General features: G+C 43.2%; 1 pseudogene; it reads right to left on the bottom strand.

Moving 5' to 3' along the window:
- Nucleotides 1-36469: 36469 nt before the first annotated feature.
- LOC133628653 (3-hydroxy-3-methylglutaryl-coenzyme A reductase-like) lies at nt 36470-69195 on the bottom strand (annotated as a pseudogene).
- Between the last annotated feature and the right edge of the window lie 2894 nt (nt 69196-72089).

The raw sequence follows: 72089 nt of genomic DNA, 5'->3' as shown, positions 1-72089 counted from the left end.
CTTGAGGATCCTCAGGTATTGGGAGCCTAGGCACTGCCCATAAGGGAAATGCGAAAGTGATCGCAGGGTTGGCATTGGTATTGATATTGGTGATGGTATTGGTATAAGCAGGTCCACATACACATATACAGAAAGGTACCTATTGGTTTGTTTAAATAATTGTTATATATAGTGCTGTGAACTGTTTGTGTGTGAGTGATTGAGATGTGCAATTGTGCACGAAGCGAGTGTGGAGTTTTGATTCGCGGTTCTGTGATCCTGTGAGGGGTGCAACTGGAGATAAGTGAAAGAACGAAACGACTGTTGAGAAAGTATTTGTGGCTAAAAGGATTTTGAAATGGCAAACAAAGCACCTGAGAATTCACCCCTTGGGTGTCTGTTAGCTCACTGGAAAGAATTTAAGGGTGGTTTTGGTAAAGATCAACTTATAGAATACTGTAATCATGTGTGATTGTTGTATGATTTGGATAGTAGGGAAAAGTGACCCTTAAATGGGACATTGAACTATAATATGATCTTGCAATTAATGTTGTTTGGTAAGAGGGAAGGGAAATGGGATGAGGTCCCATATATAGACCTTTTCTTTTATCTCTGAGAAAAAACAGATTGGCAAAAGGAATGTGAATTGAATAAACAGGCATGTAACCAAATGCCATCAACAGTTAAAATGACGGAGGCTCAAGGGAATAGTTCTGCCGATGCTTCTATTAAGACTTTGAAATGTTTGGTTATGAAACAAAAGAAAGAGGAGCATGAGAACATGGGACCGGAATTAGACATAGCCCCATCTGCTCCCATAGCTCCTATATCATTATCTCCCCAACTTCCATCATCATCTAATTTTAGACCTGATTCAGGGACTGACTGTCTAGAGAGACGATTGGCATCAGAGCCTGGGAATTTGGATCCATGCCCAGATAGTAATGGATTGACAGAGGAGGAGGAATCAGGTTCAGATTCACCTACACCCATATCTAGGAGGACAAGACAGCGTACTCATTTGATAACTCCTCTAAAATCATGGGATAGAAAAAGATTAATAGCCCCCTTAAGATAGGGAGTTGGACAACGTGGACCAGTGTATGTAAAAGTACCCTTCTCTCCCTCAGATTTAATAATATGGAAAGAATCGGCTGGTCCCTATAGAGAGGATCCTGGTAAAGTGGGAAGAGTAATGGGAATGATAATGAAAACTCAAAATCCTGATTGGGAGGATATACAGATGAATTTAGATACCCTTATGGATTCTACGGAAATTCTACGGGAGACCCACAATGGGATCCGAATAGAGACGATCATATGCAGACTGAAAAAGTGCCAACAGTGGATTTTATATGGGGTCCAAAATGCCATGCCCAAAACCATAAATTGGTCTAAATTATATGATATTAAGCAAGAAAAGAAAGAATCCCCAACAGCACTTTTAGAAAGGCTGAAGGAAGCAGTTCGTAAATATACAGATTTGCAACCTGAAGCCGAAGAAACCAAAGCACAATTAGCCTTTATATTTTTGGGACAATCAAAGGAGGACATTAGAAAGAAACTCCAGAAATTAGTAGGGACAGATATATGGAATATGGACAAACTAGTGGAGGTTGCCTGGAAAGTTTACAAAAACCGAGATAAAGAAAACGAGATGAGAAAACAAAGACAATTACTTGCAGTAGTGAACAGGACTCCTGGATTTTCAAACCAGGGACATGGAAGGGGACAAAGCTCTATGAGGGGAAGGATAGGAGGAAGAGGAAGGGGAATAATTGGCAGACCTCCCCTTGGAATAAATCAATGTGCCTTTTGCAGAGAAGAGGGACACTGGAAAAATGAATGCTCTAAATTAGATAATCAACAAGCTACAGCTAAATTGATGGTCTTGGGAGAATATGCAGATTGACAGGGACGAGAGGTGAATCCAGCTGAGCCTCTGGTTACAATTAAGCTGGGAGAAAAAGAGGTCACATTTTTGGTGGATACGGGCACAACATTTTCTGTTTCAAATAGTCAAAAAAGAAAACTTGGTACTAAAACTGCAAACATTGTGGGAGTCATCAGGAAAGAAGAAATTCGGCCATTCTTGCAACCCTTAAATTTATAATTTGGGAACAAAATTATAACTCATGAGTTTTTGTACATCCCTGAATGTCCGATGCCCCTAATGGGGAGGGACTTGTTGTCGAAATTAAATGCACAATTGTTTTTGAAAATGGAGATGTACTACTAAAAATATCTGAATTAAACACAGGACAAATAATGATGATAAAAGAAAAAACAGAGATATTAGAATTTCCTCCAGTGGTGAATGATGCAGTAATCCCAATAGTATGGGAAACTGAAATTCCAGGAAAGTCAAAGCTGGCACAACCAGTAAAAATTTAAATAAAAGAAGGAGCGAGACTAGTCAGGGTTAAACAATACCCAATAAAACCCAAGGCAAGATAAGGATTAAAGATACTAATTGAAAAATTTTTGAAATATCAAATTTTAGAAGAATATGAGACAGTGTACAATACACCTATTTTACCAGTACAAAAAACAGACAGAGAATATAGATTAGTTCTGTAAATCAGATTGTAAAAGACATACATCCAGTTGTAGCAAACCCATATACCTTATTCACAGCTCTGAGAGAAGATTATCAGTGGTTTACAGTGCTTGATTTAAAAGATGTTTTCTTTTGTATCCCTTTGGAAAAGGAAAGTTGTAAATTTTTTGCTTTTGAGTAGGAAAACCCACAAACAGGGCACAAGGTACAGTTAACATGGACACATGGAAACATTACCCCAAGGATTCAAGAATAGCCCGACTATCTTTGGGAGACAACCAGCAAAAGAACTAGAAATTTGGACTAATGAAGAGACGGTGACATCGAGACCAGAGCATCTGCTTCTCCAATATGTGGATGACATCTTAATAGCCACAACAGAAACGTCAGCCTGCATACAGGTAACCACTGAACTTTTAAACTTTTTGGGACTAAATGGGTACAAGGTATCAAAGGAGAAAGCTCAAATAGCACACCAAACAGTGATATATTTGGGCCTTGAAATTTCAAAAGCAAAATGGAGGCTGGGGACAAATCGAGAGGAAGCGATTTGTGCTATTCCGGAACCACACACTCTGCATGAACTGAGAACATTCTTAGGAATGACAGGATGGTACAGACTCTGGATTATGGATTATGGCCTTATAGCCAAACCATTATATGAAGCCCAAAAAATCTACCTCTTTTACATGGGGTAAAGAACAACAGGAAGCTTTCCAGAAGCTTAAAATAGCTCTGATGACAGCCCCAGCCTTAGGCTTGCCAGATTTAACCAAAAACTTTCAATTATTTGTTCATGAATGACACCATTTGGCTTTAGGTGTTCTGACACAGAGACTAGGAAGCTGGAAAAGACCGGTGGGATACTTTTCCAAACTGGACTCGGTAAGCAAGGGATCGCCTTCTTGCCTACAAGCAGTAGCTGCAACTGTCACACTGATCCAAGAAGCAAGAAAGTTGACTTTGAGAACTATTACAGTTTATGTCCCACATATGGTAACCACAGTCTTGGAGCAAAAGGGGGGACATTGGTTATCCCCTAGCCAAATGATGAAATACCAGGTAATTCTCACTGAGCAGGATAATGTAGTGTTGAAAACAACTAACCTTCTAAATCCTTCAGTGTTTCTGAGTACTTCACAGGAAGAGCAACAACCAGAACACGATTACATCGTGACCATCGAACATACATATTCCAGCAGAGAAGACCTGAAGGATGATCCTCTTGAAGACACTGAATGGGAACTGTTTACAGATGGTAGCAGCTTTGTTTTGAATGGAATTTGCCACGCAGGATATGAGGTAACAACTGAAAACATGGTAATGATAAAGCTGGAACACAAAAAGTTCCACTTAAATATAAGAAAAAACTATTTCACTGTGAGGGTGACGGAGCAGTGGAACAGGCTGCCCAGGGACGTTGTGGAGTCTCCTTCCTTGGAGGTCTTCAAGACCTGCCTGGACATGTTCCTATGTGACCTGATCTAGGTGAACCTGCTTCTGCAGGGGGTTTTGACTAGATGATCTCTAAAGGTCCCTTCCAATCCCTACTATCCTATGATTCTATGATTCTATGATAATAGAAGCAAATGATTCATAGGTAGATAGGTAAGTTTAAGTTATGGAAGCTTGCTTATTTAAACTTACAATATTAGTTAGAAAATCGCACATATAGTTTTATGAAATTGCTAGTCTTGTAAGCCCACAAACAGAGCTATTAGAAAGACATAGCTATTTCTTGTAACATAACTATTGCTTAGCACTGATAGTTTCAAGACTGATATGTACCTAAAAAAAATTATTTTGGCAAAGCTATTACGGTAGTTCTACACTTGAACATTTGGACATTGTATACCACTGATAATTACAAAACTTGCCTAGCCCTAAACAAAACTGTTATCTGGGATGGCAGAGGCTTTAGGTCAATTTTCATTCTGTCCAAGGACCCAGGAGTAAAGATGCATCGTAAGGAAAGTTTGGATCTTAATCCAACAGCGATCCCTAATGACCACTGAAGGAAGCAAGAGGACACCGAAAGAAGCATGTTGGAGGCATAACTTTGGTGGACCAGGATGGGACTATGGGTCAGCCCTTTCCTGGAAATGTAATGAGTATTCATGTTTGCTGTAAATATAAAGTGAAAATCCAAAGGCTGGAGTGGGCATGTTTGGTGGAGAAATCCCCCATGTTCCCCAGCACTGCAATAAAGAATACCTGCTTAATAGTCACATTGGCTATTGAGTCCTGACTGGCTTCTTCACAGCATCATGAAGATCCTGACTCAGATGGGACCCTCTCTGCTCAGCTGCAGAACTTGGTAAGGAACAGGACTCCCTAGGTGCACCCCAGGATTTTTTGGAGGGCCTCCTCGCCCTGCTGGATCACTGTGGGAGTAGACAAGGACCATCACATAAATAAAGGTATTCTTTATTTTGTGTTAGTCCCACTTGGGACCGGTCTGCATTGGGGGTCCGTAATTCGTCGGGAGACGTCCTATGTGGGACCTGTAAGTTGTGGGAGACGTCCATAGGCAAAAAAATAAACAAAAACCCTTAATTGGGAGTTAACAAAACGGGCTGGTCATCTTTGGGCTGATTGCGCAGTCCAGTTACTGCTACATAGCAACTGCTCGGTCTAGTTAACTCACTTAAGTCTGGCTAATATAGACCTGGAACTTGTAATAAGGATTTCTGAGTTTTTCCTATCCCTTTACTTATTTTTGATTGCCAATACCTTTGTGAAGTATGTTAACAAGTTTTGTTGATGGTGTCTGTGTGTGTGTGTGACTGAGACATGCAAATAAGCACGAAGCGAGTGCGGAGTCCTGATCTGCAGTTCTGATATTCTGCGAGGGATATGACCAGAGAAGGACAAAGTGAATGATAGTACTATAAATTGTTTGTTGGATTTTCTGTGAGATTATAACAATTCACTTGGTTTACTATTAATGTTGATAGTAATCCTTGTGATATGTGCAATGTTGAGTCTGAAACATTGTGGTTGGGAAATCCCCTGTATCATTTGTCCTGAAGACTTTTAAGCTAAACAGTGTTTGAGTCTAAATTCTACTCCTAAATATGATAATTTGTTTAATTGGACATCACTCAGGAGTTAAGCCCAGCCGCCCCCCACCACTGAGAATTGTCTGAGGTTGGTTGAAAAGCAAGGGGATTTAACTGTTGTCAAAATAATTACAATCTAACTAAAGACTGTGACATTAAATTGATGTGGACCTTAAATTACAAAGGAAAATTAATTGGAGTAGGGGTTTCCATAGTTGCTATCATTATCTGTTGTTATACTTAAAAACGATGTTTGCCGAGCTGCCTGATGCTGTCTAGTGTTGTTTAAACTAGATGGCTTTGTGTGGAAACCCAGAGTTAAAGGTGATTTTTAAGGAGTTTAGAGTTTTAAGGAGGCCTGAACGAGGCAAAAGTTAGTTGTTTGTGGAAATTAAGTGCAAGAGCTGTAAAGGGTAGAAAGGAGCTGAGTTCATTGTGAATTACTGCTTGTACCATAGAGGAGCATTGTATGGAGAATATGATGATAGTGGTAACTATCTGTACTAGTTCGGAAAAGGCATAGGAAAAGAAAAAGAGGGAGTTGAAAGTGATATAGGAGGGTTTTGTGGAAGTGATAAAGAAGAGTTTTGTGACAGGTTAGGATGGAATAACAAAGGAGAAGAGGAAACAAAGAAGGTGACAGGAGCAGTAGTGGCTGCATTGGATTGAAGAAGGATGAAGGGGAGTTGGAAATGGTGTAGGAAGATTTGGTGACAATAGTACAAGAAGTTTTAGTGGAAATAATGGAAGGAGTTTCATAAAAATGGTAAAAGAGAGTTTCATGGCAGGATAGGACCGAATCAGTGTTTCTGCTGTAAACAGGAAAAGAGGGAATGTCCAAAGCTTTTACAGGACCCTAGAAGAATAGCCTCTACTGAAGTTAATTGGCAGGGAACTGGGAATCTACCCTGGTGGATCCACTGGAGGAAAAAGTGGAGTTAGAATTTTTAATTGATACTGGTGCTCTTTTCTGTTTTGAATTATTGCCCATAAGCAAAGACTTTGTAAATATAGTGGGAGCGACTGGCCAACAGAAAAATACATTCTTTTGTGAACCACTCAAATACAAATTGGGGAAACAAATTGGAATACACAAATTTTTATGTGTTGCAGACACTCCTAAATCCCTGCTGGGATGAGATTTATTAGAACAATTGGAAGCCAAAATAAAATTTAAACAAGAGGAGATATTATTTAAAGTAAAAAAATCAACTAATTGATATCCTGAGCCTAAATAAAATAACTCCTGCTAATACTACTGGAGTAACAACAGTCTTCAAATAAATTGTTAATCGGGTATATCCAGGAATATGGGCCTCAGGAATTCCAGAGAGAAGTAAAAATGCTACCCTGATAGTGATTGAACTTAAGGAAGGTGCCACCTCTGTTCGAAAGAAACAGTATCCATTGAGGTTGAAAAATCAAAAAGGAATAGAAAATCAAATTAATTATTTTATAAAACATGGACTCTCGAAAGAATGCCAGTCAGAATTTAATCAAGTCATGCAAGATCTCAAAGAAATAAACAATATTGTTAAAGACATCCATCCGAAGTCCAAAATCCTTTTGATGTTCTGAAAAAGGAACTCATGAGAGCCCCAGCATTGAGATTGTTAGATATTACAAAACCCTTCTGGCTCTTTTCTCATGAAAAACAGGGCATTGCCTTGGGAGTTTTAGCCCAATGTCTAGAGCCTCATAAAAGAGCTGTGGCCTACTTCTCCAAACAACTAGATATAGTAAGCAAATGCTGGCCAGGATGTTTACGAGCTGTGGCTGCTGTAATACTGAATATTGAGGAAGCTCAAAATTTTACTCTAGGCCAAAAGATGACAGTGATGGTCTCTCACACTATATTGGCCATTCTGGAGCAAAAAGGAAATCTCTGTCTTTCCCCATCCAGATTTTTGAAATATCAAACTATCCTGGTGGAATCTGATGATCTTGTAATAGAAGTTCACTAACATTGTGAACCGAGCTTCTTTCCTTAGTAAAACAACTACCAAGTCATTGACCCATGATTGCCTAGAGACGATGGAGATTGTGTATTCCAGCAGACCAGACCTAAAGGAGAAGCCTTTCAATGATGCTCATGATTCCTGGTTCACAGATGGTAGCAGTTTTGTCCGACAAGGTACTCGTAAAGCTGGATATGCAGTAACCACCACTGACAAGGTAATCAAATCTACATCTTTACCTGCTGGAACATCTACTCAGAAAGCAGAAATCATTTCCCTAACCAGAGCATTAGAATTGGCAAAAGGGAAAAAGAAAAATATATGGACAGATTCTAAGTACGCTTTTGGAGTTGTACATGCCCATGGAGCAATATGGATGGAATATGACCTTTTGACCAGTCAAGGAAAACAAATTAAACATGCAGAAAAAATACTTCATTTTCTGGAAGCTGTGCAATTACCAGATAGAGTTGCTATTATGCATTGCCATGGACATATGAGAGAGAACACTGATCCAGAGAAAGGTAACAGATTGGCTGACATTGAAACTAAGCGAGCAGCAGAAAGAGAATGTGAAGTCCAAATTTCAGCTTTAATCCCAACTAACAAAACCAGTGAACTAAATTATCAAGAAGATATTAAATATTCCAAATTAGACCAGGAATTAATGACAGACCTAGGGATAAAAGTCCCTCCTAAAGGATGGGCATGACTAGAAGATGGAAGGACAATAATACCCTCCTTCTTAATTTGGGATCTGGTTAAAGCAGAACACAACAAAACCCATTAGGGAGCAGATGCCCTGTACAAATACCTTAATAAAAAATGGATAGGGAGAAATTTATATACAGCAGTTCAACAAATGACACGACAATGTGAAATATGTTTGAAAAATAATCCTAATACTGGGAATCAGGTACAATTGGGTACAATTCAGAGGGGAAATGCTTCAGGAGAAAAATGGCAAATTGATTTCTCAGAACTTCCAAGGAAAGGGGGTTATCGATACCTATTGGTACTGACAGATACCTTTTCCAGATGGCCAGAAGCTTTCCCTTGTAGGACCAACAATGCCAGAGAAGTAACTAAGGTGTTGTTAAATGAAATAATACCTCAGTTTGGGGTACCTATAAACATCAGACAGAGGACCCCATTTTTGTACACAAATAGTACAACAGGTGAGCAAGCTATTGGAAATTAATTGGCAATTACACACTCCCTATAGGTCTCAGGCGAGTGGACAAGTGAAAAAATGAACTATTTAATAAAACAACAAATAACCAAAATATGCCAAGAGGCAAACCTGCATTGGTATCAAGCATTGACAATAGCTTTGCTCAGGATACCTGTAGAACCAATAGCTAAAGGAAATCTCAGTCCTTTTGAAATACTGCATGGGATGCCATACCACACTGAGTATAAGGGGGAGGATCTGAGTCAACTGGGAGATTCTTACCTTCAGAATTATATATAATCTCTCTGGGAAAGCAATTGAAACTAATTAATAAGAATGTATTGGGAACTAGAATCAGGGGCTTGGATAGCCCTATACATCCTTTTAATCCAGGAGATTGGGTTTATGTTAAAAATTTCTCAGATGATCCTCCGGGAGAAATGGGATGGATTGTATCATGTGCTGCTGACAACCTTTACAGCTATTAAGATATGGGAGAGACCTGCCTGGATTCATTACTCCCAAGCGAAAAGGGCCCCAGAAGGACAGTGGACTTCTGAACTTCAAGGATCTTTAAAGCTGAAACTACAGAAGCGGTAAAATGGAATTATGGATGCTGTCAATCATTTTGTTGATACCAGGTTCTTGGACCTGGAGGACTGGGATCAATTGGCCTTGGTCTCGAACACACATGAAATATATGGGAAGTATGGGCTTGAAATCCAACACAAGCTTAAATTTGTTGACAGTGGTTATGCATGGGCCAGAAATATATTTAGAGCACGAATGGCATTGGGACAACACATACAGACTGCAGCAGCTGCTGGGGAAGGTGGGACAAGATGAAGGTGGGCTGCAGGGTTACCAATGGAACTACTCACCAGCAGGTAAATCAAATCTCTGTAACTGAAATAGAAACTGAGAAGAAATAAGAAAAATTTGTACTAAAGAAGAAATGGACTGCTGGCACAATATTACTTTGCTCAAACCAGTATATATAGTGTACCTCTGGGACCAACGGAAAATAGGGCTGTCATTTAAATTCAAAATTGACACTATATCCTTAACCACGCCACCTTCCACAACTACTGTTACAACTACCATTGGATCTACCTCACAAATGCCTTTAAGATTGACACAAAAAAATTACTAAGATTGGACCCTATGCAGTTAAGCTAACTGGGCAACAGCAAATACTCCTTAATCCTTCTCGATTCTTAATCCTTCTTGTCTCCTAAAGAAGGTGGACATGTCTGTGAAAATTAATATCACTACTATTAACTCAAAATGTTCACCTTTTCTCAGTACTTCCAATACTGGATGGTACTCTTGGTTGCATTATAGAAAATTGTCCCTCTCTGAGCGAGATGTAACTGGCATGTTGGGAACTGGACTTGGAGATTTAAATACAATAGACTCCAAGCTATTAATGAGTTGCAAAAATTGGAACAATCCCTAAATTCTTCCTTGTGGAGCTTAGGAAATAATCAATGGATGCTTTAAAGAATCTGAAAAAAAACGTATTCGGATGATCACCAGCTAATAGCCAATGCTATAGGAGCTGTCCAAGATAATGTGTCCCTGGCACTGAGCTGTATTCAGACTCAGCTGTGGATACAATCAACAGTGGCTACAATAATTCGAGAAGGAGAAAATGGACTCTTACCCATAGAGTTTAGGAAAGTCATCTGGGATCATGCCACTAGTTTTGAAAGAAAATTCCAATTGTGGTGGCACTTTGCCAATTTTACATATAACCAGGATACTAACCAAATTGTTGCTTTTGTATTAACTATAGGTGATGCAACAGTCTGTACCATTTATCCTATTGTGGCTTTAGGAATTTTAAAAGAAAATGGAATATTATAACCATCAGAGCACCAGGAATGGGCTTATAAAAAAAGATACACTCATGTATGTTGATGGTTGTACCACAAAGGGAACACAAGGATAAGCTCAAGACATTTGTTTAGACACTGAGCAAAGTGTTTGTCATTTTGAAATATACTCTGATAATGATCCAGGGACTGTTCTAGAAAAAATCGGAAAGGGTTGTATATGTTTAAGATCCCCTTGTAATAGTCTGTTAACAGATGACTTGAAAGTATCACTTCACGATCACTCAAATGGTCCATTTCACTATGTATTTGTAACTTAACGTACATTTCGGGATGTGAATTTAACTACTCTATACCAAGAACTGTGTACCAAACTATACATGGCAGTTACATGTTATATGATACTTTGTCGCCAACTCCAATTGGAACGAACACCACTGTGGTAGTTTGAGCCTGGCTGGATGCCAGGTGCCCACCACACCGCTTTACCCCCCACCTCCCGAGAAGCAAGCCAGGGAAGGGGAGAAAATAAGATGGGAATCTCGTGGGTTGAGATAAAAGCAGTTTAATAAATAAGTAGCAAAGCCGCGCGCGCGGGAAGCAAAGCAGAAGCAGATAAGCTGTTACTCTCTACTTCCCATCAGCAGCGATGTCCGGCCACCTCCCGAGAAGCAGGGCTTCAGTACGCGTAGCGGTTGCTTTGGGAAGGCCAGAAATGAATCTCGCCTCCCCTTCCTGCTCCTTTCCCCCAGTTTATATTACTGAGCTGACGTCATATGGTATGGAATATCTCCTTGGTCAGCCTGGGTCAGCTGTCCTGGCCATAGTCCCTCCCAAGATCATGCCCACTCACAGCTATTGGTGAAGGTGGGGGAAGGAATGCTGGAGGGACAGCCCCGATGTTGTGCAAGCGGTAGTCATAATATTGATATCAACAGTAAGCACAGCACTGCAGGAGCTGCTGTGGAAAATCACTACCGTCCCAGACCCACTACAGTCTCCACCCCTTATTCCATACCATTTATGTCATGCTCAGACAAACCATCTTAACAATCCATATACATTCTTATATACTCTCATTAACCAGTACCCCCACTCTTCAACAGACAAACATCATTCTTGTATTCCCTCTTGCATCTTGCATCAAACAAACAAACAACATTCTTATATCTTTCATCCTCTGTAGATGTTCACTGGAGCAGGTCATAACTTCTGTCTCATCCATCAAGATGAATATCCAGGCCAGGGGAAACAGTATGTTCAGTGTTGGGCACCAGCACCGGCTTGGTTTGTCCACTTGTCCGGTTTTTCTTGCAAAGTTCATCTACAACAGATAACTCACATAACAGGTTATTTTTCCCCCAAGGTTAAGTCTCCTTGAGGTACACATCGAGTTTCCCCATCCTTTCTCATCACCCACCAAGTACAGCCAGGCCCTTGAGCAAAGACAATCCCACGAATGGGTTTGCCTTTTCCCATGGGAGGTGCAACCCATACTGCCTTCCCCAGCCATTTCCCTGGGTGCACTACGGGGACCTTATCTCCTCCCACAGTATGTAGTGGTTTTGTTTGGGCAGGACCAGGACGGTTAGTTGAACCTCTGCTATTGACCAGCCAAGTGGCTTCTGCTAAATTTTTATCCCACTGCTTCCATGCCCCATTGCCCAGTGCTCTCAACATGGTCTTTAGTAACCCATTATATCTCTCAATCTTTCCAGAGGCTTGAGGGTGATAGGGGATGTGGTATATCCACTCAATGCCATGTTTCTTTGCCCAGGAGTTTATGAGATTATTTCGAAAATGAGTTCCATTATCTGATTCAATTCTTTCTGGAGTGCCGTGTCGCCACAAAACTTGCCTTTCAAGACCCAAGACAGTATTTCGGGCAGTGGCGTGGTTTACAGAGTATGTTTCCAACCAACCAGTAGTTGCTTCCACCATGGTGAGTATATACCGCTTGCCTTGATGTGTTCGTGGTAGTGGTCCAACATAGTCAATTTGCCAGGCCTCACCATACTGAAAACCCAGCCATCGGCCTCTGTTCCAGGGAGACTTGATTCGTGTGGCTCGCTTGATTGCGGCACATGTTTCACATTCATGGGTGACCTGTGTGATGGCTTCCATGGTCAAGTCCACCCCTCGATCACGAGCCCATCTATATGTTGCATCTCTTCCCAGATGTCCTGATGTTTCATGGGCCCATCGAGCTATAAATAGCTCACCTTTACGCTCCCAGTCTAGATCTACCTGAGCTAGTTCAATTTTAGCAGCTTTATCTACCTGTTGGTTATTCCATTGTTCTTCATTGGCACGGCTTTTTGGCACATGAGCATCTACATGACGTACCTTCAGAGTTATATTTTCCACCCGAGCAGCAATGTCTTGCCATAATGCAGCAGCCCAGATGGGTTTACCCTTGCGCTGCCAGTTGGTCTTCTTCCATTGCTGTAGCCATCCCCATAGAGCATTAGCCACCATCCAGGAGTCAGTGTAAAGATAGAGTACTGGCCACTTCTCTCGTTCTGCAATCTTTAGAGCTAGTTGGATAGCCTTCACTTCAGCAAACTGACTTGACTCACCTTCTCCTTCAGTGGCCTCAACAACTCGTCGTGTGGGACTCCACACAGCAGCTTTCCACTTACGATGATTTCCTACCACGCAGCAGGATCCATCAGTAAACAAAGCATAATGCCTCTCATCTTCTGACAGTTCATTATATGGTGGTGCCTCTTGGGCGCGAGCTACTTCCTCAGGCAATGCTCCAAAATCTCTGCCTTCTGGCCAGTCCATGATTTCTTCCAGGATTCCTGGGCGATTAGATTTCCCCAGCCGAGATCGTTGTGTAATCAACGCCATCCACTTACTCCATGTAGCGCTGGTTGCATGATGTATAGAAGGGGTTTTCCCTTTGAACATCCAGTGTAACACAGGCAGACGTGGTGCCAAGAGGAGATGAGCTTCTGTGCCAATGACTTCTGAAGCAGCTCGAAGTCCCTCATATGCTGCTAGTATTTCTTTTTCAGTTGGGGTGTAGTGGGCTTCCGATCCTCGATATCCTCGGCTCCAAAACCCTAATGGTCGACCTCGGGTTTCTCCAGATGTTTTCTGCCAGAGGCTCCAGGTGAGACCATGCTCTCCAGCGGCAGTGTAGAGGATATTCTGCACATCTGGTCCTGTACGGATGGGCCCAAGGGCAACTGCACGAGCTATTTCCTGTTTAATTTGTTGAAAAGCTTGTTGTTGCTCAAGGCCCCACTCAAAACAGTTCTTTTTTCTGGTTACTCTAAAGAGAGGGCTCACAAGCTGACTATAACCTGGGATATGCATCCTCCAGAATCCCACAAGGCCCAGGAAAGCTTGTGTTTCTTTCTTATTAGTCGGTTGAGACATAGTTGCTATTTTATTCACAACATCCATAGGCACATGCCGACGCCCATCTTGCCATTTTATGCCCAAAAACTGTATCTCTTGTGCAGGTCCCTTTACTTTGTTTCTTTTTATAGCAAAACCAGCTTTCAGGAGAATCTGTATTATTCTTTTCCCTTTCTCAAACACTTCTTCTGCCTTGTTGCCCCATACAATTATGTCATCAATGTACTGTAAATGTTCAGGGGCATCACCCGTTTCCAGCACAGTTTGGATTAGACCATGGCAAATAGTAGGACTATGTTTCCACCCCTGGGGCAATCGATTCCAGGTATATTGGACACCTCTCCATGTGAAGGCAAATTGTGGCCTGCACTCTGCTGCCAATGGAATTGAGAAGAATGCATTAGCGATGTCAATCGTAGCATACCACTTGGCTGCTTTTGACTCCAGTTCATACTGGAGCTCTAACATGTCTGGTACAGCAGCACTCAGTGGTGGTGTCACTTCGTTCAGGCCACGATAGTCTACTGTTAACCTCCACCCTCCATCAGATTTTTTCACAGGCCATATGGGACTATTAAATGGGGAATGAGTTTTGCTAATTACTCCTTGAGCCTCCAGTTGATGAATCAACTCACGGATGGGAGTCAGGGAATCTCGGTTCGTGCGATATTGCCTCCGGTGCACTGTCCTGGTAGCAATTGGTACCTGTTGCTCTTGAACTTGCAGCAATCCCACAACAAAAGGGTCTTCTGAGAGGCCAGGTAAATTAGAGAGTTGTTTGATTTTCTCTGCATCTACAGTGGCTATACCAAAAGCCCATCGATACCCCTTGGGGTCTTTGAAGTACCCTCTCCTGAGGTAATCTATGCCAAGAATACAAGGGGCCTCTGGACCAGTCACAATGGGGTGTTTTTTCCATTTGTCCCCTGTTAAGCTCACTTCAGCCTCTAATACAGATAATTCTTCACATCCCCCTGTCACTCCAGAGATCCAGACAGAATCTGTGCCTCTATACCTTGATGGCATCAATGTACACTGTGCCCCTGTGTCTACTAAGGCTTTATACCTTTGTGGGTTTGATGTGCCAGGCCATCGAACCCACACAGTCCAGTAGATTCGGTCATCCCTTTCCTCCTCCTGGCTGGAGGCAGGGACCCTCTATTTCTGTTCTTCATCAGAGTATTCGCTATCTGATCCTTGCAATTGCAGACCTGAAGTCTCCTCATTGGCTTCGAAGGAAGTAGTTGCAGTTCTTCTATGTCTTGGAGATTGTTGATTGTCCTCTTTTGTTTTGGCAGCCACTCTGCTGACAGCCCTCTTGGGTGGTCCTTTTCTAACAGCTGTCTTCCCCCTTAGTTCACGTACACGCGCTTCTAGCTTAAAAGTGGGTTCACCATCCCACTTCCTCATATCCTCTCCTTGGCCACGCAAAAAGAGCCAGAGTTCATTTCGCGGTGTACTCCTGCGTCTGGGACTTCCCTTTCCCCTGGTCGAGACGGTGGATGACTGAGTTCTTGAGGCAGATCTAACAATCAGGCCATCATCCCACACTGATGAGGAGGTGCAGAGGCTCTCTTCATAGTTCTGTAACCAAGAAGATACCCTCTCCACTGTTGGTATGTCCATGTCTGGATGATACACCATTGCCAGGATATTAGAATATGTAGCCGGGGCACTCTGGATCACTTTTCTCAACATGGCCCGTGTACACTGGACATCGTCTGGATCTGTGGAGGCCTCGGCATTATCCAGATCACCATAGATGACTTCCAACACAGCTAATTCCCTTAGATATTGGATCCCTTCATCAGCTCTAGTCCACTTTCCTCGGGCATTTACAAGGTCTTCCTTGAATGGGTATCTTGCCCGTACACTTGAGAGAAGTCGTTTCCAGAGACTACAAACTGAGGTTTTCTTTCCAATGCCTTTATCAATTCCCCGGTCCCTAGCAAGAGATCCTAGCTGTTGGGCTTCTCTGCCTTCCAATTGTTGACTGTCAGCCCCGTTATCCCAGCATCGGAGCAGCCAGGCATCAATCCGCTCACCTGGCTGGCGACTGTAATCTTTTCGCATATCTCTAAGTTCTGTTGAGGTGAGGGACCGAGTAGTTTCCATTTCCTTTTCGATTTCTCTCACTTCTCCTGATCTCCTTACCGAAGGACCAGTTTCTTCTTCTAGCCTTTCCTCTTCCTCCTCGTCTGCCCTTACTAATCGATGATATGGACTTGACCTCCTTATCCACTGCTTCTTTTTCACTACTGGGGCAACCACTGTGGTTGTTGTTTGGTTCCCTGACTCAACCATGGTAGTCTCAGGTATAGTTTGAATTTCCACCTCGGCCATAGTTCTCTGAGGGGGCTGGACTGCGACTGACTCAACTATGTTGGTCTCAGGCACCGTTTGAGTTTCCATTTCAATCACAGTTCTCTGAGAGGGCTGGACTGCGACTGACTCAACTATGTTGGTCTCAGGCACCGTTTGAGTTTCCATTTCAATCACAGTTCTCTGAGAGGGCTGGACTGCGACTGACTCAACTATGTTGGTCTCAGGTACCGTTTGAGTTTCCATTTCAATCACAGTTCTCTGAGAGGACTGGAATGCAGCTCGGTAGGCAGAGGCTAGGCCCCAGTATAGTGCCTGAACCTGATGGGCCTCATTAGGGTAGGTAAGACACCCTTCTATCAGGTAGCGTGTCAGTAAAGCAGGGTTTTTTATCTGTTCAGATGTAAAATCCCAGATTACAGGAGGTGATAACCGTCCTAGGAATTTGCCTAAATTCATCCACATACCCTGCCACCCAGGGACTGGCCGCTTCAGGGGGCATTTTAACATGTTTCCATCACAAATTTGTACTCTCTGATACCCAGATGACTCCAGATTCCACAAGATATATAATATACCAAGCATGTTAATTAGTAATATTAAAACTCTCGTATAAGGGTGACTAAGGACCTGGGAAGTCTGTGTAACAGAATTGTCTAGATCAGTCCGAGCTGAGGAGAAAGAGGTGCTTTGCCCCATGGCCTCCACAAGATAGCTCCCACAGCACACTAAATTCATCAGTAACAGAATGAGACTTGCTATTATTATTTGGGCCATCATGTTCCCAGGCCCTTTCATCCTCTTCACAAAATTATATAGCCAGCTTAGCAAAGCTATTAAGGTTAAAGCACAGCCGAGAGTCAATGTTAGGAGCATCATGTTCCCAAACATTAGAAAGTGTAAGATAAGCTGCATAGCAGCAAGGCTCTGTGACCAGCACAGGAACTTTGCTCTCATTGGTTTACTGTAATTGCAATGCAGTTAATGTAAATCTGCTATTATCTCGCCCCACGTTGGGCGCCAAAAGGGCTGTGGTAGTTTGAGCCTGGCTGGATGCCAGGTGCCCACCACACCGCTTTACCCCCCACCTCCCGAGAAGCAAGCCAGGGAAGGGGAGAAAATAAGATGGGAATCTCGTGGGTTGAGATAAAAGCAGTTTAATAAATAAGTAGCAAAGCCGCGCGCGCGGGAAGCAAAGCAGAAGCAGATAAGCTGTTACTCTCTACTTCCCATCAGCAGCGATGTCCGGCCACCTCCCGAGAAGCAGGGCTTCAGTACGCGTAGCGGTTGCTTTGGGAAGGCCAGAAATGAATCTCGCCTCCCCTTCCTGCTCCTTTCCCCCAGTTTATATTACTGAGCTGACGTCATATGGTATGGAATATCTCCTTGGTCAGCCTGGGTCAGCTGTCCTGGCCATAGTCCCTCCCAAGATCATGCCCACTCACAGCTATTGGTGAAGGTGGGGGAAGGAATGCTGGAGGGACAGCCCCGATGTTGTGCAAGCGGTAGTCATAATATTGATATCAACAGTAAGCACAGCACTGCAGGAGCTGCTGTGGAAAATCACTACCGTCCCAGACCCACTACAACCACGTTGGTCAGAAAGTTATTAGAACACCTTGATGTGCATAACTTTGTAGAAAAAGTAAAGGGAGATATTCAAAAGCTTGTAATAACAATTCACCATAACACCCAAAACATACATTGAGTAATAAAAAGAGTACAAGAAGAAGGGACTTATCACTGGTGGGAAGCTATATTTGGATGGTCTCCAACTGCTAGTGGAATTTTTTAATCGACTACTCCATCCTGTAGTAGTGGTACTTATACTGAATAAAGAATGCTTAGTCTTGATAGTCATTATATACATCAGAGTATGGCACATGACTCGCAACTTAGCACAAGTTAGAAGCTTTAATAGAATGTTTGTGAAAAAGGAAATAATTTTAATTATCATGCTTTGCAAAAGAATTTGCAGGTATCAAGGGAAGAGGGGAATTGATTCATAGGTAGATAGGTAAGTTTAGGTTATGGAAGCTTGCTTATTAAAACTTACAATATTAGTTAGAAAATTGCACATATAGTTTTATGAAAACTGCTAGTCTTCTAAGTCAACAAAGAGAGCTATTAGGAAGACACAGCTATTTCTTGTAACATAAAAAAGTTTGTATCTTAATCCAACAGCGATCCCTAATGACCACTGAAGGAAGCAAGAGGACACAGAAAGAAACATGACGGAGGCGTAACTTGGGTGGACCGGGACAGGACTATGGGTGGGCCCTTTCCAGGAAATGTGATGAATATTCATGTTTGCTGTAATTATAAGCTGAAAATCCAGAGGCTAGGGTGGGCACGTTTGGTGGAAAAATCCCCTGTGTTCCCCAGCGCTGCAATAAAGAATACCTGCTTAATAGTCACATTGGCTATTGAGTCCTGATTGGCTTCTTCACGGCATCACAAATACACTGTCAAGTACAACTTCTGCACGGAAGGCAGAACTGATTGCATTGACATGTGCTTTGGAATTAAGTGAAGGAAAACGAGTTAATATTTGGACTGATTCAAAATATGCCTTTGGAGTAGTTCATGTCCATGGCACCCTGTGGAAAGAAAGAGAACTACTGTCCTACCAGGGAATAAATATTAAGCATCAAAAAGAAATCTTACAACTGCTATGGGCAGTGCAGAAACCTGTTCAAGTGGCAATCATGCACTGTAAAGCACATCAGACAGGAAACTCAAAAATAGTTGAGGGAAACAGATTGGCAGATCAAATTGCTAGAAAATAGCACAACATACAGTCTCACAAATGGCAATCATCCCCACTAGAACAGTAGTGCTTCCTAAGGACCCACCAAAATATTCAGGAAAAGATGAGAAATTGGCAAAGTTACTAAATGCAAAGAAAAATTCAGAAGGATGGTGGACAACAAGTCTTGGTTTAGGCCAATCAGGGAACAAAAGACCATGATTAGCCTCAAGTACCAAAGACCTGAGGATTGCCAAAGGGCAGGGAGAGCTGAATTGCCACTTAAGGTGCAGGACAAAACAGACCAGGGTACTTGGCTTGGGGAACACCAATGCAACACCAACTAAAGCATAACCATAAAAACCCAAAACACAACAAACATAGAACAACACAGAGTATTACAAAGATGAAGAGTTCAATCAGCCCTTTAAGACCACCTTCTCCCCACCCTTCCCCTCTTCCCAGGCTCAAAGCCCTGATCCCGGTGTTTTTACCTCCCCCCCTCCTTAATGGCTCAGGGGGACAGGGAATGGGAGTTTTAGTCAGTCTGTTCCTCCCACCTCCCACCCAACTGGGCCAATCTGGCGCCTCTGTGATCACTATTTAAGGACAGGAATTTGAAGTTATTGGGAGGAGATGTAGGAGTGGTACAAGATGGAGGCACTCATGCAGACCCCACAGTGAGAGAAGGAGGAGCATCAGACCAGAGACCCCTCTGCAAGCTGTGACGAGAATGCAGGCTGTACCCCTGCAACCCATGGAGGGCAATGGCAGGACTGAGAACCACCAGCAGCTCCGTGTGAGTGCACCTGGACAGGCAAGAGACTATATGAGGAGGAGGCCATGGAACAGGCCGTGCTGGAGAGTCTGTGGGCCGCAGAGCAGATCCACATGAGAGACGGAGAGGAGCTGCAGCCTTTGGGATGAAAGCACATCGGAGAGGCCCATGCAAGGCTTCTGGGTGTGTGAGATACCCCATGGAGGAGCAAGGAGGACCAGTGCAGAACCCACCTGCCCTGAGGAGAGAAAAACGGCAGAAGATATCAGACACAGACTGACTGAAACCCCCATTCCCTGTCCCCCTGAGCTGTACAGCAGGGGAGCAGAAGACGGGATCAGGACTCTGAGTCTGGGAAGAGGAGAGGGGTGGGGAGAAAGTAGTCTTAAAGGGCTGCTTCTACTCTTCATCATTATACCACTCTGTGTTGTTTTATTTTTGGGGTTTTATAGTTATGTTTTAGTTCATAGAATCATAGAATCATAGAATCATAGAATCATAGAATCATAGAATCATAGAATCATAGAATCATAGAATGGTAGGGGTTGGAAGGGACCTTTAGAGATCATCTAGTCCAACCCCCCTGCAGAAGCAGGTTCACCTAGATCAAGTCGCATAGGAACATGTCCATGTGGGTCTTGAAGACCTCCAAGGAAGGAGAGTCCACAACTCCCCTGAGCAGCCTGTTCCACTGCTCCGTCATCCTCACAGTAAAATAGTTTTTTCTTATGTTTAAGTGGAACTTTTTGTGTTCCAGCTTCATCCCATTACCCCTTGTCCTGTTACTAGCTACTATAGAAAAGAGGGATGTCCCAACCTCCTGACACTCAGCCTTTAGGTATTTATAAATGTTAATAAGATCACCCCTCAATCTCCTCTTCTCCGGACTAAATAGCCCCAGTTCCCGCAGCCTTTCCTCATATGAAAGATGTTCTATACCCTTGATCATCTTGGTGGCCCTGTGATGGACTCTCTCCAGTAGTTCCCTGTCCCTCTTGAGCTGAGGAGTCCAGAACTGGACACAGTACTCCAGATGAGGCCTCACCAGGGCAGAGTAGAGGGGGAGAAGAACCTCCCTCGACCTGCTGGCCACACTCTTCTTGATGCATCCCAGAATGCCATTGGTCTTCTTGTCCACGAGGACACATTGCTGACTCGTATTTAGTTTATTATCAATCAGGACTCCCAGGTCTCTCTCTGCAGAGCTGCTCTTCAGCAGTTTGACCCCCAGCCTGTACTGGTGCATGGGGTTGTTCCTTCCCAGATGCAGGACTCTGCACTTGTCTTTGTTGAACCTCATGAGGTTCCTCTCTGCCCAACTCTCAAGCCAGTCAAGATCCCGCTAAGCCATGAAATAAGCTTAAAATATCACAATTAAGCCAATATGTTTTCCATTGCTTTACTGAAACTGAAAAAGTAGTTCTATACCAAAATGTAAACAGCCTAGTAATAATACAAAATGTTATTTCTGCAAGATAAAATGTCAGTTAAATCCACCAAAATAAACACTGAACCACCATTTATTGCTAGTACAGTGTTACTTTAAATTAGATCATTGATTGAACATAGAAACAAAGTAGTTCCAACTTTCCTTAAATAAAATAGTAGCTATCATCAACAATACTGTGGGAAGATAAATATTAATGATATTTACATGCTATCATAACATATCCAGCATGTAGTATGCCTTCATATCAATGCATTCAAGCCAAGTTTAGATAAACTTTTTAATTCATTTAGTTATTTATTTTTAAACATACAAAGTATCTTACATCACTTTTCACCTTAGTAGTTACCAGGACCTTACTAGTCAAAATAATCTCAACCTGTAAAAACATAAGATGGACCCTTCATAAAAAGATATCCAAGAGTAAGAATTCCAAAGTCATGTTGAAGACATTTGATGGGACTTCAGGTGTGCTATGTAACTCCTGCAGTTTGGTCCTTATGTGATTCAAATGAATACTTACTTAATCAATATGTGATTGAGCTATTTGCAAGTGCTTATCTAATTGATTAAACTATTACCAAGTGATTAACAAGTGCTTAACAAGTGCTTAACTAGTTATTGTGGTGTTCAGTTGTTAACTAAAATAATCTTGTATCTGAAACATTTCCCCTCTTTGAAAGTATTGATAATCACATTCCAATACTTTCACTCTTGTATTTCCCTTGTCTCCGTAACAAAACCATGATTGTCATATGGTGGTGGATTACCTTTGAACCAGTCATTGTCTCTTGACAATGCTGTCAAGTTTCTATTGCTCCATCATGTTCTTTGTATTATTTCTATTTTGATGCCACAATATACCAAATAGATTGCCAGAAACATTATAATCAATAGCAGAAATGTTTCAATCAGTGACTTTAACCAGGATTTTAGGTCCCTCAAAAACTTTATCTATCCAGCTTGTGTTCATGTATTCCCTAATTTCCTGTGTTTACTTTTCTATGTTATCTACTTGATCTAAATCGTGTTCTACATCTGTGGTTTGGAATGTGTATGCAACAATGGTTTACTCTGTCTTTTAGGAAGCCACATCCCCCATGTTCCTTCAGCAACAGCATGTCCAGAGTCATTCTATTTTGCAATGTCATTCTAGAGTTAGCCTGTAATTGTAAATTCAGTTTGTCCCGGTTTAGGCCCATCAGGGAACAAAAGACCATTATTAGCCTCAAGTACCAAAGACCTGAGGATTGCCAAAGGGCAGGGAGAGCTTAATTGCCACTTAAGGTGCAGGACAAAACAGACTAGGCTACTTGGCTTGGGGAAGAAAACAGAAAATAATGTAATGCAACATCAACTAAAACATAACCTTAAAACCCAAAACATAACCAAAATAAAACAACACAGAGTAATACAACAATGAAGAGTCCGACCAGCCCTTTAAGAATACCTTCTTGCCACACCTCCCCTCTTCTGATGTAGAGCTTTATACTAATAAACCTTATACTAACATTGCAATAGTACAAAGCTTATTTTTCAGACAGGACAAAGTTCACACACAAACTGGAAGGGGTCCTGCTCATCTCCTTACACAATACCCCCGGGGTCCTCCAACTTCCTAGAAGACAGAGGGGCCAAGTGATATCTGAAGATCAGGGGTGAGAAAGCCTCAGGACTTATCAGCCTTCATCTCCCAAGGCCCCAAAGACCATCACCAGCCATCACTGGGAGACATCATGCAAATGAAAGGAAGAAAAGACCTAATTTACATGCGAAATCAGGGACAGGTTGTGTCTTTGTCTCGGCGGATAATGTCATCATATGATTTTGTAACTTTGTAACAAATATAAGTCAAGCAAGTTGCCGAGTCGGGTGCGCACATTTGTGGTGCAGCGATCCCCCGTGCGCCCTGCGCTGAATAAACATACCTTCTTTATAACTCTTTGAGTTATAGAGTTTGATTCCGCAAGTCACTTCCAGGGCTCAGAGCCCTGATTCTGGTGTTTTAACCTCCTCCCCCCCCCCCCCCCCGAACAGCCCAGGGGCCCAGGGAGTGGGGGTTTCAGTCAGTCTATTCCTGATAGCTTCTGCCATTTGTCCATCCTCAGGACAGGTGGGCTCTGCACCCATCCTCCCTGCAAGTCTGTAGGATAACTCACACACACGGCAGCCCTGTACGGGCTGCTCCGACGCGCATTTATTCCAAAGGCTGCAGCTCCTCTCTGCCTCTCTTGTGTGTCTGCTCTGGGCCTGCAGGCTCCAGCATGGCCTGCACCATGGCTGTCTCCCCACACAGTCCCTCGCCCGTCTGGGCTCACTCACACAGAGTTGCTGGTAACTCTCAGTCCTGCCATGGCCCTCCATGGGTTGTAGGGGTACAGTCTGCATTCTCGCTACGACTTGCAGAGGGGTCTCTGGTCTAGTGCTTCTCCTTCCTTCTTCCTTCTCTGACTGTAGGGTCCACATGGTCACCTCCATCTTGTATCACTCTTACACCTCCTGTCAGCACTTCAAATTCCCGTCCCTAAATAGTGATCGCAGAGGCGTCAGATTGGCCCAGTCGGACCAGAGGTGGGTCTGAAACTAGGAGCCGGAGGAGAGTCCAAAAACTCTTTACTGGGTCTTCACTGCAATCTGCTCTCCCTATTACCAAGCAAAAGCTTCTCCTTGCTAAACCATGACATAGTTGTTTAAATCCCTTTCTTGTCACATTTGCCAACCATTCAACCTGTCCAGTCAATCGATATAACCACTTTCTATTTTGGTAGAATACCATAGGATTTAAGAGAGATTCTAGTGTCCAGCCAATTTTTACTCCAGTACCTAGATCATTCCAATCATCATCATCTAATTTTGATCTTTTCACTCGTGTCAAATGCAAACTTTCTAAACTGCCCTTAAAGGGGTTTTTTTTCCAAATTGCGCATAGTGTAAACAATCCCAGAGTTATTGGTTTGCCTTTTCCATCTACTGGCAGGTGAGATGTCCATGTGCCATCACTCATAGCCCAGACCAAATGTCCTGGGCTTGGAATCATATATCTTTGGCAGCTAACTCTCCAGAGGCTGGTCACGTTTAAGTTGTTCTTTAGTCCTCTGCATAAACAACCAATCTTCAAGGCTATTGCCAATTGGGGCTATTGCCAAGCTGAACTGCTTGGCTCACTGTGCTGAAAGAAAAAAGAAAAAAAATTGAACCAAAATGGCGTCAGAAACTGCAGGGTAAAACTAAGAACATTACTCCCCCCCACGCTATCAGGGTGACCTGGGTTGGGGTTTGTTTGGGTTTTGGCTCGTTTGGGTATGTCTGGACATGTTGGGGTTTGTTTTGGTATGGTTGGGGCTTGTATCGAATGGAACTGCGCAGGTGTGCTGGGATTTTCCACTCTCCTTCCCCACACTATTGATGTGCAGATGTGCTGGAATTTTCCGCTCTCCTCCCCTCTCTATATAAACCCTCCCCGCCGGGGCCTCGGGGTCGCCTCCTCTATCTCCTGCGTGAGGTATGAGACGGCCCGGAGCTCCGAAATAAAGCCACCTCGTGCGTTTGCAGCAAGCTGGTCTCTCGTCTTCCTTGAGGTGATCGCCGTCCGGTATTCAGAGAGAAAGTTCCGAGTAGGGAAGCTTTCAGTGCTGCAATTGTATATTTGTTCACACTCCCAACAAGGAACCTTTTTCTCCTTTTCTCTTGTCGAAATATCTTTATCTAATACTAACCTGCTTACTGGAAATTCAAATACATCCCATTCAAAGCACCAAGATGTCTTAGCCATGTATCTAAGTAAGTTTACACTAATACCCCAAATTGAATTCCATTCATCCTCCCTTTTTGCTGTCTTGTTAACCCATTCACATTCCCATTCCATAGTGATTCGAGATACATTCCTTGTTTTTGGTTCATCATATCTACACCACTCAACATCTCCAAATCTTCCTATGGCGGTAAACTGAAAGTTTAGCAATTCATAACAATCAATCCTATTACAGGGTGTTGTCCATTTTTTTCTAATATAATCCATCCTCTCTTGCCAGTCTATCACTGTTTTTTGTCCACAGTGTGCAATTTCTTTTTTCTTAACAGTAGTCAGATTCATGGTTAAGATTCCCCAAGGAATGGATTCTCCCACCACCCGTGGTATAGGTAGGCAAGCAGTGATTTGGGAGACATTTTGCAAACGTGCAAATTCCTTAATTAAGCCTATCATCAGATTTTCCTCCTGAGTTTTTCCTGGTATTGGAATTACCTGTTCCGAGTCTATTTCTGTTTGGACTGGAGTCTGGGCCTGAACATTCATTACGAACCGTTACAAATCGTTACATCATCCAATTTTGATCCATGTTTCCACCACCATAGACAGAAAAACCAACAAAAACAAAAACTTAGTCATGTTTCAGAGTTAACTTCAATATCTCAAGATCTCCTACAACTCTCCCACTTCCATGGGCTTGATGGTGCCTTCTTCACCCGAGTGTAGTGGATCCAGGCATCTGATTTGGCAATCTTGATTGCAGTGAAGGTGGTCAGCAACACCTGGTATGGTCCCTTCCATTTTCCTTGCAGAGGTTCTTTGTTCCAGGTCTTTATATAGACAATCTCTAGGCAGGATGTTGTGTACTGGATTATTCCAAAGTCAGAGGTCGATTCCACACTACTGCACTTCGGAGCCTGTTCAGGATTTTTCCAAGAGGAAGCAAATAGTTATACACATCTTGTTTTCCCATCACATGCATGTTTGGATTTGGTTCAGGAACCTCATAGGATTTTCCATACATTATCTCATAAGGACTCACTGACATTCCACTTCGAGGTTTTACTCTTATTTGTAGCAATGAAAGTGGAAGTGCCTGAGGTCATTTTAGTTTGGTCTCCTGACAAATTTTGCTAATTTGTCTTTTTAGGGTCTAATTCATTCTTTCCACTTTTCCACCTGATTGCTGTCTCCAAGGGGCATGTAAATCCCAGGAGATTCCTAGGACTTTGCTTACCTCTTGTACCACTTTGGCCACAAAATGTGGCCCTCTGTCTGAAGGTATTCCAAATGGAACTCCAAACCTTGGAATAATTTCTTGCAGGAGCCATTTAACTGTTTCCTTAGCCTGATTGGTGCGACAGGGAAAGGCTTCTGGCCATCTTGAAAAGGTGTCAACCCCAACCAACATATATTTATATCCATTGCATTTAGATAATTCTGCAAAATCAATTTGCCAATAATCTCCTGGTCCTACTCCAGTTTTTATTTTGCCCATCTGTACCCTCTTTTGTACTATTGTATTGTTCTTTAAACAAATTTCTAATTTTGCTGTTACTAATTTGGCCATTTCCAACATTCCTGCTGATATTATATTTCTTTTCAGAAGCTGAGTCATAGCTTCTGCACCCCAGTGACACTCCCTATGCTTTTTTTGCAAAATCTCTCTCATAATTAAGGGAGGCAATACTACCTGACCTGTACTTGTTGTCCACCATCCTTCTGAATTTTTCTCTGCATTTAGTAACTTAGTCAATTTTTCATCCTTAAGTGGAAATTAAGCTCTCCCTGCCCTTTGGCAATCCTCAGGTCTTTGGTACTTGAGGCTAATCATGGTCTTTTGTTCCCTGATGGGCCTAAACCAAGACATCTGTACTTGTTGTCCACCATCCTTCTGAATTTTTCTTTGCATTTAGTAACTTTGCCAATTTCTCATCTTTTCCTGAATATTTTGGTGGGTTTCCAGGCTAAGCGCTACTGATCTGGTGGGGATGATTGCCATTTGTGAGACTGTGTGTTGTGCTATTTTCCTAGCAGTCTGATCTGCTAATCTGTTTCCATCAATTATCTTTGAGTTCCCTGTCTGATGTGCTTTACAGTGCATGATTGTCACTTAAACCAGTTTCTGCACTGCCCATAGCAGTTGCAAGATTTCCTTTTGATGCTTAATATTGGTTCCCTGGGAGGACAGTAGTTCTCTTTCTTTCCACAAGGCGCCATGGACATGGACTACTCCAAAAGCATATTTTGAATCAGAACAAATATTAACTCGTTTTCCTTCACTTAATTCCAAATCATAGAATCATAGAATGGTAAGGTTGGAAGGGACCTTTAGAGATCTAGTCCAACCTCCCTGCAGAAGCAGGTTCACCTAGATCAGGTCACATAGGAACATGTCCAGGCAGGTCTTGAAGACCTCCAAGGAAGGAGACTCCACAACGTCCCTGGGCAGCCTGTTCCACTGCTCCGTCATCCTCACAGTAAAATAGTTTTTTCTTATGTTTAAGTGCAACTTTTTGTGTTCCAGCTTCATCCCATTACCCCTTGTCCTGTTACTAGCTACTATAGAAAAAAGTGATGTCCCAACCTCCTGACACCCACCATTTAGATATTTGTAAATCTTAAGATGATCTTCCCTCAGTCTCCTCTTTTCCAGACCAAACAGCCCCAGTTCCCACAGCCTTTCCCTATATGGAAGATGTTCCAGTCCCCTGATCATCTTGGTGGCCCTTCAATGGAATCTCTCGAGAAGTTCTCTGACCCTCTTGAGCTGAGGAGTCCAGAACTGGACACAGTACTCCAGATGAGGCCTCACCAGGGCAGAGTAGAGGGGGAGAAGAACCTCCCTTGACCTGCTGGCCACACTCTTCTTGATGCATCCTAGGATGCCATTGGCCTTCTTGGCCTGAGGGCACATTGCTGGCTCGTGTTCAGTTTATTATTAGTCAGGATTCCCAGTTCTCTCTCTGCAGAGCTGGTCTTCAGCAGTTTGACCCCCAGCCTGTACTGGTGCATGGGGTTGTTACTTCTTCCCAGATGAAGGACTCTGCACTTGTCTTTGTTGAACCTCATGAGGTTCCTCTCTGCCCACCTCTCAAGCCGGTCAAGTCCCAAAGCACATGTCAATGCAATCATTTCTGCCTTCTGTGCAGAAGTTGTAATTGGTAATGCATTTGCTTCTATTATCGTGTTTTTGGTTATTACTGTATAGCCCGCGTGGCGAGTTCCATTCAAAACGAAGCTGCTGCCATCTGTGAACAGTTCCCATTCAGGATCATCCTTCAGGTCCTCTCTGCTGGAATATGTATGTTCAATGGTTGCAATGCAGTCATGTTCCAGTTGTTGCTCTTCCTGTGAAGTACTCAGAAACACTGCAGGATGTAGAAGGTTAGTTGTTTTCAACACTACATCATCCTGCTCAGTGAGAAATAGCTGGTATTTCATCATTCGGCTTGGGGATAACCAATGTCCCCCCCCTTTTGCTCCAAGACTGTGGTTACCATATGTGGGACATAGACAGTCCTTCCCAAAGTCAGCTTTCATGCTTCTTGGATCAGTGTGACAAAATGGTCATCCTTGCTCACGGAGTCAGGTTGTCTGAAAAAATATCCCACCAGTCTCTTCCAGCTTCCTAGTCTCTGTGTCAGAACACCTAAAGCCAAATGGTGTCGTTCATGAACAAATAATTGAAAGTCTTTGGTTAAATCTGGCAAGCCTAAAGCTGGGGCTTTCATCAGAGCTATTTTAAGCTTCTGGAAAGCTTCCTGTTGTTCTTTACCCCATGTAAAAGGGGTAGATTTTTTGGGCTTCATATAATGGTTTGGCTATAAGACCATAATCCATGATCCAGAGCCTACACCACCCCGTCATTCCCAAAAATGCCTGCAACTCATGCATAGTGCATAGTTCCGGAATAGCACAAATCACTTCCTTTCCATTTGTCCCCAGCCTCCATTCTCCTTTTGAAATTTCAAGGCCCAAATATATCACCGTTTGGCATGCTATTTGAGCTTTTTCTTTTGATACCTTGTACCCATTTAGTCCCAAAAAGTTTAAAAGTTCAATGGTGTTCTGCTTTAGCAAGGAGCAGCTTTTGCTTAGCAACAGGGGGAGCGGGTTGCACTGAAGACCTGGTAAAGAGTTTGCGGACTCTCCCCTGGCTCCTGGGTTCACACCTGCCACAAAGTTTTCAGCTCTTGGCCTAAAAAAATAGCTCGAAGCCTAAAAAAACAGCTCTAAGCCTATTTAATGCGGCTCTCAGCCTAGGGTCCGATTCTCAGCTGGGTGGGAAGAAATCCAGTCCTACTCAATGTGAGTGATAGCAGAAATCTTCACTTTATTGAAAGCAGGCTCTAACTTATATATACTGCAGGCTTCAAGCTAGCTCAGCAACAGCAGCTAATAGATTAAATTTTCATGTTCATCCTACTTGCGGTTTCTGCGATAAGCAAACTCCCTCATATTTTCCCATCTTGTTTTTCCTCGAAGTTGTTTACCACTTTCAGCCAAAAACAGTCCGACCTTGAGGGAATAGAAAGCGGCCTACTGTCTACGTGACAGCAACTACTTTAACCATGACTCTGACTCTGGTCTTGATTGTGCACCAAATCCATATAGCTAGAGCCCAGGCTGCCTTGCCCCAACGGGCCTAGCATTATACCCCGGGATCCATGTCCATGTTCCCTCAATTTTTTCTCCACACACACCCACCTCCAGCCCGGCTGGATCAATCTGGCACCTCTGCGATCACTATTTAGGGGACGGGAATTTGAAGTGCTGGCAGGAGGTGTAAGAGTGATACAAGATGGAGGCGACCACGTGGACTCCACAGTCAGAGAAGGAGGAAGGAAGGAGGAGCACCAGACCAGAGACCCTACTGCAAGCCGTAGTGAGAATGCAAGTTGTACCCCTACAACCTATGGAGACCCATGGCAGGACTGAGAGTTACCAGCAGCTCTGTGTGAGTGAGCCCAGACGGGCAAGGGACTGTGTGGGGATACGGCCATGGCCCAGGTCATGCTGGAGCCTGCGGGCCCAGAGCAGAGACACACGAGAGGCAAAGAGGAGCGGCAGCCTTTGGAATAAATGCGCGTCGGAGCAGCCCGTACAGGGCTGCCGTGTGTGTGAGTTATCCCACAGACTTGCAGGGAGGATGGGTGCAGAGCCCACCTGTCCTGAGGATGGACAAATGGCAGAAGCTATTGGGAAGAGACTGAAACCCCCACTCCCTGCCCTCCCTGGGCCATTCAGGGGGGGAGAAGGTAAAAACACTGGGATCAGGGCTCTGAGCCCTGGAAGAGGGGAGGTGTGGCAAGAAGGTGTTCTTAAAAAGGCTGGTCGGACTCTTCATTGTTGTATTACTCTGTGTTGTTTTATTTTGGTTATGTTTTGGATTTTAAGGTTATGTTTTAGTTGATGTTGCATTAAATTATTTTCTGTTTTCTTCCCCAAGCCAAGTACCCTGGTCTGTTTTGTCCTGAACCTTAAGTGGCAATTAAGCTCTCCCTGCCCTTTGGCAATCCTCAAGTCTTTGGTACTTGAGGCTAATTATGGTCTTTTGTTCCCTGATGGGCCTAAACCAGGACAAATGGTTACCTGTATGCAGGCTGACCTTTCCATGGTGGCAATTAGAATGTCATCCACATATTGGAGAAGCAAATGCTCTGGTCTCCGTGTCACTGTCTTTTCATTAGTCCAAAGTTCCAGTTATTTTGCTAGTTTTCTTCCAAATATAGTCGGGCTGTTCTTGAATCCTTGGGGTAGCCGTGTCCATGTTAACTGTACCTTACATCCTGTTTTGGGGCTTTCCTTTTTACAACTTTCCTTTTCCAAAGGGATACAAAAGAAAGCATCTTTTAAGTCAAGCACTGTAAAACACTAATAATTTTCTCTCAGATCAGTGAGTAAGGTATATGGATTTGCTACAACTGGATGTATGTCTTTCACAATCTGATTTATGGGTCTTAAATCCTGAACTAACCTTTATTCTCCATTTGGTTTCTGTACTGGAAAATAGGTGTATTGTACTCTTACATTCTTCTAGAATTTGATATTTCAAAAATTTGTCAATTAGTACTTTTAATCCTTGTTTTGCCTCAGGTTTTATTGGGTATTGTCTCATCCTGATCGATTTTGCTCTTTCTTTTACTTCAATTTATACTGGTCGTGCCAGCTTTGATTTTCCTGGAATTTCAGTTTCCCACACTATTGGGATCACTGCATTCTCCACTTCTGAGGGTAATTCTAACACCTTTGTTTTCTCTTTTTTTGCCATCAACATTCGTCCTTTCTTTGATTCAGGTATTTTTAGTAACAAGTCTCTATTATCAAAAACAATTTGTGCATTTAATTTAGACAGCAAGTCCTTCCTAATCAGGGCTAATTCTGGAACATACAAAAATTCACGTGTTATAATTTTGTTGTCAAATAGTAAATTTAAAGGTTGCAGGAAAGGCCGGTTTTCCTCTTTCCCTGTGGCTCCCACAATATTTGCAGTTTTAGTTCCGAGTTTTCCTTTTTGGCTGTTTAATACAGAAAAGGTTGCACCTGTATCCACCAAAAATGTGACCTCTTTTTCTCCCAGCTTAATTGTAACCAGAGGCTCAGCTGGATTCACCTGTGGTCCCCGTCAATCTGCATACTCTCCCAAGACCATCAATTTAGCTTCTTGACCAGCTAATTTAGGGCATTCATTTTTCTAGTGTCCTTCTTCCCTGCAAAAGGCACATTGATTAGTTCCAAGGGGGGGTTCTGACAACTTGTCCTCTTCCTCTTCCTCTCATCCCTCCTTTCATAGAGCTTTATCCCTGTTCTTGTCCTTGGTTTGAAAATTCAGGGGTCCTACTCACTACTGCAAGTAATTGTCTTTGTTTTCTTAGCTCATTTTCTTTATCTCTTTTGTTATAAACTTTCCAGGCTACTTCCACTAATGTGTCCAAATTTCGTATATCTGTTCCTTCCAACTTTTGGAGTTTTTTTCTAATGTCCTCCTGTGATTGTCCCAGAAATATTAAGTCTAATTGTGCCTTAGTTTCTTCAGCTTCAGGTTGCAAGTCTATATATTTATGAACCACTTCCTTCAGCCTTTCTAAAAATGCTGTTGGGGATTTTTCTTCTCCTGTCTAACATCATATAATTTAGACCAATTTATGGTTTTGGGCATGGCATTTTGGACCCCATATAAAATCCACTGTTGGTACCTTTTCAGTTTCTGCATATGATCATCCCTATTCGGATCCCATTGTGGGTCCCCCGTAGGGAAATTCTGGTCTATAGTGCCATCTACTGTCCGAGTACGGACATCTGCCCACATTCAAGCAGTTCTCAAAACTATCTGTTTTTCACTGGAATCCATAAGAGTATCTAAAATCACCTGTATACCCTCGCAATCAGGATTTTGATTTTTCATTATCATTCGCATTATTCTCCCCACTTTATGAGGATCCTCTCTATAGGGACCAGCCGATTCTTTCCATATTATTAGATCTGAGGGAGAGAAAGGTACTTTTACATACAGTGGTCCTTGTTGCCCAACTCCCTGTCTTAAGGGGGCTATTAACCGTCTCCCCTCCCGTGTTTTTAGAGGAGTTATCAAATGAGTACGCTGTCTCGTTCTCCTGGTGGAGACAAATCCAAATCTGATCCCTCCTCCTCTCTTGATCTACTACTATTTGGGCGGGGACTTAAATCCTCAGGTCCTAGTGCCAGTCGCCCTGCTGGGCTATCAGCCTCAGAATCAAATGATGATGGAATAAAAAAAAATAACCTGATAAATAAAATAAACATAATCTGATATATGTTGCTAGGAGGGGTGCAGACTGGCAAGAAGGGATGAGTTCTCAGTACTTCCACTGATGTTTCTGTTTCCTGAATGCAGTTTCAGACCTTTCTTCAACTTCTTTATCATGCTGTCCTGGTTTAGGCCCATCAGGGAAAAAAGACCATGATTAGCCTCAAGTACCAAAGACCTGAGGATTGCCAAAGAGCAGGGAGAGCTTAATTGCCACTTAAGGTTCAGGACAAGACAGACCAGGCTACTCAGTTTGGGGAAGAAAACAGAAAATAATTTAATGCAACACCAACTAAAGCATAACCAGAAACCCCCAAAACATAACAACCATAACACAACGGAGAGTGGTACAACAGTGAAGAGTCCGACCAGCCCTTTAAGACCACCTTCTCCCCACTCCTCCCCTGTTCCCGGGCTCAGAGTCCATGGGGTACCTCGCACACACACGGCAGCCCTGCACGGGCTGCTCCGACGTGCATTTATCCCAAAAGCTACAGCTTCTTTCTATCACTTGTGTGGGTCTGCTGTGCGGCGTGTAGGCTCTCCAGCACGGCCTGTGCCATGGCCGCCTCCCCACACAGTCCCTCGCCCATCTGGGTGCACTCATATGGAGCTGCTGATGGCTCTCAGTCCTGCCATGGCCCTCCATGGGTTGCAGGGGTACAGCCTGCATTCTCGCCACGGCTTGTAGTAGGGTCTCTGGTCTGGTGCTCCTCCTTCCTTCCTCCTTCTCTGACTGTGGGGTCCACGTGGTCGCCTCCATCTTGTATCACTCTTACACCTCCTGCCAGAACTTCAAATTCCCATCTCTAAATAGTGATCGCAGAGGCATCAGATTGGTCCAGCCAGGGCAGAGATGGGTCTGAAACCAGGAGCCGGGGGAGAGTCCAAAAACTCTTTACTGGCTCTTCGCTGCAAGCCCCTCGCCCTGTTACAAAGTAAAAGCTGCTCCTTGCATGACATCCACCTCTCACATCTGCGAATCACTTATTCAAGAAAACATAAGAAAATCTGTACCACCTTCAAAAATCACCACACAGTAACTAAGATCAAACACTTCCCCGTGAAAATAAATAAATGACATACACATAATACAATAAATACAATGCACATATTCAACATCAACAGCAGAATCCGTCCCTAAACACAACGTAGCCTCACCCAGTCGTCTGTTTTGTCCATTGCCACTCCCAATTCACCATCCTTATCTGTTGTAGCAGTGCAAGCTATATTCATTCAAAGATGTAGAGAATCTAGGTAATGCATGTGCAGAGACATACACAGGCAATGTAGTACAACCAATAGAGATGACTCAAAGCTACCCTTCCTTTGCTAGCTACTTCCTTATATGCACCTGTTTCCGCTTTGACAGGAGGCCTGTGGCTAGTGGGGTTTCACAGGGATTGGTTCTGGGGCCAGTCTTGTTCAACATCTTCATCAACGACCTCGACAAGTGGACAGAGTGTACCCTCAGCAAGTTTGCTGATGACACCAAACTGGGAGGACTGGATGATTCACCAGAAGGCTGTGCTGCCATTCAGCAGGATCTTGACTGGCTTGAGAGATGGGCAGAGAGGAATCTCATGAGACTCGACAAGGACAAGTGCAGAGTCCTGCATCTGGGAAGGAAAAACCCCATGCACCAGTACAGGCTGGGGATTGACCTGCTGGAGAGCAGCTCTGCAGAAAGAGACCTGGGAATCCTAGATGATAATAAACTAAACATGAGCCAGTAATGTGCCCTTGTGGCCAAGAAGGCCAATGGCATCCTGGGATACATCAAGAAGAGTGTGGTCAGTGGGTTGAGGGAGGTTCTCCTACCCCTCTACTCTGCCCTGGTGAGGCCTCATCTGGAGTACTGTGTCCAGTTCTGGGCTCCCCAGCTCAAGAGGGACAGGGAAGTGCTGGAGAGAGTCCAGCGCAGAGCCACCAAGATGATCAGGGGGCTGGAGCATCTTCCTTATAAGGAAAGGCTGTGGGAACTGGGGCTGTTTAGTCCAGAAAAGAGGAGACAGAGGAGGGATTCCATTAATATTTATAAATATCTAAATAGTGGATGTCAGCGGGTTGGGGCATCTCTTTTTTGTATGGTATCTGGTGACAGGACGAGGGGTAATGGGATGAAGCTGGAACACAAAAAGTTCCATTTAAACATGCGAAAAAACTATTTCACTGTGAGGGTGACGGAGGACTGGAACAGGCTGCCCAGGGAGGTTGTGCAGTCTCCTTCCTTGGAGGTTTTTTAAGACCCGTCTGGACATGTTATTTTGTGACCTGATATAGGTGGACCTGCTTCTGCAGGGGGATTGGACTAGATGATCTCTAAAGATCCCTTCAAGTCCTACCATTCTATGATTCTATGATTCTATGATCTGTTTTTCTCACCTGTATTGAAGAAAAAAATGCAACAGAAACAAGTTGTCATGGTTTGACATGACAGCCTTTTCTGATAAGGGGGAAGGGGCTGTAAAGATGGCTTCTGTGAGTAGTTGCTCAAAACTCTCCCCAGCTCTGAGCCAGACCCACTTCTGGGGCTGAGCCAATTAGACACCTCCACGATCACTTTTTAAGAAGAAGCCGGAAGGGGAGGCTTCTTCCTCCTTCTTCTTCCTGTTTCCTCTTTCTTCTGTTCCTTCTTCTTCTGGCTAGTGTTGGTGCAAGGAGTAAGAACAGTGAGAGAAACCATCATGCAGATTCCAAGGTCAGTGAAGAAAGAGAGGAGGAGGTGTGCTGGAGCAGAGACTCTCCTGCATTCTATGGAGAGGACTGGTGAAACTGAGATTTATATTCATTTCTTTAAAGACCCTGCATCAGCAGTAGAGACTCATTTTGATAATGACCCCGTATCAGGGGCAGAGACTCATTTTGCTAAAGCTGACCGCAGACCAGGGGCAGCGATTCACTTCATTAAAGGCCCCGAGCCAGGGACAGTGACTATGGCCAGAGGAGGCCGTGTCCCGAGGAAGGGACTCAATATTCACAGAAGCTGTAACTGTGGGGAGGAACCCACAAGAAAGCAGCTCATTAAACTTATGTTCAGAAGAGGCTATGTCCCGAGGGAGGGTCCCTGTATCTGCAGAAACTGCAACTGTGGTGAAGAACCCATGCCAAAGAAGTTTAAGGACTATGTCCCGGGGGAGGGACCCCCATATCAGAGCAGGGGAAGAATGCAAGGAGTTGTCCTCATCTGAGAAGAAAGAAGCGGCAGAGCCCATCTCTGAGAGACCGACCACATCCCCCATTCCCATTCCCCCTGAGGTGTTGAGGGGGGAGGAGGTAGAGATATTGGGAGCAGTGAGTTGGGCCCATGAAGAAAGGAGGGATGGGGGAGGGAGATCTTAAAGTGCTGGTTGTAATTTTCTCATCATTCTACTCCCGTTTTGATTTTATTCTGTTCTGTTTCTTGTAGAATAAACTTTCCTATTTTCTTCTCTAAGTCGAGTACTGGAGTCTGTTTTCCCCAGAATCATAATTGGCAGTGAGCCCTCCCTGCCCTTGTCTTAATCCACAACAACCTTGCTTATCTTTTTCCTCCCATTTCGCTGGGGCCTCTGCCATCCTAACAAGGGTGGGAGTGAATGGGGGCACCGTGCAAGAGACTGTCGTGGTGCTGCTGTGCTAGCTGGGCCAAACCACGACACAAGTTATTAAAGCAATATATTTTTCTGAAGAATTACATTAGGCTCAACAGCATCATTTAAAAGCTGAAAAATGAACCATAAGAATTTTATATCAGATGCTGCAGTGGAGGTTAAAAAAAAAAAAAATCAGTACCACTGCATTTCCAACTATATGGTATATGAATAAATTCTGCAATGGAATATGATTCTTTAGGTAATTCATCTTCTTCCTATTTTCTGTTAAGAAATGAAGTTTCTACAAGGCCGCAAGAGCCAACTACAAATGTAGCCTTGGTTGATGACTCTGCTAATACAGGTTTTCCAACTTCAGCTGCATAAAGACAATTAAAATGAACTTTTATTTACAAAAAATTTAAAATTTTGATTCCAAATAAAACATGCTAACACAGATTTCACTATTTGTTCCAAATATTCAGGAATAGGTTCAGACTTTAAAATGACCAAAATTACCATTTCCATCTTTGGGAACTAAAGCTTCTTCTCCTGTGTTAGATATCTGACTGTTTTTCCGAAGTCCAGATTGCTTCCTGCAACAGTTCTCAGGGACTTTTGTGTGGACCATCCCTGGAGATATTATGGGATTCTTCAGTGAGCGTGTGGATTCAGTCTCTGCTTGCTCAAAGAAAATATATTTCACAGGAAGGAGATGGGTTAATCCAAGAGTGATTACTTGTTCAATATCCATACTGGCCATTCTAAAAAAGACAAATAAAAATGTAAATTCATGGAACATACAATTTGTTTGTTTATAACAACATTTTGGCATCCCTTTACTTTAGAAAGGGTAATAGTGTGATCATCACATACAGTTACTGAAATTCCTGTCAAAAGACATTTCTAGCAGGACATTCAAGTATGCTAGGTTATGGTAGGATAGAGAAATAATTATTTCTCTTAAGAATTTTAAGATTTCATTAACTATTTTCTAAATCTTAGTTAAAAAACAGTCCCAGTAAGAGAAATTACTCAAAAATCTTCACTATTTAACAGTTACATCAAATTGATTTAACATCTATCTCCCAGCAATAAAGTGGAAAGTTTCAATTATCATCTTCTACCAATAATGACTACTATGATGCAAGTCAAACTACTAGGAAGAAAAAAACCTAAGAGACAGTTCTGTGTTTTCACAAGTAACATGGAACCACAGCTGCCACTAACTTCAGTTGAGTTGAAGGAAAAACAGTGATGACATGGATTTTGCACTTGTATGTGAATGGTCAGAAGCTCTAGAGCAGTCAGAAAATTTATTTTACAGTGCAGTCAGAAAGGTGTTAGTGCTAGTGGGAAAAGACAGCGTTATGATGCACACAGGACAGCTGGCTCCTGATCATGTTCTTATTACATCAAGGAGATTGAACAAATACCATAATATTGAAATACTTCTTATAAAATTACATCTCCAATTCCAAGAAATCCTCAATGGTCAGACCTGAAAATTTACAAGTGTTGTACCCTAGGACCATAGCTTGGCAGCACTGAAGACCCTAATTAAGGAAATACACTTCTCTCGTGTAAAATCACCTACCGAGAAAGGTAGAACTGCCATAATGAATCATTAGGTTCAATTCTCTTTGGTGCATTCTCATCCAATCCCATTGCATTTTCTACAGTACTGTTTTGAGCATTTGGTTCCACTATCTAGCGACTGTGGGCATGAACAAGAACCAAACCCAGTGACTGTATTAAAAACACAAAACAAATATTATTTTTTCAACTGTGACTAGGTATCTAATCTACCAAGATTAAATTTTGGGGATTTTTTTTTGATTGTTTGTTTGTTTTGTTTCCCATGACTCAAAATTCTAAAGTTAAAGGCTGATTTTCCATACCTCTCATCAACACCATTTCTGACCTATCATAACACTCATAGCTTTGAACCTGTCCCACCACATCCTTCCTCTTAGCTCAAGTAATAAGCAGAGGAAGTTGAAGGCACTGTAGAGATAAGAGGGAAAGAATTAGTACACATTGAAGACAGGAATGTTTTGCACAGAAATGGCATACGCAGGAAGACAGTAGATGTAGATACAGGGGATGTTATTAAAAATTACTATGGTAATCTAGACTAATGGGATGAAGAATACAAGTCTATAGAAAATGAAAAAGTTTTATTCTTTGCACCCGGACACTTTACAGATTGCATAGCTACATATGAAAAAAAAGCCACAAACCATAATAATTTTGACCCTCTGTGTTACAGAATTTGGTTTATTTTCTTCTTCCAGAACACAAGCAAAATGGCTAAGCTGCCATATAGGATGCCCTTCACAACTCTGTCTCTCAAAAGCTGCAAAAATAACAAAACTTTAAAATAGGTCCTATTTAGTACACATTAGAATAACCAACAAGTGAGTTTCAACACTGTATTTTATTTGATCATTAAGAAACTACCAACAAAATTCACCTACAGTCTACTGTTTAGCCTATGTTAGACTTAGTGAAAAACCCTGGACAGCCATTAATTTAAACCAGAATTTGTTTACTCTGCCTTAGATCAGATGTCATACTACTGAGTATGACTCATTTACAGCAATATTAAGTTATTGTCCATCAGCTGATCCACCATAACTCTTTCTGTGCATTCTCTCTGTTCACCTTGAAAGACAAACATGCTTGTGTATACCTCAGTGAAGAAATGCATAGCCTACAAGAAGCACAGGGTCTGAATACTAAGCTTGATATTATCTTAAAGTTGGTCTTACCTCTAATACCAAGTACACACAAGCTGGAAAGGTCATAAAGACAAAGTAGTTGGCAAGAACAGACAGGCAAAGCAGCACGTAATTTCAAGTTGTCGTACATCTACATATTAAAAAAGGATTTAAACATCTGAATATGCATCAGGTTTTCTATATACTTGAAGAAGCGTTGCAGAAGAAAGTAGTCATTAAATTGATACTGCAGACCTATAGAGGGAACTGTCTAGATTAATGAAAAACAAGCATATAAAGACCTAGTCATTTTGTATTATATTATTCCAAGCACAATATACCAGCCAGCAACTAAGTAGCTAAGCTGCTTGCTCACACCACACCCCCAGTGGGATGGGGAGGAGAATCAGGAAAAAAAAAAAAAGTAAAACTCATGGGTTGAGATAAGAACAGTTTAATAACTTAAAGACATAAAACAGAAGTCAAATATGTCATGGCATCTCAAGTTTAACAACTGTGCAGCAACTTCTTCCCCTTCTCAAATATGTTATTCACAGAGGCGTTAACTCTATCACTAATTGGCTAGGCCTGGGTCAGGTGCAGGATTCAGCTTAGAATTGACTGGCCCTAATCCTATGAGCTACAGGGGAAGCTTCTGGCAACTCTGTTTAAAGAAGCCACTCCTGTAGCCCCCCCCCCGCTACCAAAAAAACTGGCCCAGGCAAAAAACACTACAACAATGTTTTAGCATATAACTGCGTGTTACATTGTATTTTTTGTCACAATTATTACGCTCAGTTACCATGTACAGTATTTTGTAGGTATTGTCATGGTTTAGCGAGGAGTCGCTTTTGCTTAGTAACAGAGGGAGCAGGTTGCAGTGAAGACCCAGTAAAGAGTTCTCGAACTTTAACCCAGCTCTTGGGTTTAGACCTGCATCCGGCCCAGCTGGGGCCAATCTGGCACCTCTGCGATCACTATTTAAGGACGGGAATTTGAAGTGCTGGGGAGGAGGTGTAAGAGTGGTACAAGGTGGAGGTGACCATGTGGACCCCACAGTCAGAGAAGGAGGAAGGAAGAAGGAGCACCAGACCAGAGACCCCTCTGCAAGCTGTGACGAGAACACAGGCTGTACCCCTGCAACACATGGAGGGTAATGGCAGGACTGAGAGCCACCAGCAGCTCCAGGTGAGTGCGCCCAGACAGGCAAGAGACTGTATGAGGAGGCGGCCATAGCGCAGGCCGTGCTAGACTCACACGAGAGGCAGAGTGCAGCTGCAGCCTTTGGGATGAACGGACATTGGAGAGGCCTGTGCAGGGCTGCTGGGTGTGTGAGGTACCCCGTGGAGGACCCCAGCTGCCCTGAGGAGAGGCAAATGGCAGAAACCATCAAGAACAGACTGACTGAAACCCCCATTCCCTGCCCTTTAGGAATTCTCAAGTCTGCAATACTTGAGTCTAATTGTGGTCTTTTGTCCTTTGATGGGCCTAAACCATGACAGGTATAAATTAATTTCACTAAAAATACTTTTATTTCAGAACTTGAATATTAGGAAATGACCATCCTAATGTATGATGGACAAGATATAGTGTCAATCCTACGTGATGTGCTGTGTTAATTGCATTAGAGCACAAATATGTATCTATCTACACATATGCCATGTTTGATCTGTTAAAAATTTTTGTCTAGAAAATATGAGGTTTTTTATATATCGGCATTATAACATTACATTTCTATTTATATACTGCTCCTGAGACCTAAAGATTATTTTTTCCCCTCATCAAAAAGTGGAAAACTTCAGTCTAGAAACCTTAGCATCCTTAATAGAGCTATAATGTTGCTATTTAAAGTTCTAAACCTATAGAGTACTCATATACACAATTAACTTGGCTCCCGTGATCATGCACTCTAATTTTACAGTGTTATTATTTACTTGAAACTGATCTAAATAAAAGACAATACAGAATATGGATTCAATCTGATCCTTTTTGTATATCACCAATACAGTATTCACCTGTGTGCCTCTCCACCTGGATTATTCCTCCTTGAATATTATATTCAAAAGCTCCATTGCAAAAACCAACCAAACAAAAAACACGAACAAACAAAACATCAATCAAAAATCCCTCATCTGTGAATTGGAACTGAATGCAGATTTGGCTAATGTACTTGCTCTTGAAAGATCAATCAGAAGCAGGAAGAATGGTAAGGCTTCGTTGAAAAAGATGGGAAAAGGTAAAATTCAATGTTTATTGTACAGGAAAAAAGTTCTAAGAAGAAATTCAGAATAACAATTTATTACTTACTTTAAACCTGTCAATTCTTTATCCAAGAAGTGTACTCAAAACAAAACTTGAGAGGATGGTGAAGAGGCCAGCAATACCTTAAGAAAAAGGAAAATTCTTTTATATTTACATTGGGAGAGAAATGAAGAAAAAAAAACAAAAGGAAGAAAGAAACACTATGCCTTTAGATCAGTCCTGAAGCAAACACATGGCAATTCTCATATCTTAAGAATGCATAAATAGCAGATGAGATACAAACTAATAAGGATTTTTTTACAGATATTTGAATCTAAAATTTGAATCTAAAATTTATACTGTGTTCAAAGTAAGGCTGTGAGAAATAAAAATCACAAATCTTCTCAGTTATCAGCAAAACTGAAAACTGGCTTAAACAGCTCTATATTTTTAGTGTTTCACACAATAAGCAATTATTTCAATAATTGCATTTCCAGTGTTTATATAATCCTACAGAATCTCTCTTAAAAAAAGAATTGCACCTTGATCTATGCAGACCATTTATTCCGCTGTCTAGCAAGGAATTAAAACAACCCTGTTCTGTATATAAGTATTAAAACTCTTCTATTTATTACCAATTTATATATCAAAGAAAACTCAAACAATTAAAATGTATGCAGCAAATAAAAAAAATAAATTAGATACAGTACCTAAAATGTATTTTGACCCAAGCTGCCTTAGGTTCTGAAACTGGAAATATATATAAAGGATTGCTATACAGCGTGTGATTGTCCGGATGATGATGTTACTGCTCAGAACATCCTGTTTGAAATACAAAGTTATTTTGTTATCTTTTACATTAAATAGTAACTTCTTGTTAAATTTCAGTAACAAAAAAAATCCATTGTGAAGCTGCACTAAAAATGAAGCTTTGGAATAAAATAAGTATCACTGCTAGTCTATCTTAAATAGATTATTTCAAACAATATGAACATCAAATGCTTGCTCAGTAGCTACCATGCCATTGAAAGTTAGGCTTAATGAAAACTTTCTGTAGGTGCATTACTGCTTGCATGCAGCTTTAATATCCAGCATGGGAACAGAAGGCAATAAAAAAGTTTCTGTATAGCTACTTTTCTCCTAATACATCGCAACCTACAGAATCTTATTCTACAGAAAATCCTACATCTACAGATTAACAGTAAGTACTATAACATGAATTTAAATCCTTACTTATTCAAGTTTGGGGCACTCATAATTCCAGCCACATATCATCCCCAGTGAACATCTTCATAGACATCATGCAGATAATGAGAGTCACTGTTCCCACAATGACTTCCCATGGATGAGAGGCTACAAAAAAGCCATGCATTTGAAAAAGTCTGGAAAATATTTTCAAGATAGCTTTTCTATATTTTGCAAGCCTTCAACAAAAGAATATTTCATGTAAGCACATATGAGTTCAGGGAAAAATTACTGCAAGTCATCTCTCAGAAAAAAAGAGTCAACCTAAAATCAACCAACCCCCAAAAAAACACAAACCCAAACAAACTAAAACCAGTTAAGTATTAGATGAGTAAGGAAACTCATCTTACCCTTTCAGCTTTCCATGTAAATCACATTCGTTTCTAATCTTCTGAAGTACCATATGATCTGCTCCTGCCTTCTCAATCTTTTTTTTAATACACATCTCCTTCATTTGTTAAAAAAAATCTTACTAACATGACTCCACCACTTCAATGACATCTCTTAGTCTCTTCCTGTCACACAATTTTAATAATACCATATTGACGCCAACTTATTGTTTTTACCATCTCTCTATGTAAGCACTCACTAAATTCTGTTATTTCTACTCACTCTTCCTATAAAAAAAAAATTAACTTTATTTTAACTATATAAATTACCAACAAACCATTGTTGGTAATGTTCAACTTCAACAGCAGGAATTACAATGTTATCTTCCTCTGACTGTGTCTTCTCTACTTTCTGTTCAATATTCTTCAGTGATTCAAGTTAATCACATTTAAAACAGTTCTTCCTTCATCTGAAACACATGAATCCTCCTCACATACAGTATTCTGCAACATTTCTCTTGTATCCATAACTAATTCCCAGGTTACTGATGCATTTGATCAACCCCTTTGATTCAAAGAGATAATATTCAACAGAAACTCTCACTTCTCTTTAACATAATTCAGAACGTGGATATTCCATACAAAAATTGCATCAAGGATAAGTTCATCAAGGATATTTACTCATGAAATATAGATAGGAAAAAAATGCCATAAAACACTCTCTTCAGTCATAAAATCATAGAATGGAAGAGGTTGGAAAGGACCTTTAGAGATCATCTAGTCCAATCCCGCTGCCAAAGCGTGTCCCAACTAGATGAGGTCACACAGGAACATGTCCAGGCAGGTCTTGAAGACCTCCAGAGAAGGAGACTTCATACTCTCCCTGAGCAGTCTGTGCCAGTTCTCCATCATCCTCACAGGAATATAGTTTTTTCTTATATTTAAATGGAACTCTGTGATCCAGCTTCTTTCCATTACCCTTTGTCCTGTTGCTAGATACCACAGAAAAAAGAGATGCCCCAACCTCCTGACATCCACCATTTAAATATTTCTAAATTTTAATGAGATCCCCCCCACAGTCTTCTCTTATCTAGACTAAACAGTCCCAGTTCCCACAGCCTTTCCTCATAAGGAAGATGCTCCAGTCCCCTGATCATCTTGGTGGCCCTGTGCTGGACTCTCTTCAGAAGTTCTCTGTCCCTCTTGAGCTGGGGAGCCCAGAACTGGACACAGCACTCCAGATAAGGCCTCACCAGGGCAGAGTAGAGGGGGAGAAGAACCTCCCTCGACCTGCTGGCCACACTTTTTTCAATGCATCCCAGGATGCCATTGGCTTTCTTGGCCACGAGGGCACATTGCTGGTTCATGTCCAGTTTATTATCAACCAGCACTCCCAGGTCTCTTTCTGCAGAGCTGCTCTCCAGCAGGTCAATCCCCAGCCTGTACTGGTGCATGGGGTTGTTCCTTCCAAGATGCAGGACTCTGCACTTGTCCTTGTTGAACCTCATGAGGTTTCTCTCTGCCCAACTCTCAAGCCAGTCAAGATCCTGCTGAATAGCAGCACAGCCTTCAGTCCTCTCAGTTTGGTGTCATCAGCAAACTTGCTGAGGGTACACTCTGTCCACTCATCCAGGTCGTTTGACGAAGATGTTGAACAAGACTGGCCCCAAAACTGACCCCTGTGGAACTCCACTGGCCACAGGCCTCCAACTCGATTCTGTGCCATTGATTACCACTCTCTGGGCTCTGTCATTCTGATAGTTCTTGATCCACCGCACCATCCACTCATCCAAGCCATACTGCCTGAGCTTTCTGATGAGGATGTTGTGGGAGAGAGTGACAAAAGCTTTGCTGAAGTTAAGGTAGATGTCATCCGCTGCTCTCCCCTCATCTAGCCAGCCTGTTATGCACTCATAGAAGGCTATCAGGTTGGTCAAACAGGTTTCCCCTTGGTGAATCCATGTTGACTCCCCCTGATAAACATATTTTCCTTCATATGTTTGGTGACTACTGTGGGTACGAATATTGGATCAGCTAGAAATTTCTTTAATAAAGGTGATACAGCTGGCAAATCACTTCCAATTATCAGAAACAGGTGCTGCAGGTTACTCAATTGAGCCCTGGGTAATCACATGGGTGGAGACAACATACATAAGGAAGAGGAGGGCAAGCAAGGGGTGGCTTTGAGTCAACCTTATTGGTTGTACTATGTTGCCTGTGTGCTTCTTTGTGTGTGCATTCCTTGTTTCTTTATATCTTTGCATGAGCATCATTTGTGCCATAACAACAGACTACATTCATAGTATCATTTCAGCTGGAAGAGACCTTCAAGATCATCAAGTCCAGTCTTTGTCCTAGCCCTATCTTCCACTAGACCATTTCCCAAGGTGAAACATCCAACTGTCTCTTAAACATCTCCAGGGACGGTGACTCCACCACCTCCCTGGGCAGGCTGTTCCAATGCCTGACAACCCTTTCAGTAAAGAAATTCCTCCTAATATCCAGCCTGATGTCGCGAAGTTTGCGGCTCTTAGCCTAGGATCCGACTCTCAGCTGGGTAGGAAGAAATCCAGTCCTACTCAATGTGAGTGATAGCAGAAATCTTCACTTTATTGAAAGCAGGCTCTAACTTATATACACTACAGGCTTCAAGCTAGCTCAGCAACAGCAGCTGATAGGTTACATTTTCATGTTCATTCTACTTGCGGTTTCTGCGATAAGCAAACTCCCTCATTTTTTCACATCTTGTTTTTCCTCAAAGTTGTTTACCACCTTTAGCCAAGAACAGCCCGACCTTGAGGGAATAGAAAGCGGCCTGCTGTCTACGTGACAGCAACTGCTTTAACCATGTCTCTGACTCTGGTCTTGATTGTGCAGAAAATCCATATAGCTAGAGCCCAGGCTGCCTTGCCCCAACGGGCCTAGCATTGTACTCCGGGATCCATGTCCATGCTCCCTTAACCATTCCTCCACAATTCCCCCGTTTGTTTTCACACGATCAAGACTGAGTCAGTCAATTTATGCACTGCCTTCGTAATACAACTATATATTATTCTAAACATTATAAGCAAAGGAAAATAATCAACACCCACCTTAACCCTTCTTTGATTAACATAGCCAACCAAGGTGACAACCTCCTAAACGCTGATTGAAGCCAATCATCAAAAGGGTTATAACCCACCATAATATTCTTAGCATGAGCCTTTAAATATGTCAAAGCTTTGTGAATAGATTCACTATGATCAGAAAGATTAAAACAACACATGCCTTCAAAATCTTCACAACCATGACTATGAACTAAAAGTAAAAATCTATAGCAGGTCTGTTTTGCAAAGTTGCATGTCTAATACTACTTACATCACTAATCAAGCCTTCTAATGTTATTGAGGTTTGATTACTTTGTTTGCTAAGCCAGCATCCTAATTTGCGTAGCTGAGTTAATGAAGCAGATACTCCTACACCTGGAGCAAATATACTAGTTGCTATTATTGCTGAGGGAGACCAAAGGTAACATGGTCATCACATTTACTAGTAAATGCATGCACAAATTGTTTTGGACAACGATGTTTCCAAATCATTGTGTGATTAGGCACCAAGATCGTCAGTCGTCCCAAACTGCGTGGTTCCCTTTGTAATCTCTAGGGTATTCCAGGTCATGCCTGGTCCCCACAAATCAGAAAAATTCCCTTTGGTAACTGTATAGGCACAAGACTAGACCTGGATCTTTTTGGTGAAGTATAATTGCACCAAGATGTCGTGTTCTCATACACGCCCAGGATGGGATCCACGTTCAGTCTAAAATGTTTTGGTATTGCTGGTAAAATTAAACATAACATAAACATCCATCTTTATAGATCCCAATAATTCTAACTCCTGTGGCTCTGTTGTCATTGTTGGCAACCATGAAATGATCAAATCCCAGTTGTCAACTTTGCCATTACCCTTAACTAAGGGATTTGTTTTTAGTGCATTTGGTACAGGCCATTGTGCCACATCTGATGGAACTCCCACCAAACAGGTAGAAAAAGGATTATCTGTAGTGGCCATTGATAAACATATTGTAGACTGATTGATTGCTTTGGCCAGTGTAACCCACATGTTTTGCTTGGGTTGTTGAAATTGCCTAAAACCATTTACCATTTGAAGCATCAACAGTATGACAAAATCAGTTTTTTACTTTTTTTTTTTTTTTACTCCTGATCAAAAAAAAAAAAAATCCTTCAACAATGAGTCCAAAACACAAACCACTTTTTATAAACTTTTTTCACCCTTTGATGTGTCACTGACTTCTCAATGCCAAAATGTTCTGTTCTTCCAAGTTTCATTCCTGACACCTAAAACACCTTAGAAAGTTTCCACTGTAAGAAAACCACTATTCATCATCACATTTACAGCAAAATGCATAACATCGTGACCAACAGTTTTTACACTCTTTGAGGCAATGGATTGAGGATGGAAAGGACGAGCCCAGCGGTCCGTGAGGGCTGGGGCCGGTGGTGTCGGCGCGCGGTGTGTGTGTGGGGGGGCACTCCGGAGACACTGAACGGGCGCGGGAAGCGGCTGCGCGGCGGCGGCTGCGGATTGAAGGGGCGGGGGGGGGGGGGGGTCTGGCTCACTCCGTGCCGTCCCCGGAGCCGGCGGCGCAGTCGGTATTACTCTCTCCTGCATTTTCTTTTTCTTTGTCTCCCCTCGCGTGTCCGATGGTGCCCAGTCTAACATGGGGTCGCGCTCCCCCACTCTCTCTTGATCATCCTGTGCTGCAGCCCCGCCCGACTCCGCCCGCTCGGCATTCCCCGTCCGCTTCCTCTGCAAGTCGTCCCAGGGGTAACTCGGCGGGCTGGGGTCGAATGGGAAGCATCTCTCCTGCGGGGGCTCTGCTCCGGAGCCCCTTCGCCTCTCTGACTTTGTAAAAACTCTTGTGTAGAGGAGAACTTTTTTTTTTTTTTTTTTTTCCTCGCAGCAAGCCCCACTCAGCGACGGGCTGCGCACCGGGCTGGCTTTCAGCGGAGACGGGCTGTGTCTCGATGGTCTCTTGTCGCTCCAATTTCTTTAATACTTCCTGCAGGAGCTTGTCCGTTCTCCTATCTATCTCCTTCAGCCTCGGCGCAACGGTCAACACCTGGGCTGCAAGCATGGCCACACGCTCTTCTGCTTGCATTTCTTTTAAAGTATTTATCACATCTCTCCAAAGGAGACCTAGATCTTTACTGATCTTACTATTGTCCTTATCACCACTAATAGTGGCTTCCCAGAGAAGGTTTCCAATTTGTCGCCACTCACCAGAAAAGGGAGGTGAGACATAATTAGTCATCAGTTTCCGAGCAGTTTTGTCTTTGTCTATAACCAAGTCCCATATGCTCTCCACTCCTCCTCATCAAAATATTTCTCAGGATCCTTAAAAAAGCCTTTGCAATTACCGTATGCAAGTAGAACAGATAAATCGGTCAATTTAAAGTCCATGCCCCGCTCTTCTAAAAAGCGACGTAAAAGTGAGAGTGCTACCTCCTTATCATTATTGCCAGCCGGCTCCGCGTCTCACCGCGCTATGCATCCCACCACGCTCCGGGTCCCACCGTGTTCCGTAGTCACTCTCCCGGGTACAGCAACCTCCGCTTGGGAACAGTTAGGCTTCCATCTCCAACGACCACCCCTGCCTCCGGATTTTCTAGTCTCAGCTCCCCGCAGGCAGGCTATTTACCTGACACTACCTAGTGAGGCCCCACGTTGGGCGTCATTTGTCACGAAGTTTTACGGCTCTTAGCCTAAGATCCGACTCTCAGCTGGGTGGGAAGAAATCCAGTCCTACTCAATGTGAGTGATAGCAGAAATCTTCACTTTATTGAAAGCAGGCTCTAACTTATATATACTGCAGGCTTCAAGCTAGCTCAGCAACAGCAGCTGATAGGTTACATTTTCATGTTCATTCTACTTGCGGTTTCTACGATAAGCAAATTCCCTCATATTTTCCCATCTTGTTTTTCCTCGAAGTTGTTTACCACCTTTAGCCAAGAACAGCCCGACCTTGAGGGAATAGAAAGCGGCCTGCTGTCTACATGACAGCAACTGCTTTAACCATGTCTCTGACTCTGGTCTTGATTGTGCAGAAAATCCATATAGCTAGAGCCCAGGCTGCCTTGCCCCAACGGGCCTAGCATTATACACCGGGATCCATGTCCATGCTCCCTTAACCATTCCTCCACAGCCTGAACCTCCCCTGGCGCAGCTTGAGGCCATTTCTTCTTGTTCTATTGTTTGTTACTAGGGAGAACAGACCAACCCTCATCTTGCTACAACTTCCTTTCAGGTAGTTGTAGAGACCAATAAGGTCTCCCCTGAGCTTTCTTTTCCCCAGACTAACAGCCCCAGATCCCTCAGCCATTCCTCATATGAGACATGCTCCAAATCCTTTACTAGCTTGGTAGCCCGCCTCTGTATCCTCTCCAGCACCTCAGTGTCCTTCTTGTAGAGAGGGGCCCAAAACTGGACACAGTATTTGAGGTGTGGCCTCATGAAAGCCAAGTATAGAGTAATGATCACCTCCCTCCTCCTGCTGACAACACTATTCCTGATCCAGGCCAGGATGCCATTGGCCTTTTTGGCCACCTGGGCACACTGCTGGCTCATGTTCAGCTGGCTGTCAGTCAACACTCCCAGGTCCCTCTCTGCCTGACAGCTTTCCAGACACTCCTCCCCAGGCCTGTAGCACTGCTGGTGGTTGTTGTGGCCCAAATGCAGGACTTGGCACTTGGTCTTATTGAAACTCATGTCATTGGCCTTGGCCCAGCCATTCAGCCTATCTAGATCTCTCTGTAAAGCTTCCCTATCCTCAAGCAGATGAACACTTCCACCCAGCTTGGTGTCATCTGCAAACTTACTAAGGGTGCACTCTATCCCCTTATCCAGATCATTAATAAAGATGTTAAATAGGAGTGACCCCATACCAAGCCCTGGGGGACACTACTCGTGACTGATCACCAATTGGATTTAACTCCATTGACCACAACTCGTTGGACCTGTCCATCTAACCAGTTTTTCACCCAGGAAAGTGTATGCCCATCCAAGCCAAGAACAGCCAATTTCTCTAAGAGAATGCTGTGGGAAACAGCATCAAATGCCTTACTGAAGTCAAGGTAGACAACATTCACAGCCTTTCCTTCATCCAACAAACAGGTCACCCTGTTATAGAAGGAGTTCAGGTATGTTAAATGGGACCTGCCTTTTATAAACCCATGCTTACTGGGCCTGATCACCTGGTTGTCCTGCATGTGCCACATAATAGAGTTTAGGATGATCTACTCCATCAGCTTCCCAGGCACTGAAGTCAAACTGACAGGTCTGTAGTTTTCCGGATCATCCTACCATCCCATCTTATATATGGATGTTATGCTGGCTGACTTTCACTCAGATGGGACCTCCCCTAGTCAGCCAGGACTGCTGAGAAATGATGGACAGTGGCTTGGTGAGCACCCCTGCCAGTTCCCTCAGCACTCTAGGATGTACCCCATCTGGCCCCATAGATTTGTGCACATCAATGTGGAGCAGCAGGTCACTGACCATCTCCTCCTGAATTGTAGGGGGGACATTTTGCTCCTTGCCCTGTCTCTTGGCTTGAGGGGCTGACTTTCCCCAGTAGAAATGATGCTATTACTACAGACTGAGGCAAAGAAGGCTTTAAGCACCTCAGTCTTATCCTCCTCTTTTATTACCAAATTTCCTTCTGGATCTAATAGGGGATGGAGGCTCTCCCTGGTCTTTCTTTTATTGTTAATGTATTTATAGAAACTTTTCTTATTACCCTTTCCCTCTAAAGCCAGTTTGACTTCTAGCTGGGCTTTTGACCTTCTAATTAACTCCCTACATTGTGGCAATGGGGCGTTGACTCCATTTGTTACTGAATAACAAAGACCTTTATTCCTAACAGTCTCATTATATAGCCATACATATTGATCATGAGCAAGCGAAGCTTTTACAATTGGTTATTGCCTTGTGTTCATGCGACTTGTTCAGACCTCAGATTTGTTCAGCATCCTGGAGCATGAGCCTGCTTCTTCTTGGAGCGCAGGCCTGTTTCCCTGGAACAAAGGCCTATTTCTTCTTGATAAGGGCTAAAACTAAATCTCTTATCTAGATCCGTTGTCCGGCAGCTGTCTCTTCTTCAGGCTATTTACTTTACTAGTTAAGGTCGCAGCTGTAACTCATCAATGTCACAGGCCACGGCTCAGTCTTTTACTGCTTCCCACACGACATAATAACATTCCTGTACTCATTGTGAGTGGTCTGCCCATTCTTCCAGAGGCCATAAACTCGCTTTTCTTCCCCGATTTTAAGCTAAATCTCCCCATTCAGTCAGACTGGTCTTCTTTGCCTCCAGCTCGTCTTATGGCATGTGGGGATGGCCTGTTCCTGGACCTTTAAGATTTCCTTTTTAAAAAGTGTCCAGCCTTCCTGGACTCCCATATCCTTCAAAACTGACTCCCAAGGGATTCTATCAAGTAACCTCCTAAACAGGTCAAAGTCTGCCCTTCAAAAGTCCAAAGTGTCAGTTTTGCTGCCCCGCCTCCTAACATCTCTATGAATAGAGAAATTAATAATTTTGTGGTCACTGTTCCCCAGACGGCCTCCAACTGCCACATCCTCCACAAGACCTTCTCTGTTCACAAACAAGAGGTCTAGTAGGGCATCCTCCTTGGTTGGGTCACTTACCAGCTGTGTGAGGAAGTTATCCTCCACACATTCCAGGAACCTCCTGGTTTATTCTCTCTCTGCTGTATTGTATTTCCAGCAGATACCTGGGAAGTTGAAGTCCCCAACAAGAACAATAGCAAGTGACTGCAAGATTTCACAGAATCACAGAATCTTAAGGGTTGGGAGGGACCTCAAGAGATCATCTAGTCCAACCCCCCTGCCAGAGAAGGACCACCTATAGTAGGTCACACAGGAACTCGTCCAGGTGGGTTCTGAATGTCTCCAGAGAAGGAGACTCAACAACCCATCTGGGCAGCCTGCTCCAGTGCTCCGTCACCCTCACAGTGAAGAAATTCTTCCTTGTGTTTCTTTGGAACCTCTTGTGTTCCAGTTTATACCCATTGCCCCTTGCCCTATCATTGGACAACATTGAGAAGAGCCTGGCTCCATCCTCCTGATACCTGTCCTTTATGTATTTGTAAACATTAATGAGGTAGGCCCTCGGTCTCCTCTTCTCCGAGCTAAATAGACCCAGCTCCCTCAACCTTTCATCATAAGGGAGATGCTCCACTCCCTTAATCATCCTGGTGGCTCTGCACTGAACTTTTTCCAGCAACTCCCTGTCCTTCTTGAACTGAGGGGTCCAGAAATGGACACAATATTCCAGATGTGGTCTCACGAGGGCAGAGTAGAGGGGGAGGAGAATCTCTCTTGACTCACTAACCACAGCCTTTCTAATACACCCCAGGATGCCATTGGCCTTTTGGGGCACATTGCTGGCTCATGGTCATCCTGCTGTCCACCAAGACTCCTAGGTCCCTTTCCTCTACACTACTGTCTAAGAGTTCATTTCCCAACCTGTACTGGTACAAGTGGTTATTCTTTCCCAGATGTAAGACTCTACACCTGCCCTTGTTGAATTTCATTAGATTTCTCCCTGCCCAATCCTCCAGCCTATCCAGGTCTCGTTGAATGGCAGCAAAGCCTTCTGGTGTGTCAGTCATTCTCCCCAGTTTATCATCAGCAAACTTGCTGACAGTGCCCTCTGTTCCCTCACCAAGTTCATTAATAAATATATTGAACAGTACCGGTCCCAGCACCGACCCCTGAGGGACTCCACTAGACACAGGCCTCCAACTAGACCCTGCCCCATTGATCACCACTCTGTCTTCTTCCTTATAGAATGTTTCATCTACTTCACTACTCTGACTGGGAGGTCTATAGTAGACTCCCATAGCATTATCAGCTTTATTGGCCTTGCCCCTTAACCTAATCCAAACACTCTCAACCCCATCATCAGTATACTTAAATTCTGAACATTCATAACAGTCCTTAACATACAGAGCCACCCCACCACCTCTCCTTCCCTGTCTGTCTCTCCTGAAAAGCTTGTAGCCATCAATTGTAGCACTCCAGTCATAGGAGGTATCCCGTTACGTTTCTGTGATAGCCACTATGTCATAGCTTTCTTGTTTCATCATGGCTTCAAGCTCCCCCTGTTTGTTGCTCATACTCTATGCATTGGTATAGATGCACTTCAGATGAGCTAATGATCCTAACATCTTTTTGTGAGTGTGGGGGCCATTTCCTACCAGATGCTTCTCAGGTGTTTCTCCGACTTCTAAATCATCAACAGCCCTTGCCTCTTCATTTCTCATTAGATGCCTCTCCCTTGCCTCCACTAGCACACCATCCTATGAGCCCTGGCATGCTTCCCTTGGGCTTATTCAGAGCAGGCCCAGTTATATCCCCTTCTCCTTTTGAAACTAGTTTAAAATTGTCAGTGAGCCCTGCTAACTCCTGCCCCAGAATCCCTTTTCCCCTCTGAGATAGGTGCATTCCATTTACTGTCAGTAAGTCAGGTGTCTTGCATATCCACTAATAATCAAAAAACCCAAATCCCTGCTGTCCTGGTTTGAGCTAGGATAGAGTTAATTCCTGTGAGGAACCAGGAAGGGGTACAGCCTGAACAGCTGACTCAGGCTGGTCAGCAGGTATTTGATACCATATATGCCCAGTATCTAGGTGGGGAGCTAGTCGGAAGGAGCTCTCTTCTGGGGTCATGGTTTTTCGGTTGCCAGTCCGGAGCGGGCGCTTAGGTTGGGTACCGAGTGGTGAGCAATTGCGTCACTCACCAGTTTTCTTTGTAATATCCCCTTATTGTTATAGTTGTTTTCTTTTCAACTTTCTCCTAGTAAATTGTTTTTATTTCAACTTACACGGGCTCTTTTCCTTTCTTCCCGATCCCCTCTGTGTTTCACCAGAAGGGGGAGGAGTCGTAATTTTTTTCCTCCCCTTTTGTCCCAACGGGGCAAAACCACAACATTAATTGGCACCCAACATGGGGCCCGCGAGATTGAAATAGAACAGAGTGGGTTTAAACAAACTCCTTGTGTACACTCCTAATGCTAATTAACTAATTGCTGGACACAATGTTGGCTGATATGCTTGTATGGTGGTATTACATATCCTCTTATCTGCATCATGTATGTCCTGTGATAGTGTTTATCATCTGTGGAAAATGTAGGAAAATTCTCATGCTACTGCACTGGATGAGTTTGGCTTATGATATGACTGTGTCATGGGTTATTAAGTTGGGTCAGAATGTGTACATGGCTTTGTTGTCTCTTCCGCATTTTCTACTAGAACTTAATAATGGCACTCAATTCATGGGAAAAATTGACGGGTGTAATTCCTCCCACTATATTACTTACCTTCATTCCTTCAAGGTGCTTCTAGTGGATTCTAACAATAATACTTGGAATGTTCTAATTACCATATTTGTATAATTTTCCCTCGTTTTCACCTCAGCTAGGACTGTAAAAATTGTCTTTTGGAGAATTTTGAGGTTGGGCAGCTATGTGAGGAGAGGCATACGGAACATGGGCAGGTGTCTAAGGAGCTTTTTACCTGTAAAGATTTGGAGAACACATGAACCCATTCCTAATTCAGCCGGAACCAGTTGCTGTTCCAACTCCATCAGTAGATGTCGCTGTTGCAGCTGTGAACAATCATCCAGACAGCAAGACACTTGCTGTTACCACTGTGGCCACTCAAACCCAGACGGTGGATATTGTTGCTGTGTCCACTCAAACTCAGACTGCTGCTGCTATAACTGTGGATGCTCAAAGCCAGACTGTTGCTATTACAACTGTGGATACTCAAACACAGACTGTTAATGGTGCAACTATAGACACTCAAACCCAGACAACTGACACTGCTGTTGCTACAGTTGTAGCTACTCAGACCCAGACAACTGACACCATTACAGCTATAACCCCAGCAACAGATGTTGATGCTGTAACTGCAGCTACTCAAACCCAGGCAACTGATATAATTGTTGTTGAATCAGAGTATCAATTTGTGCCAGTATCAGTTGCCCCTGTACAGAAAAAGAAATATACAAAAAATTCAGCTCGCTACACAAAGGATGAAGATGAACCAGGGACATCACGGAGAGAAGAGTAGGAGCCAGAGATAATCAGCCAGTCCTTGTCCCTGAGTTTATCATCACAAACTTGCTGACAGTGCCCTCTGTTCCCTCATCAAGTCTCCCTCATCAAGGTCATTAATAAATATACTGAACATTACTAGTCCCAGCACCGACCCCTGATGGACAAGTCTTTAACCTCTTCCTTTTCCACCCAGGGCTCATGCAAGGGACATGGCTCATGCATCTCACTACAACCCCCTTCAGGTAATTGTAGAGTGATCATGTCTCCTCTCAGCATCCTCTTCTCCAGGCTAAACAGCCCCATCTCCCTCAGCCGCCCCTCATAAGACCTATTCTCCAGATCCTTCACCAGTTTTTTTACCCATCTCTGGATATGCTCCAGCACCTCAGCGTCCTTCTTGTAGTGAGTGGCCCAGAAGTGGACACAGTATTTGAGCTGCAGCCTCGCTAGTGTCAAGTACAAGGGGACAATCACTTTCTTGTTCCTGCTGGTCACACTATTTCTGATACAGGTCAGGATGACACTGGTCTTCTTGGCCACCTGGGCACACTGCTGGCTTGTATTCAGCCGTCTGTCAATTAACACCCCCAGGTCCTTTTCTGCTGGACAGCTCCCCAGCCAAACATCCCCAAGCCTGCAGCATTGCATGGGGTTATTGTGGCCCAAGTGCAGCACTTGGCACTTGGCCTTGTTGAACCTCATACAACTGGCCTTGGCCCATTGATCCTGCCTGTCCAGGTCCCTCTGAAGAACCTTTCTGTCCTCAAGCAGATCTACACACCCACCCAGCTTGGTGTCATCAGCAAATTTACTGAGGATACACTCAAACCCTTCACACAGATCATTGATAAAGATGTTAAATAGGACCTCATCGCTGCCTTCTGGGATCATTCAACAGGATGAACCTCTCTCCCCCCTGCCATAGGGACGTCTATTGGGTAAGATTCAAACACTCGGCTATATTGAGTGCTTCCCCAGGAAACTTAGAAATCTCTAGAGGATCATTTTATATTTTTATGTACTTATCTCCAGTAATGTTATTAATATTCTTAATATTTGCATGTACTTTTGCAGACATATTTATCACCAGCAATCAAAAAGAATCTGCACTTGTGTTGCTTCAATAAATTGCATTATTCATTAATCTAGCTGTATTAGTTGTTATTGAATGTGATCGAACTCCTTACATGTGGTCGTGCTAGTTCAAGAATGCACCTAGAATGAAGATGCATCATGCTATTTGTTAATCCATAATCGTGGTAGTTGAATATACTGAACATGACCATACTTATAGTACTGAACTGGGCATCACTCAGAATCTAAGCCCAGCCACCTCCAGCCCCTCTAATATCTGAAGAAAAAGCTGGAATGCAAGGGGGCGTATTTTCTGCCAAATTCCTTTAATGCTACAAGGTGACGCATGCTGAAGGAGCCTCAATGTACAATAAGTTGCCAGAAAAAAAGAAGCAATATACTCTGTTCACTGACACTGTGAGCTCTTTACTCTTAACTCTTTAATTAACTCTTAACTCTTTGCTTGCAATTTCAGCTCAAATCATACTTGTATAAAATAGAAAGTGAGGATAGGGATTTAGGGTTAGAAAAAAATAGAGAAATCTCTGAATTCTGGTATCATTTTGAGGGAACCTTTTTTCATCATCTTATCTTTTTTTGAGAATGACACAAAACACAGTACCATGTGGAGCTACTTGAAATATTTCTAAATTACATGGCTCACGCAAAAATTGTTTTTGGAAAAGCTGGAGTGTAAATCATATGCAGCAAAATCTTTTCAGATTATATTTTGCTTGTATTTAAACATTTTAGTATTGAATTGCTCAGACCCAGCAAACACAAAATGGCCACACAAAACTGGAATGGTGTATTGCAATCAAGAATAGTATGTCACACCCGAGTCAGTGGCCAATGCCTGCCCAAAGAGACTGAGTCCCCCATTCTTCACAAGCAAAAAATAATAATAATAAAATAATTGTGCATGCATAACTACATCACAGGAAATATTTCCTTTTTGACTGAAAGCCACAAATGTAAGTATGGTGTTTTGTTCGATTGCATCACTTCTTTTCACAAGGAAGAAAGCTGTGAATTATTACAGTATTTCTTAACATCTTAGTAAAGTGCATATGGTCAATGCTACAGGCACACATCATGTGTTGGCATCAGTGTGAGATGCAGATGCATCCTGATGGCAAGAGCTTATAAGCAGCGCTTTGCCCAGAAGGGCACCAACCTGCCAAGATGAGATGAGGCAGAGCAGGGCTCCAGTAAGCAGCAAGAGGGAGTCTGAGCGCTAAGTACGCAGCTCGGGACAGCCAGCCTGTCAATCGATCAGTATATGCAAATAAGCCACATCCTGGCGCCCAAACAGGAAATAAGAAGAGGGAAGAGCAGTGGCCTATTGGTGGGCAGCTCATGGTGAGATGACTTGTTCCTTGCTCCTGATCGAGTCTTGAGTTGGTATGGCATTCACCGGGTGGTTGTACCAGTGACACAGTGAGTCACATGATGTGGGCTGGGCGTGCCATACCTTTGCCATTGGCTGCGCGATCAGGGGATTGTGGCGGTTGGCGTGTCATGCCCCACATGTCCTTGTTCAGAGAGGAGTGGCAGCCTCAGTCCGCAGTGCAGTGGAAATGAGGAAGGTGTAGTCTACATGTGACGGTGCAGTGCCAGGGTGGTGAATGGGGACTGGTGGGGCAGGGGAAGGCATAGGGGCTGCGTTTGGGTCAGGCACGATGCAGTCAGTTGGCCATTTCAACACGGGTCCTCTGTGACAGGGGATGGGCTAAAGCTCTGGGGCCCGAGCGGCTCCTCAGAGATCAGATGGATAACAGTGGTGTGGGGGCAGGTATCGTAGCCATTGCTGCCCCCAGGGAGCGGCTCCTGCCTTGCATTCCAGTCTGCCTTATCCACTGTCCTAAGTAGTGGGCGGAGAAGGTCAGTCTGTCCTCATGCCTTCTCCTTGACCTTAGAGGGTGTGGCCCAGTGGGGCCGAGGAAGATTGTCCGCTGCATCTGCCATCCCACAGCGCCCCTGAGCGGGCTGCCGTTGCGTGGCCTGGCAATGCATGAGGTTCTGCAGCTGTAGGGAGAAACAGCCTTCCTCGTGCCACCCCTCCTTGCCCTTCAGCCCCTGTGCTGGCTTCGAACCGGCTGCGGGTGACCCTGCTTCACATGTGGCCCAGCTTGCGTCATACTGGAGGGCTGTGCTCCCAGCCTTTTGCAGGAGCTACAGCAATGGGCATACATAAGTGTGGGTTTCATTTTTAAAAACAAAAAATGCTACCTGACAATTTGACATAGTCTTATGCTTTTCAGATGAGCTGCATGCAGGTTTTTCTTCAGATATTTTTGCTACTCGATTACTTTATAATACTATAGATACTGCTGAGTCAGCCAATAAGAGATGGAAAATTTGTGCTAATCTAATAGATGGTGTTGTAGAGGATTGCTCTGAGGTTAGTGAGAGCTGTATGACAAATGTTAGGCATTTAAGCCGAATAGTCATATAGTTAAATGGCAGATTAATGCTCTAAAGCATTGTGTACAACCACTCTAGTTTGCTTTTTGCACTCTAAAGTTTTGAAGGGGTTGCAGTTGGGATTTTTATTGCTTATATTTTGTTTTGATTCCCAGAATGGATTGTTTTATGTAATATTCTCCTGGAAATTTTTGATTTAAAACAAAGGCAAGCAGGAAATGGATAGGATTTATCAAGCATCCCTTTTGAACTACGATTTTGAAATTTAAAAAATTATATTAATGATAAACTTCAGCTTTATATTTAAAGTTGTCTTGCTAATTTCAAACTATAACTCAGTGTAGCTATAAAAATATTTTAAAGGTAATTAGGAATATGACCTTATAATATGCATTGGGGTTTTTGGGGGGTTTTTTGGTTATTTTATACAGCATTCTAATACAGAATCAGTGCATGAATCTTCATCAATGTTTTCTAGAAATGCCAATTGCATAGCAAAAAAACCCCAATGCACTTCAGGCAGATTAAATAAACATGAAGGCTTTAAAGAACTCTTTTAGATTATGAGTTACTGCTACTCAGTTAACACCAAGATCAGCAGAGGCATCCTGTATTTCATAGCAGCAGTTAATTATAAAAGACTGTTTAATAACAGATATTATGGAGAGTTATTTTAATAATAAATGAATGTATTTTTCCCTAATTGATTTTTGTGAACACTTCTTGGTTTTGCTTAGAAATGTGAGAAGTAATATCTGAAGAAAGATTTTGGAATCTTTTTAGATCTAATATCAATTTCTTAATTGCCTAGATAATAATTTCAACTATCAGAATTTAGGAGTTGTATTACTAATTTTAGGACTGATAATCATGTAGTAAGTACTAATTCTGATTTTCCTTAAATAGTGTGGTATTCAAAAGTATTAGTATTTTCATAGGATATTGCTATGCCATTTCTATTTTCTTGCTTTGTTTCAAAATCTTTGTCACTAAGATATTCCTCTGGCTATGTCTTCTTTTAGTTTTCCTAATTAAAAGGTATCTTCTATGATGCTGAGGAAAAACCATAATATCACTTTGGAACAGTTTCATCATGGAAAGATAAATAAAAATATATTGGTGTTATTGATGCTCATATAATTGAGATTGGCATTGGTAGGAATCATAGAATGGTAGGGGTTGGAAGGAACCTTCAGAGATCATTTAGTCCAACCTCCCTGCAGAAACAGGTCCACCTAGATCAGGTCGCATAGGAACACGTCCAGGCGGGTCTTGAAGACCTCCAAGGAAGAAGACTCCACAACCTCCCTGGGCAGCCTGTTCCAGTGCTCCATCACCCTCATAGTGAACTAGTTTTTCTTATGTTTAAATGGAACTTTTTGTGTTCCAGTTTCATCCCATTACCCCTTGTCCTGTTGATTCTGGTATCTTCATAACACTAAGCAGATAGATTTGCCCTGTCTAATTTTCTCCATTGAATGACAGCTTCTTTCATGATGTCCAAGCAAAAGAACTAATACTGGAAAGACTGTCTTTCCAGAAGTCCGATTAGTACTTTTGAGGCACCTGGAAGTCACAGTGTATAGAATCCTCAATCCTCTATGGAAATCTCCACAGTGCTAGATTTGTACATGTAAACACTAAGCTATAAGATGTCAGACTACAATTTAAGCATGTTCTGAACTCTAGGATATAGTTATAAGAATCTGTGATTAACGTTAACTATATAAGTTGTTTTTGTGCAATGAGAAAAGGAAAATCTAAACCCTTTTAGAATTAAATTTAGTCAGGAAAGTAAAGGAAAACAAGACGGGATTTTCAGGTACATCAGCAGCAATAGAAAGATTAGGGAGAATGTGGGCCTGCTGCTGAACGCAGAGGGTGTCCTGGTGACAGAGGATGTGGAGAAGGCTGAACTACTGAATGCCGCCTTTGCTTCAGTCTTTACAGTCAAGGCCAGCACTCAGGAAGCTCAGTCCAGCAAGGATAGTAGGACAGCCTGGACATCAGAGGATTTTGCCTTGGTGGATGAGTGTTGTAGCAGTGCAAGCTATATTCATTCAAAGATGTAGAGAATCCAGCTAATGCACGTGCAGAAACATACACAGGAAACATAGTACAACCAACAGAGTTGACACAAAGCTACCCTTCCTTTGCTAGCTAATTCCTTATATGCTGCTTCCACCCATGTGATCACCCAGGGCCAAATTAATTAACTTGCAGCACCTGTTTCTGATAATTGGAAGTAGCTTGCCAGCTGCATTAACTTGTCCCTACCATCTTTATTCAAGCTGGCTGGTCCAAATCACATTTGTGCCTAAAATTCCCCCCTTTTTCTTTTTGGACCAGCCAGCCTTCAGCAACACATTCCAAAATTAAAGATACATGAAGAAAACATAAATATTTTTACCCATGGCCATGAGTTTACAACAAAAGGTGAGTAACAGCTACATCATTGAACAATACAAAAATCCGTAAAATCAAACTAAACAATCTGATATATGTTGCTAGGAGGGACGCATACTGGCAAGAAGGGATGAATTCTCTGTACTTCCACGGATATTTCTGTTTCCTGAATGTATTTTTGGACTTCTCTTAGACTTCTTTAGCATGACGTGCAGAGTAAACTTTATAACACAGTTAAGGGTTATAAAGCAGGTGCGAGGGAGATAATTTTGCCCAACTCGCACACCCGATTGCCTAACAAAGGGCTACTTATAGGGTACAGTTAGGGGTATGCATAAGCGCCTATTACATATTCATGATCTATCCCTGCTCCGTATTGTAATAAGTCCTCTTTGAGCTTACACTTGTTCAGTGTCTCTGGTAGATTCCCATGCCACGGAGCAGGATGCAAACAATTCTGTTTTCCACATTCCAAGTCCTTCTTAACTGCAGTTGTCTGCACACCAGCTTCTTAGTTATCAGCTTTCAGGGTCTTCAAGGCCTTTACTAACAAGCGGTTCGAATTCCAGTGAGCTGAGGTTTCTTATGTTGTTAGTTTACAGTGAATCATGTCTTTCTAACTTTCTCGGGCCTTTCCCTTCTGTATGTCTGCTTTTGCTCATCAAGCATGGTTATCTGTGAGCATTATCTGTAAGTTGGAAATATCTCTTCATCTGTAGAAAACACACCATTTTTGCTTTCAAGTTTCCATTGGCCGTCTTGTTAAATTCATCAATTCTTTTAATGCGATACAGATTGCTGGAGGAATTTACAGCAGCATATGTGGTGCCACAGTTGACAAGGTTTACATTTTAATAGGGTGATGGATTGAGGGTGGATCACTGGGATCTTTCCTCAAGATTGCTTTTTCCATTGGTCTTACAGTCATTAAGTGCTTTCGGTTGATGTGGCTTGATCCATTTTGCCGGAATCCACCGGGGACCTTGATCTGTAATGACACAAGCATAGCCTCTTCCCCACGTTAACAGATCTGCAGGTCCTTGCCACTCTCCAGTAGTGGAATTCTTACACCAAACTTTAGGTTTGTCAGTAAAATCCAAATCCCGACTCATTTGGGCAAAGTGTGTTAATGCCAGTGGTTCATTCCGGTTTGCCACAATTCTCAGATATTTCATTGTATAAAGGGCTTCTATAAGTCTATCTTGAGGGCTCACGCCCTCTTCCCCCGTTTTTTAGCTTTTCTAGCAGTCTTTTTAAGATTTGATGAGTACGTTCGATAATGGCTTGACCGCTATTATTGCCTGGGATTCCAGTAGTGTATTTAACACCCCATAAGTTCAGAAACTTACGTGTTCTACTGGCTATATACGCCAAACTATTATCAGTTTTTCTCTTTCGTGGAACAACAAGGACTGCAAAACAACTCCTCCAATGTCTTATAATGTCTTGAGCACTGTTGCTTGTTAAGACTGTGGCCCAAACCATGGCCGAATATGTATCAAGTGACATGTATACATTTAAATCGTCCAAAGGGAGCACAGACAGTGATATCAGATTGCCATATTCCTAATGGTGCCAGACCCCTGGGATTGACTCCTACTCCTAGGCCGATTTGATTCTGGCATGCAGGACATGTGGAAACAATACCCTGAGCATCCAATATGGTCAGGTCAAACTGCTTTGTCAGCATTTTGACACTTTGGTGAAAAAAATCATGCAACCTTCGGGCTTGAGAAAATTTGTCAATTGAATCAATAACGGAGCTGTTACTATCATTGTCAACTGATAGGCCATCTTTTAAGCCCGAATGGCTTTAAATATGTCCAATATAATAAGCAGTTTGACATTCATTTATCTGATGCCAGAGTCGTGCAAATAAGTTACACAGATTCTGATTAGAGATTTCTTTCAACAACGCTCTCTCTAATCGAGTGACGGTATCGACCACATAGAGGGAATCAGAGATGATGTTTAATGGGACGACTGGCCATTTCTCGAAAGTTTTAACTACAGCCATCAGCTCCAGCAATTGAACTGAGTTGCCTGGGGAGTGAACAGGCCTTTAACAGGTACTGCTGATCTCAACGGCCAGTCTTCCATTTGAAACTTAAGAGAAAACAATTTATGGGCCAGATAATGATTATTTATATATTCCCTGAATATGACAATAAGGCCCACTGTAATTCATCAGATTGTTCAAGTGCCCAGTTCAAGAAATCATCTGTTAGAGGAATGAAAATGACGTCTGCCTCAATCCCTGCTATTTCCAGCAGACATTTCCTGGCCTTAACTATTATTTTTGCAATTGCCTCTAGCCTCATGATAATTGTTTTTTGCAAATTATATGGCAAAAAAATCCACTCCAAGATCCTCAATGGGTCTTTCGTTACTGAATCCCATTGCATTGAGACTGCCATTACATGCTGGTTTACTTATCACAGAAATGTTAATTGAAAAGCCAGCATCATATTGATGACTGTAGTTATTGACTATCTTGTTTCCTATCTTTTCTATTGCTTGCATTTGCTGCCGGGCCGGTTTTTGTGCACTGTCAGCCTCTATGTAGCCTTTTAACAAAGGCATTAGTGGCACAAGATCCTCATTCATGATACCACATGTGGTTCATACCCATTGGATATCACCTATTAGCTTTTGAACATCTGTTAAATTTGCAATTTGTGTTTTAATTGCCACCTTCTGAGGATAAATGCTCGCATCAGTGATAATATTAACTAAATATTTCCAAGAGGCATGCATTTGTACCTTTTTCTAATTATTCATTTACTAATTCATGAATCTGGGCGAGCTTTTCTTTGCTTAGCGGCCACTGATCAAACCAAACTGGTTTATCTGTAAGCCAGGATAACTTCAGGATTGGTCATCCACCAATGGCCGCCATTAAAAATTTTCATTTGACAAACGAAAGCCCATTTGGCTTAAGGCATCTCTACCTAAAAGCCAAACTGAAGTGTTCATTACATAGGATTTAATTTGCACACATCTATTCTCTTTGTCCTGTATCCATACCTAAATCAGGTCTCTGCTAATTTTTGTCATCTGTATTCCTCCTACTCCAACAACAGGGGTCTCTCAATTCTCTAAAGGCCAGCTTTTTGGCCAATAGGATAATGGAACAATGGTAACATCTGCTCCTGTATCCAGTAATGTGTTGTACCCAACCATGTGTTCACCATTTGGATGTTGCAATACAACTGTCTGAGTGGGCTTTCCCTGCCAAAGTGGCATTGCCAGTCTTACCTCAGGTACTCCAGGGGATCCAAAACCATCATCTCAATGCTCACAACTACCTGCAAATGGAACTTTACCCCTGAAAGGAACTAATTGAGCTATTTTAGTTCCTTTAGGTATATAAACTGGTGGCTGCCAAACTTTAACCATTATTCCAATGTTTCCTTCATAATCAGCATCAATAACACCAGGGAGCACAAAAACACCCTGCTGAGAGGCCGATGACCATCCTAAAAGCAGAGCACTTAAACCATAGCCAAGGAGTCCATTAGCATTGGATGAGATAACTGTTACATCCATATTGTGGATGGTTACATCTACTGCTGTTTCTACATCCACTCCTGCGCTTCGCGCAGTGGCTGATCTGAGGCCATCCAGGCAGCCATTTTTATTGAAGGGCGTTTTTGCGTCATTGCGCTCACCTTTTGCACTCATTAGCTCGTTTCCCTTAGGTCTTATATGTCTAGCCACTTGAGAACGCACTCAGTGGCTCTGTGTCCAAACTTGCCACATCTGTAACAATTGCCATTATATCTGCCGTTGAACCCCAATAGTCTGATGGAGCTGTTTGTCCATACCAATGGTCTGGACCGACATTGATTTTTCACATGTCCCATTTTTCCACAAGTGAAGCATTTTGGCCTCCGATTTCCTTTGTGCTGTTGAACTAATGGTTTCAATGCTGCTGCCACAGCATTTTCTCACATCTATACTCTCCTCCTCTAGAGGTGGAGCCGAGGGTATTATGGCATTATCCCCTCCAAAGAGTCTCTTAGTATTTTCTTCTAGAGATGGAGCCGATGGCACTATAAAGTTGCCACCTCCAAAGAACCTTTTAGCATCTACTGGGAACGCAGATGGTATAGCATTTTCTGCTTTCACAGCAGCAGCTGTAGCACACTCAGCTTCTAGCTGCTGTAGAATGGATGATACTATTTTACATAGGCCAATAGCGTTATTCAATGTGTCTCCTAGATTTCTACAATGTCCCATTTAATATTTTTCTTGTTGGGAGACAAAGAAACCTACTTCCTGTCCTCATCATAATTGAATCCTTTCTCAGCAAGGATATGCTGGAGAGTGTCAATAGGGTTTTCCTCTTCGCTCATCATCTTTCCTATTATACCAATTTAATCGGGTCACTTGCCTTTTCAGACAGGAATCGAGGCGATCTTCTGCCGAGGGTTCTTAATCCAACAAATTCAGCTGATCACGTCAGGGTCACCAAATGTTGTAGCAGTGCAAGCAATATTGATTCAAAGATGTAGAGAAGCTAGGTAATGCATGTGCAGAAACATACACAGGCAACATAGGACAACCAACAGAGTTGACTCAAAGTCACCCTTCCCTTGCTAGCTACTTCCTTATATGCTGCTTCTGCCCATGTGATCACCCAGGGCCCAATTGATTAACTTGCAGCACCTGTTTCTGATAATTGGAAGTAGCTTACCAGCTGCTTTAACTTGTCCATACCATCTTTATTCAAGCTGGCTGGTCCAAGCCACATTTGTGCCTACAGTGCAAGTTGTCATTATCTTAATCATGTGAAAGACAAGGGGTTTTTTTTATATTAATCATTGTAGAAATTTGCATATTTAAGGCAATAATCTCATTATTTCACATATGTGCTCAATGTCTGACTACAAAAAAAGAATTTAGAGTACACACATAGATATGACTCAACTTACTGGAGGCAGCTTTTAGCCTTTGAAAGTACGATTGTGTCCTGGGTTTTGCCAGGATAGAGTTAACTCTCCCCAGCCACCGCCAGGTGACATGGCCAGGCTATTCAATCCCATGTGACATCATGCTCAGGATATAAGGACAGCAACCAGGCAGTGGTTGTATTGGGGTTAGTGTGGGAAGTGTGCTTGTGCTGTTGGTTTTAGCAGTGAGCAGTTACACTGGCATTGCTAGTTTTTCTGTCTCCTCTTGGCCATCATTGTAACTGCCTACTCTTTGTGGTGTTCTATTAAATTGTCCTTATCTCAACCCAGAAACTTCTAGAACTCTCTCTTGATTCTCCTCTCCATCCTGCTGAGGGGGGGAGGAGTAAGTAACTGGGTGGTTTGGTTATTGTTCAGCTAGGGCTAAACCACCACAGACTGATTAACAGATACTTTTAGAAATCAAAATATTTCCTTCTTTACATAGCATAATAGAATTTGTTTATCTAATTTGATTACAAAGCTATACACTGCAGAACTGAAGAGGAGATAGTTTACTTTTTAGATAATATTAATCACTGTTATCATAAGCATCACTACCATAAAGCCATAGCCAGAAAGAAACCTATGGACAGCATCCATATTAGTGGTATAAGAAACTTAAAATCATGGCTTAATTAAGTATGGGTAAAAAATTCCCCATTAAAGTAAAACATGGAATATTCACAGAGTTCACTGAACCAGGATTTTAGGAGGGAGATTAGGTTGAAGTTAGACCAGGAATATTAATTACATCATATTATAATAGAATATGGGTAGAAAAAAGTCTTGCCATTAATGTCTTTAATGAGGTGCATTAATCTTTTTATTCTATTTCAATGCCACTCAAAATAATTTTGCATCTATGTCACCATTACTGTACCTAATGCATTAATGAAGAAAGGAACTTTCAAGCAAGTTCTGCAATTTACATAATGTAATTTAGACCCCGATTCCCTTCTGTAAAACTTCGCTGATACCCTTCTAAGTGTATTTTATAGGATTTTCCAAAAGAATGGGAGTGAATCTGTCCCAAAGTCTTGTTACCTTGTGAAACTGTGCTACTAAGTATATTAACCTGAGGGAAGAAGTGGGTCCTAGACATACATTAGAGCTCATCAGTAGCCACAGACTGTAGTAAGACCACAAATGACTGCAGTAGTGGCCATCACCATCAGTGGGGAGAAAAGACTTGCAGGAGACAAAGACAAAGTTGGGAAAAGAAGAAAATCTGCCTGACGGGCAGTACCCCACCAGCCAGATAAGGTAATGACAGCCAGAATGGCAGGAAAAGGATATAGTCCCTGTGAGGCGGCTTTATACACAGCACCTCTGACTTCTTCCTAGAATCGTAGAATGGTAGGGGTTGGAAGGAACCTTTAGAGATTATCTAGTCTAACCCCTCCTGCTAAAGCAGGTCCACCTAGATCAGGTCACACAGGAACATGTCCAGGAGGGTTTGGAAACCTCCAGAGAAGGAGACTCCACATCCTCCCTGGGCTTGCAGGGAATCCAGACACTAAAATCTGCTTAATGCTTGCTGAGTTTTTGCCCAGCAGCAAATTAATTCCTAAAAAAATTACAATTTGTGAGTGATAATCTGTAATTAAGAGTAGAGTCTTTACTGAATGACTAGTGCATGAGAAGCATTGTCGCCACTTTTCTGGTTAATCCACAAGTCAGAGAAAGCTGTCACTGTGAAACAAAATTTGAATATATGGGATGTTTTTATATGTTCTATCTTACTTACATCTTTCCAACTGCTATTGTCACCTGTCTCCCAGCTGTTCCTGGTGTACCAGGGAAGCCCTCCTTTTAAAAAACGAGTACTTTCATTTTCATTCCCTTCCAGTAGGTGTAGCAAGTATTTTGAGATTTCTTCCCACTGCAGATAGTCTTCCAGCTGCTTGATATTTTCATGGTGTCTTGTTTTCTTCTTCATAAACATCGGGAAAGTCTACAGTGCTCTTTTTCCCCATTAAATGACCTATAACAATAGCATGAAATTCACTGAAATAAGTATTAGATTGCTGAAACATCAGCTGGAAGTTGTTACTGACTGATAATATGGAAAGAAGGGAAGGGGTTAGATGATGTCAAAGTTGACACACAACTGGAACTGGAGATTTTGTCAGTGTCATATACAATTAATTTCCTCTGTTTCTTATGCTCCATGGTCAGATAAAGTGTTGCTGAGAAGGGGACAGAGATAACCAAGCATTTTCCTGGAGGTAGGGAGAGCACCTTGTAAGATTTACAAGTGGACAAAGAAATGGTAGTTTTTAGACTTTTCATTGTTCCTTGTGGGAACTCCAGTGCAAGCCTATGTGCCAGTGCCTTTCTAGGACCTCAACTGAATGCATTTTTGGTGTACCATACTTTACTGTCATCACAATGACATCCTAGTTGGTTTTAGGCTACAAAAGAGGTTATGGGAAGGAGTGAGGGAGAGGCAGCACCGGGGGAGCCTCCTCCAGGCTGAGTGCTCCAGGGTTCTGGCTGGGACCAGGGGCTCCCCAGGGTGCTGGCTGCACCTCAGGGTGCTGGGGAGCCCATGGGTGCAGGCCAGCTGCCTCTGGGCTTGGCTCCGGGTTCCTGCATCTCTCAAGAAAGGTAGCAGCAGGGAACGTAATCGGCAAATAAACGTCAAAGGTAGCAAGGAAAGCTGTGTGACCCTGCACCTTCTGTCCTGCACGTGTCCGGGATGCCAGAGGCCAAAAGCTTCCCAGGATGCGCCCGATGCTCAGGGGCCGGATGCCGCCGGCGGCTCTGGTACACGGAGCTACAGCTCACATAGGAGCGTGTTGCCCCCTGCCTGGTACCAGCCCCGGAGAGCGCCCATCGGGTGGGAGCCGAGCGGAGCGGGGTGGGCGCTGCTCGGGGCGCAGAGCGGGGCTGGGCCGGGGACCGGTGGCTGTCTGGCGCGGCAGTGGCCGCTCCTCTGGTGCCGGTGCGCTGGATGCGGCCCTTTACCCCGTCCCGAGTACCGGGGCGGGCGCACAGTGGGACGTCGGACTGTTGCGACTCTGTCCTCCCGGCCGAGCCGCGGTGGTGGCGTGCCGCTGTCTCCGTGAGCACGGAGAGCAAGCGGCGGGAACACCGTCAGCGGACGAGGATCGGGTGGCGGGAGAGCAGGGTGGGCCGGGCAGTGGCGGCCGGGTCAGAGACTTACCCACAGCCCAGTGGCTGCCGCGGAGTAGATCTTGGTGAGCACGGGGCGGGACGTCGGGCTGCATCGGGGCCTCGGGGCCGCGCCGCCCTGCGCCGCCAGCAGTGGCAGAACTCTTAGCCGCCGCGCACCGTCCATCGTGCCGGTGACGCTGCTGAGCCGCTCTCCACTCTGGGCCGACTTCAGCTCCGTCTGAGGGAAGCGCTGCCGCTGCCCATTTATACGGAGCCGGGACCGGGCGCGAGCAAAGCTCCCGCGTCAGCCGTTTCACTGGGCCAGGGCTGCGGCCGCCCACGATGCCCCGCACCTCCGTCCTGCCTCCATCGGGGGCGGGGGCCGCTGCCGGCAGCCCTGGACCCCGCCCTGTCGCATTAAAAGGGGACAGAGTGGTTTGGCAGAAAATAAACCCCCTTGCGTTCTAACTCTCCTCACCGAGGTGGGAGGTTAGGTGCGGCTACGTTTAAATTCTGAGTGATGCCCAATTTGCCACGACCAGTCCAGGCGCGTTCACCTCCTGTGAACTATCACGACTCTGGATTCACTGATAGTGGACTGCAACTTCAGTCCAGTCGTGCTCATGAACTAGCACGGACACACTCCACGGTCTGGTCGCATTCAGTGAGAAACTGTGACGACTGGCTACTTAGTGCAGTTTTACTCATGCAACAGATATACAGGTTCTTATGGATTGCTGGTGATAGTGACTGTCTGCAAAAGAAAGCACGTGCAAAAAAAAAAAAAAATAAACAATACAGCGTGCAAAGTTACAAAGTACAGCCTGGCTATAAAAAGTTAGAGTCATTCTCTATAGAGATTTCTAAGTTTCCCACAGAAGTACTTAAATTAAGTCTCAGCCAAGGTGTCCCAAGGGGAGGAGGAAGAGAGGCTCAGTCCATCAGCTGATCGCTTAATTGGTGAACAATGCTGATTTTTAATATAAGTTTTAATATAAGTTTTAATCTCTAAACCACTTAAGTAATAATGCCACACGCTCACCACCCACCGTCTTGCCTCGGCGGTCTCCCAACTCCATCCTCTCCTGTGCCAGGCAGCAGACAGTCGGTCCCGGAGGTGCGTTTCTACTGCTGCAGAGAGAAGCCAACGTTTGCCCGGGGGTTAGTTCCTCAATTATATTCGAAAACCAGAAACTTCACCGAAGTTTGTTTTCCCTTCACCTCCCTCCCTCTGGATGTTTTGGTGCTCTGAGAGGACCCGGGCGACTGCGAGGGACCCCAGAGCTGCCCATGGTGCCCGGCAACATCCCCCACAGCCCGGGGCCTCCTCACTGCGGGCAGCCAGCAGCAACAGCCCCTTGGAGGGCAGTAGAAGCACAGCTCCAGCATGGCCACCACCAGGGAGAGGAGCCAGGTAAGGGGATGCTGTGACCCTGTGTGCTTTCACCCTCTGCACCATACCTGTATCACTTTAGCTTTACTTGATAAAAAGGGTTTCAAACTGTTGCTACAGATTACTGGATCAGGCAGTGAGGTAACTCTTGTTACCTTTCTCTTACAGGAACTGGTTTTTTGAAGCAGCTGTTTCTTTTAAAATGAATCTATCTATCTTTACAGTGTTGCGATAAATGTGAGTGATGCTCATTCAAAGATGTAGAAAAGCTAGGAAATGTACATACAAAGATACGCACACAGGCAATGTAGTACAACCAGCAAGGTTAACTCAAAGCCACCCTTTGTTTGCTAGCTACTTCCTGATATGCTGCTTCTGCACATATGAGCCCGCAGGGCTCAACTGATTAACCTGCAGAATCTGTTTCTGATAATTAGAAGCAGCTTGACAGCTGTATTAAATTGACCCTACCATCTTTATTCAAACTGAGGAAGTATCTGGCTGGTCCAAGTCACATTTGTAACCACAATTTCCCCCTTTTTCTTTTTGGATCAGCCAGCCTTCAGCAACACATTTCAAAATCAAAGGTACATCAAGAAAACATAAGTATTTTTACCCATGGCCATGAGTTCACAACAAAAGATAACAGCTACATTGCTGAATAAGATAAAAGTCCATTTTATAAATTAAAAAAAAAAAATCTAATATGTGTTGCCAGAAGGAACTCATGCTGGAGAGAAAGGATGAATTTCCTGTGCCTCAACTGATGTTTTTCCACTTCTAAATTGCAGTTTCATGCCGCGAACTCCAGCTCTTGGCCTAACAAACCAGCTCTTGGCCTATTTCATGCGGCTCAGCCTAGGGTCCGATTCTCAACTGGGTGGGAAGAAATCCAGTCCTACTCAATGTGAGTGATAGCAGAAATTTTCACTTTATTAAAAGCAGGCTCTAACTTATATACATTGCAGGCTTCAAGCTAGCTCAGCAACAGCAGCTGATAGGTTATATTTTCATGTTCATTCTACTTGCGGTTTCTGCGATAAGCAAGTGCTGCGAAGTTTTCGGCTCTTGGCCTGAAAAACCAGACTCGAAGTCTGCAAACCAGGCTCGAAGCCTGAAAAACCCAGGCTCAAAGCCTGAAACCCAGGCTCGAAGCCTGAAACCAGACTCTAAGTCTGAAACACCCAGGCTCGAAGCCTGAAAAACCAGCTCCAAGCCTACTTCATGCGGCGATCAACCCAGGGTCCGATTCTCAGCTGGGTGGGAAAAAATCAGTCCTACTCAATGTGAGTGATAGCAGAAATCTTCACTTTATTGAGAGCAGGCTCTAACTTATATCCAGCAGCTTCAAAGCTAGCTCAGCAACAGCAGCTAATAGATTACATTCTTATGTTCATCCTACTTGCGGTTTCTGCGATAAGCAAGCTCCCTCACATTTTCCCATCTTGTTTTTTCCCCCGAAGTTGTTTTCCACCTTGGGCTGTTAGCTCGTTAGCTGAAAACAGCCCGACCTTGAAGGAGCAGAAAGCGGCCTGCTGTCTGCGCTGACTACGTGACAGCAACTGCTTTAACCATGGCTCTGACTCTGGTCTTGATTGTGCATTAAATTCATATAACTAGAATTCAGATTGCCTTGCCCCATCGGGCCTAACATTATACCCTGGGATCCATGTCCATTCTCCCTT

The sequence above is a fragment of the Colius striatus genome, chromosome W (genome assembly GCF_028858725.1).
Source record: "Colius striatus isolate bColStr4 chromosome W, bColStr4.1.hap1, whole genome shotgun sequence".
Classification (NCBI taxonomy): domain Eukaryota; kingdom Metazoa; phylum Chordata; class Aves; order Coliiformes; family Coliidae; genus Colius; species Colius striatus.
This window is presented reverse-complemented; position numbering and strand designations above follow the sequence as displayed.